At 31.7% G+C, this 72,089-nt stretch overlaps 2 protein-coding genes across 2 annotated transcripts; both read left to right on the forward strand.

Moving 5' to 3' along the window:
• Window positions 1-28,307: 28,307 nt before the first annotated feature.
• Window positions 28,308-34,822, forward strand: LOC129909720 (3-phosphoinositide-dependent protein kinase B-like). Its single transcript, XM_055986793.1, has 3 exons — window positions 28,308-28,396; window positions 30,419-30,710; window positions 34,622-34,822. Exons 1-3 carry the CDS (start codon window positions 28,308-28,310, stop codon window positions 34,820-34,822), a joined length of 582 nt encoding a protein of 193 aa, XP_055842768.1.
• Window positions 34,823-35,134: 312 nt separating this feature from the next.
• On the forward strand, window positions 35,135-40,375 carry LOC129909721 (uncharacterized). Its single transcript, XM_055986794.1, has one exon. The coding sequence runs from the start codon at window positions 35,135-35,137 to the stop codon at window positions 40,373-40,375; it is 5,241 nt and encodes a 1,746-aa protein (XP_055842769.1).
• The last annotated feature ends 31,714 nt before the right edge of the window (window positions 40,376-72,089 follow it).

Raw genomic sequence — 72,089 nt, forward strand, 5'->3', positions numbered from 1 at the left:
CACAATACCAATAAAAATAGTCCGAAGATTTTTCATTCATGATTGATTTTTAAATCATTAAAAATTATAAATTGATGTATTTTAATGAAATAAAATACATGACTTGCTCTAATGGTCAAAGTAGCTCTTATAATGTTTTTATAAAAAAAAAAATAGGGATAGTCGTAATTTGATTTTATTGAAACTAATTCCTAATAATGTACAAAAAACATAAAATCTTTTTTTATAATTCCTAAAACACAGGTATTAATACTCTTTTGATCACAAAAGGAAGTATGATATCTGATTTCTTGTACGAAAAGGAAATTTTAGAAAAAAATGTTTGAAAAACCTTTGAGCCGTCTTAAAAAAAAATAATTTTTTATGTATAGGTACAAATTTTCTAAAATTTTGAAAAATCAAAAGAAAAATTAGAAGAATTAATAAATTTAATATTATTAATTAATAAATGTACACATAAAAACTAAATTATGAAATATTTCAGTAAAACGTTTTCAAAAAACTGATTTCAAAAAAAAAAAAAAAAATTAGTACCTACCTATTTTTTTTAAATCCGAAAATGTTTTTTTTTGAAAATTTTCAAAATTTTTTTTATTACGGTTACTTAAACGCTTTCGTATAAATGTTTTCGTTGAAATTGGGTTAGTGTTTTTCCTTTTTTTTATTTCAAAAGATGGGTCTTATCTTTTAAATAATACACAAAAAATTATAATCAAAATTTAGAGCCATTTTTGAAAAAAAAAAAAAAAATAAAATAGCTTTCTATTGCCGTTATATGACAGGCAGGTAGCTACCGTTAGTTTTCTTCCTAACAAAAATTCCAATTTTTCCTCTTGGGAATCACCTGCAAACTTTTAACTTCCCAAGTTTGAAGAAAAATTTCTCTAGGTACTAGTTTAGGCTGTAGCTCAAGGTACATATAGACAGAATTGCCGGACCCACTTTTTGGGTATTATCCATCATCGTGATGTCATTTCTGATTGTTAAATCGAGATCGATTTTTTTTCGAATCCTTGAGTGAAAGGAAGTAGGTATATGTATTTGGTGCATAATATTAAAGTTCAAAAAGGTTACAGTTAAAAAAGGGTATTAAAATTCGGTACATATATATGTAGTTTAAAATCAATCAAACAAGTTGGTATGTACTAAACTGGAAGTTATTTTGAAAACATGACAAATTCATTTTGAGTTTTTTTTTTTTTGCTAAGCCCACCAAAAAGAATGCTTTTTTGAATAATTCACGAAATAAAATCTTTATATGTATATACAGTGGACTCTCGCTAACTTGAACATACGATAACTTGAACAATCCAATAACTTGAACATCCTATTTTCTTGAACTTTTTTATTGCTGACTCTATAAGTTGAATAATTTAAGTATTTGAAGCTCTGTAACTTGAACAAAAAAAAATGTATTTGAACAGAAGTTTGAATTTCTTCAATGTAGGTTACTACGTTCGTAATCGTGTTTTGCGTCATTTACATTAATTTATAATAACAAATTGAATTCATACTTTTTTATATGTTCCAGTAACTTGAACAATCCAATAACTTGAACAGGCCTGGTTTTGTATGTGTTCAAGTTAGCGAGATTCCACTGTATTTGACAATAGTGCAGTCAAATATGGAAATTAAATTGCATTTTCAAGGGTCAATTTCTTTCATGGAATATGTTTGGATGCATCTCCTCATTATATAATACAATTTGTTGGGATGGTTTGGTTGAGACTCGAGTAGAGCCAATATCTTAGTTTGTTCGGTTTTCACTATATAAAATAAAGCTCGTTTTCGATTCTGTTTAGCACAAAACAGACAACTTTAAAATTTGTATATATGAAATAGAATTATCAATTATATTAGCTATAGACCAGTTTCTGTAAGTCGACTTAGTTTAAAGTTATACAGCCTTATTTATTAGATTTTACTAAACAGTTTCTAAACGGCTCCATAGTTAAACTTCCATTCATAAAACATTTTCTTAGCCATTATAGTTATGATAGGTTTGTGTCCAAATAAGTAGGGGAGAGTGGGGCCAAATGTAACACTTTTTTCTAAAATCGGTGGTTCTCCTACAAATTTGAAAATGGGTCAACCAGACCTTTTTTAAATTAAAGACCCATGTTTTAGCTCCAAGATCCATCATAAAAATTTAGCAAAACATAACGGTAATGTTGAAAAATAAAGCTTCCAAAAAAAAAATCGTGTTGTTTCAACTTACCCCACATACGGGGCAAAGTGTAACACATACCGGGGTAGGTTGTACCAAGAACTAAAAATAAGAGAAAAATACATTTATTTGTTTATATTTATTTATTTTTAATTAATAACAATAAAAACAAACCTCAGTCATGAAATTTTGGTGCAAATTTGTAAAAAGTGGAGCAAATCCAAGATTTCCAGAGAAAATTTGACAGTAGTCTTAAATAAAAGTTATTCGAATTCATAAATTGTTTTATAAGCTTTATGAATTCAAGTGGTGGTTCAAAAATGTGTTTCCAATTCAAAATAAATACAAATTCAATTACAAGCATTCATATTCAGGGTTGTTAATTATATTAGGTAAACAATTTTTCAGTATAGGTAGGTTTCTACATGGTACAACTTTCCCCGGAAAAATGTTACAACTAGCCCCAGCATGAAATTTGGCACATAAAATCAATTTAAAAAAAAAGCGAAACTGATATAGACATAACATATACACGCAATTTGAGCCAAAACACAGTTGCATATAACAAAAAAACACTTAGCACTCTATCTTTTTCGGGTAAAGAGGTAGACCAAAAATAAAATTAAAAAAAAAAGTTACAAACATGCATTTTTTGGGCACCACTAGTGTAACTTCTCACCCTGTCGTCTAATCTTCATCTGAAGAAAATGTTCCGGTAGATATGCAAAAATTGAGCATTTTTCTCCTTTACGCGTTTCTTAATATTGAAAGGAACATCGCTTTTTTTAGCTGTTAATTCTTACCCCTGTTACATTTAGCCCCACTCTCCCCTACTAAAAATTTAAAATTAGTACTGATAGTGATTTAAATTTCCCCTATCCCTTCTAGCTTCTACAAAGTGTTATAATAACGTTAAGTGAAAAATTTCGTTGGTTTGTAAATTTCTTTGAAAGGTCTTATAATCCAGTTAAATAAGGGTTTAACCTCCGAATGAATGTTAGTAGAAATTTTTTTGCTCAATATCTTCCTTTTGCCATTCTATAACATATCTCAAAAGTCTAGAAAAATCTCATGTCCGCTTGTCGCGATTTCAAGGTCATATCGCGAAATGGAGATTTTCAAAATTAGCTATGGTATTATATACACAATACACATATGATACATGATTTCAAGGTATTTTTTAATGCTGATTCCAAAAAAATCAAGACAATCTGACGTCTCTGGAAAAAGTTATACCTACCTGTTTTTCATCTGTCAACTCATATTATTATAACAGTTGCAAACTTACTGCCGAAAAAACCCTTAAAAGTTATGGTAGATGAACCAAGTTTTGCATAAAGATTTTAGAATCCATCATTATAAAAAATCAAAACAATCCCTTACAAAAAATATATATACCTACGATATAATGGTATTTTTTGATGGAGGGGCAAATTTTAGGATATGCACTAAAGAAGATTCTTGTTCATCTTAGGAATAAGTGCAAATAGGCTAATTTTTTCATTTTAATCTTTGTTTGGATATTCTTTAACTACCCTCAAAAATCTAAAAATATCTCATGTCCGCAAGTCCTAATTTTCTTGGTTTGAAAATAAGGTGCAGATTTTTTTTTGGAATCAGCATTAAAAAATACCTTGAAATCATGTATCATATGTGTATATTATACCATAGCCTATTTTTGCTAATTTTGAAAATCTCCATTTCGCGATTTGACCTTGAAATCGCGACAAGCGGACATGAGATTTTTCTAGACTTTTGAGATATGTTATAGAATGGCAAAAGGAAGATATTGAGCAAAAAAAATTTCTACTAACATTCATTCCGAGATTTACCCCTTTTTTCTCCTTATTTTACTGTATTATTAAGGAATTATTTATATAGGGTGGCTCAAATATATATTTAATGGAACACGGTCTTTTTTCTTAATTACTAAACCGTGTCTCTAATAGAAGATTTTTTTTTTTAATTTCTGACTATTTTCCTAACGACTAACCTGATTTCATGCAATCGTGTATACAAATGATTTTATGCAGCCTTTATTATAATTAAAACCAACGTTTTTTTTAAATCTAATTTTCGAATTTGAAAAATTGTTTTTGTTTTTCTAAAAAGGCATAATGAATGAGTAAAGATTCAGTAATTTACGATTATTTATAAACGCATTTTTTTTTAAATATCTTTAACAATTTTGAAATCTTAAATTGATTATTAAAAAAAACTGGAACGTATCAATTTTGGACCTCAAATACAGTAAAAAGTCATTTTTTCTTGCAATTTATATATATAGGTCTCGATAACAATAGGTACAAAAAAATATTTTTTGAATCATTTATTTACGGTACCTGTTATTGAACCTATTTCTGTATATCTAGCTTACGTTAAGATTCAACCAATTTCAACGAAATTTTATACAAAATCGCTTTTTCATATAAGAAATTCATAGTTATTTATTTTTTTTTATAAAAAAATCTTACTTTAAAAAAAAACGTGTTACTGATTTTTGATTTTATTTTTTTGTATAGGTACATTGTACAATACTTGTTTTTTTTTAAACGGGTCCAAAAATTACAAAAAAATTAAGTTTTTGTTGTAAAAGAAATTAAATGGTTAAAAGTTTGAACATAAAAATCATTTTTTTTTTTTAATTTATAAAACAATTACCTTATTTTTTTACATTTCTTAGTAACTTATTAAATTGAATTTAATATTTTATCATTTTTTTTTTTTACATTTTTCCCCATGGAGCAAGTGCGTGCGACCCAGTCGTGCATTTTATTTTAAGTGGATAAAGATTCTTCATAATTATTATCAACTTACCCTGATTAAAAAAGTTTTATTCAACCGAAGCATTTTATTAAATATATTAAAGCACCTACATCTCAAAGAAATTACTAAGAAATTACCTTTATCGATTTTATACCTTGTTAACCTATGAGTTGATATCTATATTATATTCCTGAAAACAATATTCACATTGACAGAGTAATATAAAATAAAAGTTTTCTTGGAATAACCCGCGGCAACGAGTACAAAATAATTCTTGTTTGAAAATATTTCTACCGGAACTATTTGAAAACGATTTCCTTAGAAAAATCACAAAAGAGCTTGTAACATCAAAGCAAAAGATACAGAAGATACTTCATCCATATAAAATAGAGAATGATAATCAGAATTATAACAAGACTTTCAAAAATATTTTCTATAAATATTTTCACCCTCACTTCAATATTCTATATCATCAACCAAAAAACTTGAAATTGAAATTCACTTCCTTTTTTTGTGAAAATTCTTGTTTTATATATTTTTTTTGTTTTGTTTTCCTCTCACTTTGATCTAACAAAACACAGTATACAATGAAAAGTTGTTCCTTGTTTCGATTTGGATCCGCATTCACCTTTATTTTGGGACTTTTCGTTCATGATTGCCCATTCAATTTGATTTAGTTTGAAAGTTTTTTTTTTTTTTTTTTATTCTTGTGTTTTTGTTTGGAAAAAAAATTTGGATTAACAGGAAACTGAACATTTTTGTACGATTCCTGGGTACGGAAAAATTGATTGATGGACGGCAAATTGGTTTGGCAATGTTTGAAATGTTTTGTTTAACATTTCTGGATATTTGAAATCAATGAATTTAACTTGAATGACTGAATTGAAGTACAATTGGGTAATGGGAAAATAAGTATGGATTGTGGGCGTCGAATAAACAAAAATGATATAATACCTCAAATAAAAGTTACTATAACATTATTTCATACTTTGTACAAAAGGACCCAAATAGGCAGATTACAGTGATAGAGCATAAGAGCATATTCAACGTGCATAAAGGAGGTCTTTGTAGGGGTTTTTTTTTCTTTTTTTTCCCCTTTAAAGGCATGATTTTGAGGGGAAGTTATCTTTTACAAAACCAAATAAGCTTTTTGAAAATCAAATTCACCGTTTTGCTAATCAATTCATCCTCTTGCAAATCAAATTCACCATTTTGCAAATCAAATTCACCATTTTGCAAAAAAAATTCATCCATTTGCAAATCAAATTCACCCTCTTGCAAATCAAATTCATCCTTTTGCAAATCATATTCATCCATTTGCAAATCAAATTCACCATTTTCAAATCAAATTATCCCCTTTTGCAAATCAAATTTACCATTTTGCAAATTAAAATTCATACTTCTGCAGATCAAATTCACTCTTTTGCAAATCAAATTCACCATTTTGCAAATCCGGTTCACTTTTTTGCAAATTCCTTTCTTTGAATTGAAATTTTCTTCACATTTAGCTCCCAGATTATGAGTTTAAAAAAAATGCTAATTTATTTGTTTGAAAATATTTGTTAAAAGTGACACGTCACCTTTTTTTTAACAAAATTTTTAAAAAAATTGAAGTAGATTAACGATAAACTCTAACAATATACAACGCATTTACTTCTTTTGTTCTTTTTAAACTAACTAATTCTAGTATACAAGACGAGCACTTTCAAAACTCCATTATTCAACACTTCTTTATACTCTTTTCTCTCCGCACTTTAAAATGGAGACCCCTAAATAAAGGAAATGTGTTCCAAGTGAGTTCACTTTATGTCTTTCTTGAGAAACCACACAAATCGCCTTGCCCTTGGATAGTATAGAAAGTTCCATTATTTTATAGTTGCAAAAGTTTTCTCTTCTGTTCTCGTTAAGACACTGCAAATGGAGAAGAACAAAAAAAAAAAACTTAAAGGATATTTGCCTTCTTTCCTGTGTGATGCTTCTAAGAAGATGAAAATAAAAAGTTGTACGTTTCTTTATCACTCTATAGTGTAATGCCGGTCAGTGGTGGTGAATGTGATGGTGATGGTTGTGTTGCTTGTGCTTCTGCATCGTGGCTCTCGTCATTTCTTCTGATATACAGCTATTTTGATGCCGTAGAGATCCATGATGTTGTTTATATGGATGCAGCTACTTCGTACAGGGTGATGTGGATTGAGTAAATTTTATTCAGTGACTGTAAAAATTTTAGGTCAATTGGAAGACAAGAAGTGATGGAAAAACTAAACGTGTACTTTGTACTGTGCACTTTGCACTTTGTACTATGTACTTTGTACTTTGTACTTTGTTCCTTGTACTTTCACATTTGTACTTTGTACATTTGTTTGTACTTTGTACTTTTTACTTTATGCTTGTACTTTGTTCTTTGTACTTTGCACTTTGTACTTTGTACTTTATACTTTGTTCTTTGTACTTTTTACTTTGTACTATGTACTTTATACTTTGTTATTTGTACTTTTTACTTTGTACTTTGTACATTGTACTTTGTATTTGTATTTGTACTTTGTACTTTGTACGTTGTACTGTATATTGTGTACTATGTACTGATTTTTTTTAACTTTCTCTTTAACTAAACAGATTCAAACTAAATAAACAAATCTACCATTTCACCACAAAAATAAATATTTTCAATTTAAATTCTCAGAACTGATGACCCTGTATCAGTACTTCTGTGTATTTATATTTATTCAACAACAAAAAACTGACTTTCTCATTTCACCTTGTTTGGTAGATTTTGTATTTGTATCCGCAGGTATAAAGAGAAAAATTCAAATTAAGTACAAAAGTGACTGAAACTCTTGCCGAGGTAAAATTCAATTTAACGGTAGTAGGTATTGTGTACTTTTTTTTATATTTTGTGGGTGTTTTTCTGCAATTTATGCAAAGTTAGTTGCACACAAAGGTATACAACACAACAATTCAACACAACCCAGCAGCAGCAGCGCCAGCACACATATTTGCTTGAATAAATATCTACACTTATGCAATATAAATTGAAAGCAGTATTCATAAATCTAACATTTGGTTGAAACACGGTAGGGGTCGAAGGCAAAACAAACTGGTGTTTTGGCTTGGTGTAGAGGGAGGACCCCGACTGGAAAACGGGTAAAATCCTCAAATTGCATGCTGTGACTTTTTCTTTATGGCTGAACGGTAACTAGAGTTAGAAAAAAAAAAGGAAATATAATAAACATGGCGCATTATGGCGGTTAGGGGTCTCTCTCTGTTTGTATTTTTCTTTTTTTATTGAAATCATTCCAGAGGGATGATAAGAGGACAACTGGGTTGAGTTGACTTGAGTTTCATGATAAAGGTTAAGGGGAAATATATTCAATGGCTGACTGCCCTGGGGTTAAACGGCTATCATAACGAATATTTAATATTCTGTGTTTTCCAAAGCGGAAAGAAAGATTAAATTAGAAGCTAGACGATTTCTTTTTACCATCGTGTAATACTATAGGAGGGTATTATTAGTATTTTATTCTCCAGATCGTTTTACTTCAAGTGACGACTACTGACGAGTCGACCCAAGTTACACAAGGAAAAGAAATTGCGAAAAAGGACGACGATTGTTGTTGTTGGTTGGTATAAGTGTTTTATTTCCAAGCTGACGAGATGGGTTGAATATTACTTGGCAATCAGAGAGAATAAAAGTAAAGAAAGTTAGCGAAATTACTTTGGATTTCTGATATAATTATATAATCGCATTTACTTTTGTTGTAGTTTTTGCTTTATTATTTATTTTCTTTGTTTTATTTTTATGGGAAAAGTTAAGTTGGAATTATTGTTTTAAAATGAAAAGGCAAAGTGCAGTAGATAAGGAAAGAGAACAGGGGAGTAAAAACTGATTTTTTTTGGAACGACATGGATATAATTTGAATTGATCTCTAATTTAAAAAAAATCGAAGTGTGATAAAAATGCGTGAGGCTTCTCTCAAATAGAAAGTGTAAAATGATTTAAAAATCCTTTATGTAGCAGGGTTGTCGAAATTAATTTTTTTAATGCATTTGTTTTCCATTACAAACTAAAACATGTCACTTTTAAAAAACCGATGCGCGTCACTTTTGAAAACTGACGCGCGTCACTTTTTTAAAAATAACGCACGTCACTTTTTGGAAACTGACGCGCGTCACTTTTTGAAAACTGACGCACGTCACTTTAAAACGAAAATTCTTTCGTATCTTTCTATTCCTTCAAATGAGTATGCATTTAAAAGACCTCAGGTCTTACAGGCATAGGTATAATTAAAATTATTATTATCATTATTATTTAGGGCCACGGTTTATTTAAGTATATTAAAGATCACCTATACCAGGGTTGGCGAACCAATGGCACGCGTGCCATTGGTGGCACGCCATGAAATATTTCCGGCACGCCACCAATGAGTAAGTAATCCAATTGCATATTTGAGCGGCATTGAACGATTTTTCTAGTGAAGATTTTCATGAGATTTTGTTCCGCTGTAAAACTCTTTTCTTCATTTTCTCACTTCATTTCAACATTCAACAATCTTCACTGAAAGAAAAGTTAAATGGTTGAGGGAAAATTGCAAATTTTAAGTAAAGATATTATATTGAAAAACTATGTGCATGTATTTTCCAAACATGAAATAATTTAACAGATTGAATTAATACGAAACACCAGACGAAGTGAAACTAACTGAAAAGTTTAAATCGGTTATTAGTTCATCAGTCGAAGAGTTTTCTTCAAGGTTTTCACAATTTAAAAAGTTTTCGGAAACACTTAACTTTATTATGTACTGATATGAGAGATCTTTAACTTGTCGAAATTTGATTGGTTGGAAATTAAAGACATTAAAATGCAGCTAAAATAATTCCAATCTAGTTCGCTATGGGCTCAAAAATTGGTCAAAACGAGGAAACGTTTGCAATCAATCGAACTTGAGAGGTTGGAGTAGGGCAATACGACAAGGAATGCAAATTCGAAATAAATTGAAAAATCAAATTCAATTCCCGATACATATAGCTTGAAAAAGTAGGCTTTTGCTATCTTCACAATATTTTCGTTTACCTACGTGTGTAAGACTTTATTTTCCAAAATGAATAACATTAAAGATTCGTTTAGAAAAATGTTGTCAGATGAATCCAGACTGCATTTTGCCTCAAGTGAAAAAATACAGCGAAATATTTCTATGTTTTGTTTTGTTTATCTGAAATGTTGTTATTTTATAAAAATGAGTTATAAACTTTTAAGCTGCGTCCACATTATGTTGATTTGTGATGATCAACACGCTTGATCAATAAAGTGGAGTGACTGTAGACGTGTTCCTCAATAGCTTTTATTGACCCGAAAACGCAACCCGTTGCCGATTTTCCAGCTTTTTGACAGTGAAATGGCAGTTGAATTCAAAAATGACTTTTCACTGACATTCAACATGAAAAATAACACGTCCACACTTAACTGCACAGAGAAAAATAGACCACATAAAATAGAACAAAAACAATAAGATTTCTCTATGGTTTTCATCCAAGAAGGAAACCTTATTAAAACAATCGGGTTTTCCTTATTGTTTTAAAATCTGCAAAAAAATAAAAAAAACCATGACCAGGCTGGGAATCGAACTGGGGACTTCAAATCATTAGTCGCCCACCTTACCACCTGAACCAACCTGCCATGAAAATATTGATCGCGGTTTTTGTTCTAGTGCTAAGTTGCAAAAAAAATCAACTTTTCAGTCAAATTTTAATAAGATTTTCTCTATAAAAATAATAAGAAATCTCCTTAAAAAAACCTTATTAATCGTTGATTTTAATAAGATTTCCTTATGAAATGTATGGACGGTAAAACAATATGGCAATCTGTTAGTTTTTAGCGGGTCATATTTTTCTCTGTGTGAGAGTGTGGACGAGTAGCATGCTGGGCAACAATTTTAAAATCAGTGTTGATCGATATATTATGGATGCACTTTTACTTTCAAAAATAAATTAACCAGCCCGATTCTGAACGGAAACTCCCAGCAAATTTTGCTCTTTTTATCATTATTAACGGCAAAGGATCAATATACCTACCTAAAACGAAAAAGAAATGATATTATTGAAATTTTTGGATTCGGAGATCTTCTCTCGAACACATTTTAACGGGAGTTTCCATTCAGAATCGGGCTGAATATGTTAAAAAAAATTGCTCCGTATTTTAATATTATTTATTTTTGTTTCTAGAATACACTAAAAAAAAACTCGATAAAAACTGTATGGCACGCCAGAGGCACTTCAAATAAATTATTTTTTAAAAATGGCACGCGGCTCTGAAAAGGTTTGCCATCCCTGACCTATACTGTCTGGGAGTACAATGCAGTTTTGAAACTAATAATTTTATAGTTCGCATTCAAAAAATCCATTTGATTTTTCTGAAGCCCAATGAATTTTATTTGTTCAGGGGTCCTTTGGTTATTGTGCGGCTAGCCATCAATGCAATGGGCGTTTGTTTGTGTTTTCAAAAAAAATTCTAAATGTTTTTCATCTTTCATTTAATTGAATGCATAAAAAGGACTTTTTATTTTTAACTAAATTGACTAAACACAACAAAAAAATGTATCCTCTTAATTCTTATTTTAATAGTTTCCCTCCAACTTAATAAAAGTGAATGAATTCAACACTCCCCCTAATTAAAAACGTCGCGTCATTAAGCATCTCATAGCATTTGTAATAGATGGAGTAAGTAATAAAAATGGAAGCAGTCGAAAATATCTAAGAAAATAAACCTATACTCATTTGTATACCAACACACACACAAACCTAACCGTTGTCGTCCTTAAGCATCGCTTAAATTGTTCTCTCTTTTCACTTGAAATATTTTAATGAAGGCCAGCTAGCTATATACAAAAAGCGGAATCCGCTAATTTGTTTTTGAAAATTGTACTATTATCACATAATAAAATTCAGCACCTAATTATACCAAGCCAATGTCATTAACCAGTAGAGGTATAGAGTAGACAAACATTAGTCATTTCGGGGTTGGGAATGGGGGAATGACTGCGAAAGAAAAGTTTTTTAGGCAATTAGAAGGATTTTAGGATGACTTGATAGCTAAAATGGAAATAAGAGAAATTAAAGAGATGATAAGTTAGTATGGCTGAAAATGAAATGGTTTTGAAAATTCAGGCAAAAAAAGATATTTTTTTTTAAGTTTCCTTTAAAAAATTTAAACACTGATTTTAGTTAAAACTTTTTTCAGGAAAGAAAACCTACTCAGTTGCATATTGATCAAGCTTTCTATGCTACAAATAAATTCTTTCTACACGAAGAAAAACACCACCTAAAATTAAGCGGCTAGATTTTTGCCCAAGATGACTTCCGTCTTAAATTAAGCGGAAATCCACTTAGTTTAAGATGAAAATCTTCTCACACTTAAATTAAGCGGATTTCTGCATTGTTTTTGCCAAGATGACTTCTGTCTTAAATTAAGCGGAAATCCACTAAATTTAAGATGTAAATCTTCTCACCTAAAAATTAAGCGGATTTTTGCCAAGATGATATCCGTCTTAAATTAAGCGGAAATTCATTTAATTTAAGATTAAAATCTTCTCACCTAAAATTAAACGGATTTCTGCATGATTTTTTGCCAAGATGACTTCCGTCTTAAATTAAGCCGAAATTCATTTAATTTAAGCGGAAATCCATTAAATGTAAGAAGAATATCTTCTCACCTAAAATTAAGTGGATTTCTGCGTAGTTTTTTGCCAAGACAATTTCCGCCTTAAATTAAGCGAAAATCCACTAAATTTAAGATGCAAATCATCTCACCTAAAATGAAGTGGATTTCTGCATAGTTTTTTTGCCAAGATGACTTGCGTCTTAAATTAAGCGGAAAACCATTTAATTTAAGATGAAAATCTTCTCTCCTGAAATTAAGAGGATTTCTGCATGGTTTTTTGTCACTAAATTTTAGGTGCACATCTTTTCAACTAAAATTAAGCGGATTTCTGTTTTTAGACAAGATGACTTCCGTCTTAAAGTAAGCAGAAGTCCACCTAATTAAAGATGAAAATCTTCTTATTATCATAAAAATAAGAAGATTTTCAACTTAAATTGAGCTGATTTCCTCTTATTTAAAATATAAATTATCTTTGCCAAAAATCATGCAGAAATCTGCTTAATTTTAGATGTTTTTTTTTCGCTGTGTACCTTATACAGAACCATTTTAAGATTGTTCTCTCTCATAAATTCTGTTATCCACAAAGTCAGCTCCTCCCTAACTATGAATTGAATTTTTATTACAAATCTGCACAACTTCAAGGATGCAGGTGCAAAGAGCTCCTACATCGTTAAATGCTGATTAAACCTGTTTACAGGGCAACATACATTGATTCAAGCGAAATGGGCCGAAAGTAATTGAAATGAAAATAAACTCAAAAGTTCCTTCCAAGGATCACAAGGATATGTTGTGTGCGTTAGCGTAACGTATGCTAAAAACTATGCATTCCACGTAAAACAGAGATTTCTATATAAAGTTAAAAACATGTAAAAACCCTTAACTTGAATATATTTGAATAGAAAAACATGGATTTTGCAAACGACAACCGCTTGACTTCAGGTACATTATACAAGTTCGTATAATCGCAATGCACAGAGAGCAAAAGCAATCTGGGGGAATCTAGGTCAGGGAAGTGAGATGAATCTGCGATCTGAATTTGTGAGAATTCCTCCTTGATTGCATGAATATTTATTTGGAATACTTTTACTTTTCTATATTTTGCTTAAGATTCGCATTAACATAAATATTTCTCAAGATTCGCAGATTTTACGCTCTCAATTAGCTTCTATTGAAGATTAAAGAAGGAGTGTAATTTTATTTAAGTATTGTTATCTGATAATAAATCGTAGTTTCCTTTTTGATGATTTTGCACCTCGAAGGATTTTATAATGAGAAATAGTTTCCACACATAAATGATATAAAGTATTTCCTAGGGCAGGAAACTTGACAATTTGCTGTGTGCATTCTATAGAAATATTATCTGTACAAGAAGGATGCGATATGCTTTGTCATTTATTTATAACCCTACAGCTGCAGATGTGTATTTTGTATTGCATCGTCATTTTATATCGACCAACTACTGACATCATTAGGATTCTTCAGGTGTGATATATTATATTGCATGAGTTGGAGCAATAATGTCAAAGATGAAAATGCCATGCACATTGATGACAAAGTATGCAGGATATGTTTCAATGTGTCATTTGGGAAATCCTTGTGGCGACAGCGAAGGTAGGTGGCAGTTATAGGAAACAGAAACATATATTATACACTTTGGCAAGAATTTCAATATCCGAAGTTATAGGTATTAAAAAAAATAGTATTAATATATAGAAGTCAATTGTAAACTTTGGTATAAAAGCTTGAAAACGTTGCTAGAAACAATTTGTTTGACCTGTTGTTATGTAGGTATACGTAATATTGGCAAGTATAATGCCTCATAACTTTTAAACTACTTATCATCATTTGATGTATGAAGTACATTGGGAACCGTCCTTTTCGGGGCAGGGACATAAGTTCCCAAGACATGAGTTCCGAATCGAGTGCGGGAATCGTAGTACCAACTCCAATGTAAAGTACCTACGGTTACAAACTGTTGGAGAACAAAAGCAAAGATTGCAAATTTATTGATTAGTCGAAATTGTGTCGTTACAAAATATAAACAAATGTATAAAGTGAAAGTTTAATAATTGAAATTTGTGATAACCGATATGAGTTCTTACCAGCGTGAAGCGGACAAAAATTTCTCACAAGCGAATCACTTTTATTTTTTAGAACACGAACGCGAAGCGAAAAAAATTTTGAAAGCGGGAGAATGCATTGATGTGATGTGGAACTAAAAATTCTCGCGAGTCTGTATTTCAATACCGTACTCTTTGCAGTATACTTCCCTAACTTGGATTGGAGACCTAAAATCCGAAATCTAGATAACGCAAACAATATACAACTCCGAGAGTTTAAACCTTTAAAATCCATAATTCCGCAATGGAAACGGGTAGTTATTCTGTATTTCAAAATTTTGTATGACCAAAATTCTGATCTGAATAATAAATTCTGTGTAAACATAGTTCTGTATTCCATTATTCTTTTTTCCAAATTTCTGCAAATCTATTGTTTTAATAATGAAAAATAGCGAGCCTTTTTTTCACTAACAAAACAATTTTGCTTCTTACATTTAGAGAATTGTATTTTAAGAATTTTGAAATCCAGAATTTTGTATTTCAAGAATTTTAGAATACAGAATTTTGTAAATTAAGAATATAGAATTTTGAATATACAGAATTTTGGAATTCGAATTTCGTTCGGCACATACAGAATTTAAACCTTAACCCTTCCGCAATTCCAAAATTGTGAAAAGCAAAAGAACGGAAGTTCCAAAGGAAAAAGAGCGATCACACAAACAGTTCGATAAAAATGCACATTGTACATGGCCCAAGTAACAATTTTACTTGCATAAGGTCCATTTTGTTCGATTCGACAAGCTATAGTTTGTATACGTTTAGTTTAAGGCATACTTAAGCAAGTCATCCATTTTGGAAAGAAAGGGGGTCTCCTTAAGGCTATCTAGAAGTGTTAAGCAGAAGCCTTGTAAATATCAGTTAAAGAAGACCTTTATAAGACCTGTGACAGAAGTCCTCTAAGACAAAATTGATTTTAATTACCAAAAGCGATACTTGGTATCGTAAAATTATAAATAAAATTAAAATAGAAAAAAATTACAAAAAAAAAAAATAAAAAAATTTGAATTAAAAAATTGATTATTTCAAAAACTTTACGACATTTTAGCATCTGGTTTTCAGTAATTGATTTAGAATTGATTACGAAATTGATTTTAATTACCAAAAGCAGTGCTTGATATCTTAAAATTAAGAATAAAATTAAAATAAGAAAAAAAATGTTTAAAAAGTTCCAAATTTTGAGTTAAAAAATTAATTATTTCAAAAACTATACGACATTTTAGCATCTGGTTTTCAACACTTCATTGAGAATTAGCTAGATAATTAAATAAAAATACAAAAGGCAAAGCTCGATCGTGTTAAATTAAAAAAAAAAAAAAAATACAAAAAAAAAATTTAAAAAAATTTAAAATTTTGAGTTGAAAAATTTTTGTTTCAAAAACTTTTCACAAAAACAACATTATTTAAAAAGATTTTTAAATAATAGGGTTTTGGCCTTAAAAAAAAGTTATAATATAAGATTTTAGGTGTTGCCGTTGTTTTTAAATATTTTTTTAAAATTAAAGTTTTTTTTGGCACTCTCCGAAGTAAAAAATTAAAAGAAATAGAACCCATCCAGTCTGCTTTCTGCCATTTTGAATTTAGAAACTACATACCATCAGGAACACACTTGCAGAATGGCAGCCATTTCCGAGTCAGTAAATTTCAAAAAAAAAATTACCACTTTGCGCCCTTCTGCCACCCCTTTTCCATCCACTTAGCTTTCTGCCATTTTGGAATTGTCACTTTAACACCTTCTTCAACCACCTCCACCACTTTGCACCCATTTCCGAGAAAGTTTTTTTTCCAAAAAAAAATGCAAGTTTGACCCCCCACCCACGCTTATTCCATCCAGTCTGCTTTCTGCCAATTTGGCATTTGCTTATCCCACCCCTAACCAACAATTTCATGAAAAAAAATTCCATTTCCCGAGTCAGTCCGAAAACTTGCAACCATCTTTTCGTCTATAACAATTTACTTGCATAAGGTCCATTTTGTTCGATTCGAGAAGCTATAGTTTGTATACGTTTAGTTTAAGGCTTGCTTACGCAAGTCATCCATTTTGGAAAGAAAGGGGGTCTCCTTAAGGCTATCTAGAAGTGTTAAGAAGAAGCCTTGTAAATATCAGTTAAAGAAGACCTTTATAAGACCTGTTTGAACGTTCTAAAGAAGCCTTGTATTTTCAAGTGACAGAAGGCCTCTATAAGACCTGTTCCAAGAGGTTCTTGTAAGTATGCAATGTTTTCACCTGTAAGTATGCAAAGTTTTTATCCTGCAGATATGCAATGTTTGTAACGCATTAGAAAAAAACATTGCATTTCAATGTGAGGTTTCAATTAGCTCTCATTTTTCCACTCATCTTTAATATTCGAGCATGGTCTACTGGTAAGGTGCTGGCTTGGTATGCAGAGGTACGTGGGATCGATTCCTGGCTGGGCCATGTGAAGAAAATAAAAAAATGTGTTCTTTTTCAATTAAAATAATATTCTCATCATTTCAGAACAACAGAAAAAGCAGTGGAATTTCCAAAAAAAGGAAAAGAAACAAAATAGGAAAAAATTAAAATAAATAAAATAATATGCAGAAAATGCAAAACAGAAAAAATCAAAAGAAAATAAAGAAAATGAAATAAAATTCAATTAATTCTTTTTTTTTATGCATAAATTCAACATTTTCTACCACACCTACAACAACTTCTGTAAGGCCTTATTATAACATCCTACGCAAGTAATTCGGTTTGTGCATTAGATAAACCCTCTGCAGGAAGACCTCCGTAAGGCCATTTTAAGCTGTTTGTCACAATCTATTAGCTTGTGGATTACCTGTGAAGGAAAGTCCTATGCAATTTCGGTAAAATGCGCCAAAATGATTTGCATAAGACCTGTCCTTCTTGTTATGAAAGTCAAAAAATAGCTTGCATTGACCCTTATGAAAGCTAAATTGTTACTTGGGGAGATATTGTGGATGCCAAGATCTCATTTATTGTCTCCGAAATAGTCTCACGAAAAAGGCTTCCCCATTTTTTAACAGTGATAGGTAAGGTTAGGTAGCAGTGGTTGTCAGGCAAGTTACCCGACACACTTAGACCCCTATGGATCCATTGTGATACCACAAAAGACTAGCAAGTTGGAAAAATACCTTTACAATATTTCGACTTTATTATTGTGCAATGGATATGCTCATTTTGACTTTTAGTTATTTTTTTTTTAGTTAACGCAAATTTAAAGGATATAAAACAAGTTTTGACGTCAGCAAAGTTTGGATGCAGTATTATTCTGACTATAAATCTGATCCATTTTGAAAAATAAAACTCTCATTCCTTGAGGGAATTCAGATGTGATGGACAATTAAGGGGAGAATTTCGAAATATTAAGAATGGGTCAAAGACCTAATTTTTTAAAATGTAAATAATAAATATTTAAATACCTATAAAAAAAATATGTAAACAAAATATTGTTTATTAATATTAAATTAATTTGGAACATGTTTCAAAGCTAATAAAACCTATAGTTTGAACTGAATTTTTAATTAAAACACGATTTTATTCTATTTTGCTTTGAACCGCAAAACAAATACATTTTTCGATGAAAATAAATTTAAATTTGCATAAAATGTTCTTCCCCTTAGATTTGTGTCACACGTATTTCGGTCACCAGAAATTTCAAATGAATTTAAACATCTAAATTCAACTGTATGCATATTTTTTGTCTGTCCATTGCCAAATGCACATGTAGCTTTGAATCATTGTACAGACACACATACGAATGTATAATATATGTGCATTTGAAAATGTTGCATAAATTTAAATTTATTTATTCATTATTTATGTAACTGGGCTTTGTAAGGGAAAGGTACGGGAAGGCGGATAATTTTTTGATAAATCTCCATTCCACTGACAGATTTATTTTCTAACCCATTTTTTCTAACCTCTTTTTTTTTCTAGCCCGATAGTATTTTGCATCATCAGATAAAGTGTGTGACATGAGACGTAAATTTATTATAATTGTACAACGTTTAAGTCTCGTGGAAAAATACACCCGCTTTTTGGTTGCGAACATAAAGTTTCATTTAGAATAACACCGCATTCATTGTACCCTAACTCCAGCGCGACTGCTTTTTTTTGTTCTGAAATATTCACATCCGATTTACCTACATAAATCATCGTCCGGGTTTACTAGCGGCCATTTTCTTTTTTTTTTTTGTATTTTGAAACTGTTTAACTAAGGACTCTCTGTGTGAGAAAATGTTCATTATATAATTATTATTCTCTCGCTAAAATGTCACCATAAATAGTAACAGCTGGCAAAGAAAAAAAAGTGGAGGTGGTTCTTCCTCTGGACCAAATTTGTTAAGCTCTCTCTCTGTGAAACAGTTATACATTAAAACCTAACATCCCACATCCGGTCATGCTGTGTAGTTAGGTGCGGTGTAGTGGTGGCTCTGGGACAAGGGAAAAATTATTATAATTTTTTTCCATAATTAACGGTTTTTTATGTCCAATAAAGAGAAGGAGTTGGTGGAGAGGTAAAAGCATAGGGGTATAGTAAAGAATGTACACTCTCAGATAAAGCCTTAAGAGTTGGAGCTTGAATATTTTCCTTGGTGTGCCATTTTTTTTTCGCTGAGTTATACTGGTAAAAAAAAAACTAGAAATGAATGGATCAAAAGTCTAATATCTACCACTTTGAAGATAAGGATGTGCCGCCTGAAGGTCACGTCTTTTAAAGCAAACAAGCTTCGGCTTGGTTGTAGTACAGGAAAGTTAGTGAAAAAACAGGCATATTGTGGAACGAAATATAGGACGGCTGAATTTTTCAAATCTGAAAGAAGGGTATTAGAAAAGCTTAAGTCCTGGTTTTCGGGACGCCACCCCCCTGGCGAAATCCGCCATTTTGAAAAACGCGAATCGCTCTATACCTCCAAAACTATGTGTCCTAGAGAAATAGTTATCAGGACAAAGTTCTTGAAAATTTAATTATCCTTTTCTTTGTAGTACATTATTTTTCAGATCGGGCAATAGTTTTTAGGTTATGTTGTTTTAAATTTTATTTTTTCGGTTTTTTTAATTTTTTATCATTCCCGGTAATAGTAATATAATTTTTTAAACAGTAAAAGTTATAGACCATCAAATTTCCAATAGTTTGGTATATTTTTGAAAGTCATGCGGTGTATGAGTCGAAAGTTATTGATCTGAAAACTGTAGTCTAAGTACAGGAAAGTTAGTAAAAAAAAAGGCATTTTGTGGAACGAAATATAGGGAAGCTGATTTTTTCAAATCTGAAAGAAGGGTATATTAGAAAACCTTAAGTCCTGGTTCTCGGGATGCCAACCGCATTAATAAATCCGCCATTTTGAAAAACGTGAATTGGTCTATATCTGCTACACTATTGACTTGCCCGAATAAGCTACCCAATTAAAGTTGTAGGTAATATAAATATCTTTTCTTGTGCATTCACTGTTTTTCAACGAGGACAACACTTTTGAGGTTATGTTGTTTTATTTTAAATTTTTTTGGTTTTTTTAATTTTTCTCAGTCTCTATGATAGAAACAAAATTTTTTAGTATCATAAAAGTTGGATGTTTGACTAAAAACAAAATATGTGTATCACAATAGCTGCGTTCCTTTGGAAATATTTATCTACTTTTTAGTACTTAAAACTACTTTGAACTACTTTTGCTATATTGAAAAAGTAGTTCAAAGCAGCTTTAAGTACTAAAAAGTAGATAAATATTTATAAAGGAACGCAGCTAATATTAAGTTTCATCTTATATTATATATTTTTTGAAAATATTGAAATATTATTCCGTATCTTTGGTTTGAAAAGTCATATAATCTTCAAAAGGATACCAAATTAATGGAAATTTGATGTTCTTCAACTTAAATGATGCTAAAAATTACGTTTTATCATAGAGAGTGAGAAAAATTAAAAAAAAAACGAAAAAATAAAACAACATAACCTCAAAAGTGTTGTCCACGCAGAACAAAAGTGAATGCAAAAGAAAAGATATTTATATTACTTTGGTTAAGTAACTTATTCTGTCAAGCCAATAGTTAAGTGGGTAGATATAGACCAATTCGCGTTTTTTAAAATGGTGGATTTCGCCATGGGGTTGGCTTCACAAGAACCAGGACTTAAGCTTTTCTAATACCTACCCTTCTTTCAGATTTGAAAAAATCAGCCTCCCTATATTTCGTTCCACAAAATGCCTGTTTTTTTTACTAACTTTCCTGTACTTAGACTATAGTTTTCAGATCAATAACTTTCGACTCATACATCGCATGACTTTCAAAAATATACCAAACTATTGGAAATTTGATGGTCTATAACTTTTACTGTCTAAAAAATTATGTTGCTATAACTGTTAATGATAAAAACTTAAAAAAAACGAAAAAATAAAATTTAAAACAACATAACCTAAAAACTATTGCCCGATCTGAAAAATAATGTACTACAAAGAAAAGGATAATTAAATTTTCAAGAACTTTGTCCTGATAACTATTTCTCTAGGACACATAGTTTTGGAGGTATAGAGCGATTCGCGTTTTTCAAAATGGCGGATTTCGCCAGGGGGGTGGCGTCCCGAAAACCAGGACTTAAGCTTTTCTAATACCCCTCTTTCAGATTTGAAAAATTCAGCCGTCCTATATTTCGTTCCACGAAAAAGTCTATCTTTCCTGTACTATTGTTCGAAATATTATCAATTCCTTAAGGTTATCAAAAAGTGTGATAATGTCGACATCGTCTTTCTGTGGTAATTTTGAATTTTGTCTTCTGATATTTACACAGATTGATCGCTCGCCCATAAATAAAGTATACTTTTAACCGTTAGTAGTTGAGTTGGGACTATTAATGTCATCTTGGATAAAGCTTCTGTTGTCATTGTATTTAAGGTATTTTCATTACGCTGATTAGGTATATTAATATTCTGAACTCAGACTCAAATTAATTTGATAATCCTGAAAACATCATTTCAAACACGTAGTGTATTTAATATAATAAAAAAACTTTATTTGAAAGTCATTATAACATCAATATGACGCGGCCGGCTGCGCGATCAGCCGCATTTCAAATGACCCACGTGGGGCATTTCCAAATGACCCACGTGGGGCATTTCAAAATGACCCACGTGGGGCATTTCAAATGACCCACGTGGGGCATTTCAAAATGACCCACGTGGGGCATTTCAAAATGACCCACGTGGGGCATTTCAAAATGACCCACGTGGGGCATTTCAAAATGACCCACGTGGGGCATTTCAAATGACCCACGTGGGGCATTTCCAAATGACCCACATGGGGCATTTCCAAATGACCCACGTGGGGCATTTCAAAATGACCCACGTGGGGCATTTCAAAATGACCCACGTGGGGCATTTCAAATGACCCACGTGGGGCATTTCAAAATGACCCACGTGGGGCATTTCAAATGACCCACGTGGGGCATTTCAAAATGACCCACGTGGGGCATTTCAAAATGACCCACGTGGGGCATTTCAAATGACCCACGTGGGGCATTTCAAAATGACCCACGTGGGGCATTTCAAATGACCCACGTGGGGCATTTCAAAATGACCCACGTGGGGCATTTCAAAATGACCCACGTGGGGCATTTCAAATGACCCACGTGGGGCATTTCAAATGACCCACGTGGGGCATTTCCAAATGACCCACGTGGGGCATTTCCAAATGACCCACGTGGGGCATTTCAAAATGACCCACGTGGGGCATTTCAAATGACCCACGTGGGGCATTTCCAAATGACCCACATGGGGCATTTCCAAATGACCCACATGGGGCATTTCTAAATGCCCCATGTGGGGCATTTCAAATGACCCACGTGGGGCATTTCCAAATGACCCACGTGGGGCATTTCCAAATGACCCACATGGGGCATTTCCAAATGACCCACATGGGGCATTTCTAAATGCCCCATGTGGGGCATTTCAAATGACCCACGTGGGGCATTTCCAAATGACCCACGTGGGGCATTTCAAAATGACCCACGTGGGGCATTTCAAAATGACCCACGTGGGGCATTTCAAATGACCCACGTGGGGCATTTCCAAATGACCCACGTGGGGCATTTCAAAATGACCCACGTGGGGCATTTCAAAATGACCCACGTGGGGCATTTCAAATGACCCACGTGGGGCATTTCCAAATGACCCACATGGGGCATTTCCAAATGACCCACATGGGGCATTTCTAAATACCCCATGTGGGGCATTTCCAAATGACCCACATGGGGCATTTCTAAATGCCCCATGTGGGGCATTTCAAATGACCCACGTGGGGCATTTCAAAATGACCCACGTGGGGCATTTCAAAATGACCCACGTGGGGCATTTCCAAATGACCCACATGGGGCATTTCAAATGACCCACATGGGGCATTTCCAAATGACCCACATGGGGCATTTCAAAATGACCCACATGGGGCATTTCAAAATGCCCAACGTGGGGCATTTCATATGACCCACGTGGGGCATTTCAAAATGCCCCATGTGGGGCATTTCAAATGACCCACGTGGGGCATTTCCAAATGACCCATATGGGGCATTTCCAAATGACCCATATGGGGCATTTCCAAATGACCCACGTGGGGCATTTCAAAATGACCCACGTGGGGCATTTCCAAATAAAAATAAACTTTATAGTATGCCTTGTTATAGAGGAGGTTTGTAAGCAGGCTTGTAAAAGAATGCAATCTTTTGTGAATGCAGTCTTGAACATTCAGTTACACAATTCCAACAAAAGATTGCATTCATTGACTTACACTTGAGACTTAGACTTCAAATTTTGCTATCACCAATCATTTTCCATGAAATGATTGCAATCTTTTTTTTTACCCAATCAATTGACTGCATTCAAATGATTGCAGTCTTTTGGGACTGCATGCAGTCTTTGCATTCTTTTTGCAATCTTTCCATTCCTTGGCAGTCTTTTGCATTCATTTGCATTCATTTGCATTCTTTTGCATTCATTTGCATTCATTTGCATTCTTTTGCATTCTTTTGCATTCTTTTGAATTCTTTTGCATTCTTTTGAATTCTTTTGCATTTATTTGCATTCTTTTGCCACACCCATAACAAACGTATGGATTTCACAAAATTTTTAACATTTTTTTTATTTCAATAATGAACTTGATAGTTGTTTTAAGAATTAATATCATTGTATGTGCAGAAGTAAGGAGTGTAAATAAAACAAAGTTTTGAGTCTAGGTAAACAATTTTATTTATTATTTAACCCAAAAAAACTTAATATATTTTTTTATTCAAAAACCACAACTAAAAAACCCTCATTTATTATAGTGATAGGAAAAAAAACCAACACAAATTTATTATATTAAATTAGCTGTGCTGAACAACAACAAAAAAAAAACCTTTTAAAAAGTATATATTTTGGTTCTTGTGGCAAAAACCTTGTTGTCCAGTGTAATTAAAATATTAGAAATTTTTGGTTTTTTTTTCAACATAAAAAATATAATAAGTTCATTGGGCTAAAAAATAATGACCCTGAAAGTAGCAGACAACAGACAAAAAAAATCTTTGGCAGCGGATATCTAAGAAACAAGAATAAAAAATGGATTTCTGTAAATGGCGATTTGTTGTAATTTGGATTTTGAATATGTGCCATTTTTTATTTTTTTTATTTCTAGTCGAGTCAAATTAGACATAAAATTTGTGAAATCTCGGAATCCAGGGAAAGTCGATGCATCTGAAAAACGAGTATAGGACTGCATTATAAAAGGGTCAAATAAGAAAGTTAAAAAAAAAAATTTCACCGCTCTCGATTACAACAGTTTTTATGGACCGACTGTCATTCCGTATGCAAGCGTCAATCGGAACTGCTGTCTCATATTAGATTTTGCTCAAACTTTGTAGGGATGTTCTCTAGGACTGTAAGGAAGCAAATCCATGATGATTTAATTTTAAGTTGCGTGGTTTCCCCACTACCCGCATTCGAACTTTTTCAGAAGGTCATTTTTATGTTATTATAACTTTGCGTCTACTAAAGATATCTTTTTGTTTGAAACGCCATTTTAAAGCTTAAGAATAGTAATTTTTGAATATATATTGAAAAATTACGTAATAATTATCCCTGAATTAAAAATAATTTTTGAAAAACTGGTAATTTTGCTGATGTCTCATGGTTTTTGATTGGCTCCAGAACCTTGGCTATTATATGTAGGAAGCTTATACTTACGAAATATTAAATATAGATATTTTTCAACAAATTACATCTAAAATGAACTCGATGGCTGTACTCCTTATGCAAAAATTTTAAGTTCAAAGTTTTGAGTTTTTTGAAAAAATATTTTTTTATACTATGATTTTTTACGATTTGACTAAAGATAGAAACATGAAACTAACAGTGTGTTAATTTGAAACTTTTAACTTTAAGTCCTCTTAATAAAATTGTGTTATTTTCATATCTTCTTAGTGTACCGCTTGTTTGAAAATTCGCAAAAATGCTAAAAAGCCAAAATAACCCCTACTTAAGGCTATGATTGCACTATGATTGACATAAGATAGAAGCATGAAATTAATAGTATATTTAGTTCGTACTCTTAACTTAACACACTGTAAGTTTCACATTTCTTCGCTTAGTCAAATCGTGGAAAATGACAGTATAAAAATTAGCTTTTTTAAAATACTCAATACTTTGAACTTAAAATTTTTGCATAAGGAGTACAGCCATCGAGTTCATTTAAGATTTAATTTATTGAAAAATATCTATATTTAATATTTGGTAAGTATAAGCTTCCTTCATATAATAGCCAAGGCTCTGGAGCCAGTCAAAAACCATGAGAAATCAGCAAAATTACCAGTTTTTCAAAAATTATTTTTAATTCAGGGATAATTATTACGTAATTTTTCAATATATATTCAAAAATTACTATTCTTAAGCTTTAAAATGGCGTTTCAAACAAAAAGATATCTTTAGTACACGCAAAGTTATAATAACATAAAAATGACCTTCTGAAAAAGTTCGAATGCGGGTAGCGGGGAAACCACGCAACTTAAAATTAAATCATCATGGATTTGCTTCCTTACAGTCCTAGAGAAAATCCCTACAAAGTTTGAGCAAAATCTAAAATGAGACAGCAATTCCGATTGACGCTTGCATACGGAATGACAGTAAACGGTCCATAAAAACTGTTGTAATCGAGAGCGGTGAATTTTTTTTTTTTAACTTTCTTATTTGACCCTTTTATAATGCAGTCCTATACTCGTTTTTCAGATGCATAGACTTTCCCTGGATTCCGAGGTATAAAGCTAATTTGACTCCACTATTCGGTAATGTGTAAAATTTAACAGTAAAAATAAAACTTTGGCAATCTCTCCTGGGCTAACGAATGGACATTATTTAATGAAATTGAAACAGTATACTTACTTCTCAAAACTCTAAATGTGCTATTTTTTAGTTTTTCGATTTTTTGCGTAGATCATTTGGCAGCTCATAACTTCCTCAAAAATAACTATTTTTGAGTAAATAAAAAATATACATAAAGTATTTTGAATAATCTACATGTGCTATTTTTTAGATTTTTAAATTTTGTAATGGGTGATTTTAAATTTGAAAAAAAACTAATTTTTAAAAGTTTGGCCGCGGATATAAAAGCCAATATTAATCTTAAAAAACAAAAAAAAAATATGCATGTATTTGTTTTTTCAACACCTACATGTGCTATTTTTTAGATTTTCAAATTTTGAATTTTTTAATTTTAAATTAAAAAAAAACTTAATTTTAAAAATATTATTAAAAAAACAAAAATATACTAATCCAGTCAAATAAGAGTTTAACCTCGGAATGAATGCTAATAGAAATTTTTTTTGTTCAATACCTTCGGTTTGGCATTCTATAACATACCTCAAAAGTCTAGAATAATCTCATGTCCGCAAGTCGCGATTTTGAAGGTCGAAGCGCGAATCGAGATTTTCAAAATTAGCAATAACTTTTGAGGTATGTTATAGAATGCCAAACCGAAGGTATTGAACAAAAAAAATTTCTATTAGCATTCATTCCGAGGTTAAACTCTTATTTGACTGGATTAGTATATTTTTGTTTTTTTTTTTTTAATAATATTTTTAAAATTAAGTTTTTTTTTAATTTAAAATTCAAAATTTGAAAATCTAAAAAAATAGCACATGTAGGTTTTGAAAAAACAAATACATGCAAATTATTTTCAAACATTTTTAGGTAATATTGGCTTTTATATCCGCGGCCAAACTTTTAAAAATTAGTTTTTTTTTAAATTTAAAATTAAAAAATTCAAAATTTGAAAATCTAAAAAATAGCACATGTAGGTTTTGAAAAAACAAATATATGCAAATTTTTTTCAAACATTTTTAAGTACATAATATTAGCTTTTATATCCGCGGCCAAACTTTTAAAAATTAGTTTTTTTTTTAATTTAAAATTAAAAAATTCAAAATTTTAATATCTAAAAAATAGCATATTTAGGTTTGAAAAAACAAATACACGCATATTTTTTTTTTTTGTTTTTTTAAGATTAATATTGGCTTTTATATCCGCGGCCAAACTTTTAAAAATTAGTTTTTTTTAAATTTAAAATCACCCATTACAAAATTTAAAAATCTAAAAAATAGCACATGTAGATTATTCAAAATACTTTATGTATATTTTTTATTTAGGTACTCAAAAATAGTTATTTTTGAGGAAGTTATGAGCTGCCAAATGATCTAAGCAAAAAATCGAAAAACTAAAAAATAGCACATTTAGAGTTTTGAGAAGTAAGTATACTGTTTCAATTTCATTAAATAATGTCCATTCGTTAGCCCAGGAGAGCTTGCCAAAGTTTTATTTTTACTGTAAAATTTTACACATTACCGAAATAAAAAAAATAAAAAATGGCACGTATTCAAAATCCAAATTACAACAAATCGCCATTTACAGAAATCCATTTTTTATTCTTATTTCTTAGATATCCGCTGCCAAAGATTTTTTTTGTCTGTTGTCTGCTACTTTCAGGGTCATAAAAAATAAAATTGTTTACCTGGACTGAAAAATTTTGTTTTATTAACACTCCTTACTTTTTCACAGACAATGATATATAGTATAGCTGAACTTTATTCTTAAAACTATCAAATTCATACTTGAACTAAAAAAATGTTAAACATTTTGTGAAATCCATAAATTTGGTGTGGTTGTGGCAAAAGATTGCAAAAAGAATGCAAAAGAATGCAAAAGAATGCAAAAGAATTCAAAAGAATGCAGAAGAATTCAAAAGAATGCAAAAGAATTCAAAAGAATGCCAAGGAATGCAAAGACTGCCAAGGAATGGAAAGATTGCAAAAAGAATGCAAAGACTGCATGCAGTCCCAAAAGACTGCAATCATTTGAATGCAGTCAATTGACTGGGTAAAAAAAAGATTGCAATCATTTCATGGAAAATGATTGGTGATTGCAAAATTTGAAGTCTAAGTCTCAAGTGTAAGTCAATAAATGCAATCTTTTGATTGAAGTCATTAAAGATTGCATTCAAAAAAGATTGCAATCTTTTACAACTCTGTTTGTAAGAACCTAAAGTATTTATGTCACATAAAACCTATAGGCTTCCAAAAAACAAACGTTTACGTAAATTAATTCAAAGGGAAATAAGATGCTAGATGGCTTCAAAGTTTGTATTGGTATTTGTCATTTAAGCAGTCAACTAGTGCAGTACTGTAATCTAAATTACATCGAAACGATGTAATGTTTTCAACCAAAACCCCAAAATAGAATCATTTGAACCCTTAAGCAACGTGTCCTTTTGATAGCTCTTTCCTGCTAGGTTATGTATAATAGCTCCTGAATTCGAATTCGTTAAACATTTTTGCTCACAGAAATTACCAAGAAAACCCAAAAACCGAGACTTTCTCTCTGTCCATTCAATTATACTATAAAGAGAGTGGGTGAATAACTTCGAATTCCTTGTATTATTGTCTACATGGTAAAGTGAGATTCAAGACAAAAAAAAAAATTGAAAAAAAAAAATAAAGAAGTTGTTGATGCAGCAGGACCTAGATTTTCCTGGAAAAAGTAAACATAGTATGTATTCCTGTTCATATAAAAGAGAGGGAGAGAGAACTGCTGTTACACACGACCAACGCCAACTATACGATACCCCAGAGTATAATGTGGCCCACATTCGGTTGAATTGAAAGTGTGCATTGCAGTAGCTAGTTTTTGCCTTTTGCTGATGATGGTTTTACATCAACAAGACGAAGCAGCCCAGTCAGTCAGTCAGCCTGGTTAACAACTGATGCATCATGTAAGTTATACATAATTCATGCGCTGCTTCAGCCCTCAAGCAAAGCCAAAAGTAAAAAAAAATTGATGCCAAGCCCAGTAGTCGTCGGCTAGAATCCTGACCGAGAGAGAGAACAAAATAGCAAATATATATGGAAGAATATGTATAAGCAAGATCCATTTAGAATATGGAAATGTCGGTCGGTCGGTGGTCTTCTATATGGTCAGCAGTCGTTGATTCGGAGGCATTCTTGTGCAAAGTTACAAACCAATGACGATTGGCTTTCAGATGGAAAAGGCAAAAATTTTCTTTACTTAAGGACCACAGCGTTCATTAAGGATTCATTCACAATGAAGGAGCTCTAAAATTGTATGTATTTTCTTTTGAATATGAGATCCTTAGAGAGAAAGGACCTTCCTACGTATAGGTACTATATGAAGCCACATATAGCTGCGTTTGTACAAGTTGAACTTTTTACGATATGGGATCCTTCTCATAAATGTGGTTTGTGGATTTTTCTTTGTATCCTTGTTTGAGATGTTTGTTGAGTAATGTTGATTTGTAGTAATAGTTGTTAAAGATCATCAAAGACACTAATTATTTATTAAATGATTCATTAACATGAGAAAAATACGGTTAACTTGCGGTATTGGGGTATTGAACGAATTAAATCTAGTACAATTATTGGGTCAAATTTGTAGGTAATCCAAAAATACTTCCTTCTTATTCAACCATTTTCCCAAAAAAAAGGAGCAAAAAATCAAAATAAATGTCAAATAATCAGAAAAATAAATCAACTTTTGAAAATCATTTTCATGGAAAATATTTTAAATGAAGACATTTAACAACCACCCACCCTGGCAATGGATCATTGAGTTTTTACATTGAGAATAGATTTCCCGCTTAGAAAAACGAAAAGTCATATTTTTTTCATTCTTTAAATGAAGTTTTTTTTTTATTCATTATTCATAGTCAGAGTTGTTTTCGTTCATTGATGGAATGACCTTTATGGTACCATCATCAATCAATCCTTCAATGACTTTTACAAGGATGTTCAAGAGGAGCAACATAAGCGCTTTGAATAACTTATTCCCTTTCAATTGGTTCTTTTTATTAGCACAGAAAATCAAGAAAATGAAACAAAAAAAAAAAAAATCACCAATACTTTATTTTTTCTGTTTAACATGGAGATATATTTTATAGTGAAAATTTAAATCAAAAGGACCTTTGTGAAAATAAACTGTTGGTAAGAAATATGAAATAGTATAATTTTATAGTAGGAAAGATTTTTGTACCTATGTTTTTCGAAAGTAAAAGATTCATTTGACAACGGACCAGATGATTAAAATATGCTTTATTTCACTTTATCTCACTATATCTCATTCATCAAGATAAGTATCGATAATTTCACAATTGATAATATTCTTGTAACTAATATTTTGCTACTATCGTTACTGTTTCTGTTATCGTAATCGTAATAGTAATCGTAATCGTAATCGTAATCGTAATCGTAATCGTAATCGTAATCGTAATCGTAATCGTAATCGTAATCGTAATCGTAATCGTAATCGTAATCGTAATCGTAATCGTAATCTTAATCGTAATCGTAATCGTAATCGGAGTCGTAGTCGTAATCGTAATCGTAATCGTAATCGTAATCGTAATCGTAATCGTAATCGTAATCGTAATCGTAATCGTAATCGTAATCGTAATCGTAATCGTAATCGTAATCGTAATCGTTATCGTTATCGTTATTTTATCGTTATCGTGATCGTAATCATAATAGTTATCGTTATCGATTTGAATTTATTTTTTTTTTAATGAATGAGAATCGAAATGAAACTTTAAAAAAAATGGGTCACTGTGGTGTATACGTAACTTTTTTTTACATGAATTTTTTTTATTTGTATTTTTTGCTACTTTCTTAATATTTTTCTAACTTCATTAAAATACTGAATAATTTGAATCAGTTTAAAAATTTAAAAACAAAAAGAATAACATTTTTATCAGACACCTAAGACAACACAATGAATGTCTACAATTTGTATTATGGAATGTCTGATTGCCTTGTTTCTTTTTTCGTTGAATAAACTGCCTTCGTACCTAGTCAAGAAACTAAATTTTATTCAGAAAAGACAAAATAAAGAAAAATACATAAAAATCCTTATGCAAAGTAACTTAAATGCAAGAAACAAAGAAAAAAGAAGAATAACTGTCTGGACGGTTGATTATAGGTCGGCCAGTTAAAACAAAAAATAGAAAAAGACTGAGAAAGAGAAATGAATTTGTATGCCTCCAGAAAAAAAAAAGAAAAAAACTTAAAAACCTTCTGGCTATTGTCTGTTGGTTTTATTTAGACTTGTCATTATCTTTTGCTTTGATCTGTAAGTTCTTTTGTGGTCAAGAAAGTTAATTGAAGCCAGGAGCAAGATAGAATAAGGTAGACAAGGGGACTTATACCGTTGAAACTTACAAAAAAAAAACAAAGCAAAACGATTATTTTTGTTCATTGCCTTTACTTTGAGACAGAATATTAATATTCAAGACTACTTTTAATGGCAAAAGGTTAGACCAAGCAACTTCATCAATCAAATTCCAAAAGCCAAAAATCCTAAACTTCTCCAAAAAATCACTTCGTTTGTTTAAACTTCTCAACAAAAAAACGGCCTCCAGCCTTAAAGCACCTTAAACAGCCGGAAAAGATTGTTCATTTTATCATCTCTCTCTATATTGTCATTACAATTTGAGCGGAAATGCTTTATCACCTTCGCTAATGTCATTCTGTAAACATCACGCAATTAGTGGTGTTTTTCGTGTCGTCCTTGCTTCGCTGTACTTCATTCAGAGGACATCATTCCATCACTCAATCAAATGAACAGCTCCAATTAGTATGCAAAACACAAACTGAGTTCATCATTTTCCATTTTTCATGGCTCCTCATTGAATCATAAATCCTCTTCTATTTGAGCAGCACTAATGAATCCTCAAACTGATGATGGTAGGGTGGCGGTAGGTATAAAATAGATGAAGGAGAGAGAGTCAGACGGGTCCCTGTCCCTGTTGCGCTTTTTTTATATTCTACACTACATACCCGTCGACTATTTTATGTAGGTTCATCACTCACGATATACCTTCAGTGTCTAAGGATATTGCGCTGGATGTGTTTTTCTGTTTATTTTTTTTGTTCGTGAGTGAGTTTTATTTTGTGTGAGTGTGTATTTAACACAGAATTGCCTTAGTACCTGCCTTGAAGTCATATTAGAAAAAAAAAACAGCTCTCGAGGATTCGTGGGTGAAATTTGTTGGAAAATAAAATGCAGAAATAAAAAATATAAAAAGAAGAAAAATTCAAAATAGCTAACACTTGGTCGTCCTTGGGCCTTGAGATATTTTTTATTTTTTTTTTTTTATTCAACAACAACACTCTACTTTTATTCAAGTTGGGGTTTTTTTTTTTTTAATATGCATAGGGTAAAACCATACAATACGCCCCAGTTTACAAAACGCCCCACCAGTCTCGTACGCACACAGGTGTTGTTAAGTAAACAAAACGAAAACTGTTCAAACTTATTTAAGTTGCTCGTCAATTGTGTTATTGAGTTGTAGTATTCTGTGTACCCTGAAAAGAAAAAAACTGCAAAACAAAAATTTGGCACCAAAACATATTGCGGAGAGCGCAGACAAAATTTCATTTTTTCAGAATGTATAAAGACCATATCAAATTGGTATATATATTTAGAAAGTTCAAAAAATGGGCTTCTTAGTTCTTTTTTGGTAATTCCTTGAAATCAGTTTGGGTTGCTATATTTTTGAATGCGCGTATTGCACTTCGAAATTTACAAAACGCCCCAGTACAGTGAGTATAATACGCCCCAGTAGATTATGAAGTAAAATACTGATCAATATTTTTTTTTATTTGCTATACGCCTAAGAATTGCATTAAATTACAAAAGGACGACACTGCGGCCATTATGGTCAAAAACGAAAATTATTACAGGACAGTCTAAAAGAAGTTTAGTATTCAGCGCATATCTTGCCATATGGCGTTGAACGAGTTTTTTTTACCATGTATACATACCAGATTGTAACATTTGCGGCCGCAAAGCATCGCAAAATTCTATATTCCAAAATCAAATAATTTTATTTTTCTAATTTAATACATTTGTACCTACTTTTTCCTTAGGGGCGTTTTGTCACTGGTGTGGGGCGTTTTACCCAGCAAATGAGTTACAAAACGCCCCACTTGAACTTTTTTTAAACGATTTATATAAAATATATGCTGACATATTTTAGTACATATGAATATGCCAAAAGTAAGAAAAAAGACTATACTTTTTATATTTACCAAAAAAACTATTATTTTCCTTTATTTTTTTTGTTTTATTGAAGATTCAAAAAAAGTGGGGCGTATTGTATAGTTTTACCCTATCTTTGTGGGTGGGTTTAGGGTATACCTGTGTCTGAACTTGTGATTTTTTTTTTAATACTTTTTAGTCTCGTAAATGTAAACACCTTTTTGAAATTGTGCATTGTGTACACATTTGACTTTGACTTCATATGCTGTTGCTGGTGGATATTTTTTCTTTGAGGCAGGATAAAGACCGTGTGAATGAATGTGTGGAGGGTAAAAGGATAAACAGAATCACATTTTTCAACGTCAACACTCTTTCTTGGATGCATGTAGTGAATATGACATTCTTGTTTCTAGGCGACAGATACTTAATTCCTCAAGTATAATCTGTATTACTTGCAAATGTGGACATAATTTTTTTGTCAAAGTGCATATTACAAAAAATTTGAAAAAATATAGTGTTCAATTCAGAACGTTCTACCGGGGGGAAGCAAACGACTACGTGAAAAACGTACTCCGTTTTTAGGGAGAATTGCGTACTCCGTTTTACGGAAAATTGCGGAACGCAAATTCTCCCTATTCTCGAACACACCCACGTTTCGTTTCCTCCCGGTCCGAATTAAAAATTGAACATTGCAGCCAACCTTAACCAATAAAAAACCATTCAATCACATTCATTCTCGCATCCATCAATTCAAAGTTGTCATTCTTTCCATATTCAACGTCAACCAGCCATCACCACACCAAGTACGCAAGTAGTACCTACTACAGAAAAGAAAATAAAAAAAAAAAAAAAAAAGGAAAACTTTAAACTAAAGAAAATTCTAACAATTTATAAGTAATAGATTAAAGTTAAATATTATCAAATAAATAAAATTAAGGAAAAAGAAAAGTAAACGTTTTTAACACAACATAAGGAAAAAGGAAAAGAACAAAAAAAAAAAGGTACGGCTCCGCCCCAACATTTGGTCCATTCGACCGGAGCGCCATATTGGGAAATCGAACCTCGTGTGTGAAGCACGATTATTTTCCAAAATTTACCGAAGCGCTATATTGGTCAAGTAAACTTGGTGTGGGGTTTACACTTTTTCGACATCGAATTATTTCGAATCAATCCAATCGAATTGTGTGGCCATTGATTCGACTACATCGCTAGCTACATGTGAGGTGCACACTTTTTTCAAGTCATTGAATGCAGCATTTTCGAATTCAGTGAACCCGATCAGCAGTGCATGTACACGGCGATTCTTCACCATTGCAGTGTGCACCAACCAAGAGTGCGCTTTTTGAGCGAGTCTCATCAAATTGACTTGCTATTGCCATTCTTCACCAGCTTCTTCTTCATCGTCTTGCATCATCATCAGCATCTTCGTCGTCATCAGCTTCTCCATCATCATCAGCATCTTCGTCGTCATCAGCTTCTCCATCATCATCAGCATTAAAGTCATCACAAGAGTCCTCATCAAAGCATTCATCAAAGTCGTCATCAGATTCACCATATATACGTCATCAGTTGCAGCCATCATACATTTGAGTTTGTACAGGTACATTTACAATATTTTACCATATGCTTGAGATTTTTATATTATAAAATAAATTTCATTGAAAGTATTTTGTGCGAAAATTCAGTGCGCTTATTAATACGGTAAAAGGGATATATGTATATTAACGGTAAAAATTGGTACGTTATATACATATATATATATATATTGTGTGGGGTATTTACAAACGGTAAAAATTGGTACGTTTTAAATACAGTAAGAAGCGGTAAAATTGATACGCTTGGGTGGTAGGCATTTTTCTTTGTTGAGTAGATTATCACGCGGTTTTTGCTTTTTCATTTGAAATGAGTTTGGAGGCTTTAATTTTGGCATGCGATGAGCTCGTTGATTTACATGCGTCATTTAAAGGAAAATCTGCTAGAGAACTAAAAAAATCGGCTTTTGAAGCTTATCGGGTTGAACTTCAAGCACTTTGGCTTGATGTTAAGAAAGCATACAGTGAATATATAAGTGCGGCGGCCGCTGATGACGTTCTCATCGCGTCACTCCCTGAGGTTAAGGCAAAATATAGAAACTCTTCGGACACATATATTGAATTTCTCAGTGATATTTTGGAGGCGACGCGGCCCCAAGAGGTTAGTTTAAAATCGAATAACGAAAAGAGTGATAATGTCGAATTAAAGCATCATATGCATCTTCCGCCGTGTGAAACGGAAATATTTAGTGGCAATTTTCTCAAATGGCCAGCATTTAGAGACATGTTTACGGCACTTTACATTCGACACGCAAGGTTAAGTCCCGTTCAAAAACTTTTTCACTTGCGTGCTCGAACTAAAGATCATGCCTTAAGCATAGTCTCTAAATTTGAGATAACAGATGATAATTTCGAGGCTGCTTGGGCAGCTCTCAAAGAACACTACGAAAATAAAAGGGTTTTAGTGAATAATCATCTAAGTATTTTGCTTGGTCAGGTGCGCATAACGGTTGAATCGGCAGATGCATTAAAGGAATTGCAGAGCAATATTAATGAAGCTATTATAGCTTTAGAGTCGTATGGTATTGAGGTGAAAAAGTGGGATGCGTTGGTTACATACGTTTGTGCGTCTCGTCTCCCACCACAGACTTTATCCCTTTGGGAAGAATCACTTGCGAATCCAAAGGAAATTCAATCATGGGAAAAAATGAACATTTTTATCACAAATAGGTACCGGGTCCTAGATAACGTTTCAGACATGAACAAAGAAGATAAAGTTTTGAAAAATTCGGGTTCAAAACAGCAATCTTCAAGTTCATTTCCACGTGTTCGAACACATCACGCTCAAGTTAGTTCGCAATGTAAAGTTTGTAAGGGGACTCATGCACTTCGTGTATGCCCAGATTTTTTGAAAATGAGCGTTTCTCAAAGGAGAAACACTATTCGGAAATTAAAATATTGCTATAATTGTCTAGCATTCAGTCACTTGGTAACCGCCTGCCAGAGTGAAAGTACATGTTTTCACTGTAAGGGAAAACATCACTCATTGCTACATTTTGACAAATCTCCTTCGGGGAGCTTTACTCCACAAATACAGTCCACTCATTCAACTTCAGCTGCAAGTCAAAATGCCCAACAACATACTGTACCAAGGGACAGTTCAAATATCAGGCTTTCAAATACGGAAGAAAGCCCCAATGTTTCGGCAAACGCATTTTTTGCCAAAACTAAACGCACAACTCTTTTAGCTACTGCGATGATTCGGATTCATCACCATCACACTGATTTTGAGTGGAGGGCGCTTATTGATCCGGGTTCGGAAATCTCATTTATTTCCGAAGAAGTTCAAAGAAAGTTAAAATTGCCCGTTCAATCGGTTATGGCAACGGTTGCAGGCGTTAATTCCTCGGTAACGGCAACTTCAAACAAAATGTGCTCATTCACTCTCAGATCGAAATTCGATAAACAATTTTCACTTTCCGCGCGGGCACTTGTCCTTAAAACGGTTTCGGACAGTTTGCCTTCCATATCCATTGATATTGGAAATACTCAAAATTTGTTTGACTTTCCCTTAGCGGACCCTTGTTTCAATCAAAGTGGAAAGATTGATTTACTGATCGGTGCAGATTTATACCCACTTATTATTCGCGATGGATTAAAATTTAATGTTTTTCAAAGAATTATGGCTCAGAACACAGTTTTCGGATGGGTATTGCTGGGTCCTTTGGAACCACCCATTTCTCAAAATAATATCGAATATACTCGATCGCTGTCTTTTTTTAATGAGGTAACGGTGGATGAAGAAATCCAAAGATTTTGGAAACTTGAGGAGCTTCCACAAATATTATTTTTAACGGCCGCAGAACAATTCTGCGAAAATCTTTTCGAAAAAACAACGTACCGAGATAAAACGGGTCGGTTTGTTGTAAGGCTACCGTTTAAAGACGATTCCTTTCAAAGTCCAGGGTTAGGAAATTCGTATGAAATTGCAAAACGTCAATTTCTACGAAATGAAAAGCGTCTTTTATATAGTCCCATACTTAAAAATGAGTACGATTCGGTGCTCTCGGAATATATTGATTTAGGGCATATGAAACCAAGTGATTCCGCGGATAAGGTTTGCGAAAACGGCACATCATATGTTATGCCACATCATGCAGTGATTAAACCGGAAAGCCTAACAACAAAAGTTCGCGTTGTTTTCAACGCATCATGTTCCTCTTCAAACGGGAAGAGTTTAAACGATTTGTTGTATCCAGGCCCGGCACTTCAAACGGATATAACACTCTTGATGTTAAATTGGCGGCTTTATAAGTACGTGTTCAACAGTGATGTCGAAAAAATGTATCGACAGATAAAAATATATCCCGATCAAACGCCTTTTCAAAAAATTTTGTTTCGTCAGAACCCGAAAGATGATCTAAGCGTTTTTGAAATGTTAACACTAACATTTGGGGTTTCCTGCTCCCCATATTTAGCAATTCGTTCTTTGCATCAGTTGGCTAAGGAAGTAAATCGGTCTCATCCTCTAGCATCAAAAATTCTTTTAAACGAGTTGTTTGTAGATGACGTTCTTTCAGGGGCTCATGACATTTCCACTGCGGTAGAAGCTCAATTCGAATTAATTGAGGTATTAAAGTCTGCCGGTTTCAATTTAAGAAAGTGGACATCGAACGCGAAGGAGTTACTGAGTCCTCTGCCTAAAGGTTCACTTCTTAACGAAGATTTCCTAACTATTGATGATAAAAGTTCTGTAAAAATGCTTGGCATAAAATGGAAAGCTACTTTAGATACATTTTCGTTTTCGGTACAATCAATACCACAATCTAACTCTTTCTCAAAACGCTCAGTTCTATCCGTCATTGCAAAATTGTATGATCCTATAGGGTGGTTGGCCCCTATTGTGATCACAGCAAAAATACTGATGCAACAAATTTGGAAGGATAAAACTGAATGGGATAGTTGTCTTCTTCCCACCACCGAACAGAGTTGGAAAGTTTTTGTGGCAAGTTTGCCCGAGGTTGCAAATGTAAGCATACCACGATGGGTGGAATACACTCCGCACGCTGTTTCACAGATCCACGGATTCTGTGACGCGTCCGAAAAGGCTTATGCGGCATGTATTTATTTACGAGTGCAACAACAAGATAAAATTACCTCCCATCTCTTGTGGGCGAAATCAAAGGTAGCGCCAGTAAATACTATCTCGTTACCAAGGCTAGAGTTGCAAGGGGCAGTTCTTCTATCTAAAATGATCAGTTTATTGTCAACAGCTCTTCAAATTCAAAATGTTTCATTAGTTAAGTTGTGGACGGATTCCACTATAGTCTTAGCCTGGCTTCAAAAACAACCATGTTCATGGCAAACGTTTGTGGCAAACCGAACAGCAGAAATTTTGAAAAATACGGCGGTGACGGATTGGTCGCATGTAGTTTCGGGTGAAAACCCAGCTGATCTAGCCACGAGAGGAGTATCCCCTGTGGATTTAAGAGAAAGCTCTTTGTGGTGGAATGGTCCCCACTGGTTATTGAAACCTCAATCAATTTGGCCACAAACCAAGCTTGAACCAGTTGATGAGTCAAATCTAGAAGTGAAAAAGGTAAAGTCGTTTAAACAACAGGTCGTACAGGACTTCGAGGAAGATTTAGCTAAATTTTCGAACTGGCCTAAGGCTGTGTGCGTATTTGCTTACATGGAGCGGTTTCATCACTCTTTTAAAAGGCATGGAGGTACAAAATATTCTTCTCCGGAACTTTCATATGAAGAATTTAATTTAGCCAAACAAACGTTAATTGTCTTCACACAACAAAAATATTTCAAAAAAGAATATGGTGATTTAATACAGGGAAAACATTTAGAGTCGAAAAGTTGGTTAGGAAAGTTCAATCCCTTTATTGATGACAAGGGTGTCATGCGTGCGAATGGGAGATTAGCTTTGTCAACTTTATCGTATAACGAAAAATTCCCCATACTTCTTCCCGTAAAATGTCTTTTTGTTCAACTTTATATACAATACATTCACGAGCTTTCACTACATGGTGAAATTCAAATCATGATGCGCATGATAAGATCGGAATATTGGATTCCGCAGGTTAAAAATCTGGTAAAAAAGTGTATTATAAAGTGTACAGTTTGTACTCGGTACAAAAAACATGTTCAAACCCAATTGATGGGTGCGTTACCTAAAGAAAGAACGGTTTTAGGTCGCCCTTTTACGAATACTGGAGTGGATTTTGCGGGTCCGTTTCTCATTAAGACGTATTATGGTCGAAAATGTCGTTTAGACAAGGGGTACGTTTGTATTTTTGTATGTTTTGCAACGCGTGCCATACACTTAGAACTTGTTAGTGAGCTAACGACTCAAGCATTTCTTGCGTCATTTACTCGTTTCATTTCTCGACGGGGAACTCCAGAACAAATGTTCTCAGATCACGGCACGAACTTCGTGGGTGCATCCAAAGTTCTTTTATCTAATTTTCACAAATCACTTTTACATTGCCCTAGTGCAGTTGCTCACAAATTAAAATGGAATTTTATCCCTCCAGGGTCACCCCACATGGGTGGATTGTGGGAAGCGGGGGTCAAGAGTTTCAAAGGGCATTTCAGGAAGGTAGCAGGTAATGAAAAATTCACATTCGAAGAATTTACTACCTTGCTTACCCGAATTGAATGCACTTTGAACTCGCGACCCTTGTCACCGATGTCTGAAGATGTGTCAGATATCGTCCCACTGACCCCTGGTCATTTCCTCACTGGAGGAGTGTTAAATGGTTTGCCCGAACCGTCATATTCAGATCAATCGTTAAGTATTATAAATCGGTGGAGAAAGTTGCAAATTCTTCATCATCAACTAAGCGCACGTTGGAAAGAGGAATATTTAAAGGAACTCCATAAACGGTATAAATGGAAGTATCCCGAAAGAAATGTTCAAATTGACGATCTCGTCATTATACGAAATGAAAATTTGCCCCCAAACGAGTGGCGCCTTGGGAGAGTCATCAACGTGCACGCCGGACATGATAACAAAATTCGCGTCGCGGAAATTCGAACCGAAAAGGGAATAATCACGCGCTCGATTGCCAAAATTTGCATCCTTCTACCTCAAAAGTAAAGTGAAAAACGATTTTTTCTTAAATATAGATGAATTTGAGTATAATGAAAACAAATTCGTAAAAGAGATAAAGGAAAATTGCTTACCATTCGTAAAAAAAAAAAAAAAAAAAAAAAAAAAAAAAACAAAAACAAAAATATATGAATTTATATAGGGAAGGTATGGTAAGGAGCTCGAATTTTCGCATCTATATATACATTTATTATAATTTTTAGTTATTGCCTGCCGAAATTTCAAGCATAGGGATAAAATTTTTATCTCGTACTTTTAATTTTGCAAATTAAAATTCTTGTATCATTCCAAATTTACTAATTTCTTTATTAAAATTGAATTAAGTCATAAAAGTAAATAATTTAACTCTTCATCATTTGTTCTGGTGTGTTGGTGGTTTGTTTTAGCTAATTTTATAGTTGCAAGGTTGCAAGGCGGGCGGTAATGTTCAATTCAGAACGTTCTACCGGGGGGAAGCAAACGACTACGTGAAAAACGTACTCCGTTTTTAGGGAGAATTGCGTACTCCGTTTTACGGAAAATTGCGGAACGCAAATTCTCCCTATTCTCGAACACACCCACGTTTCGTTTCCTCCCGGTCCGAATTAAAAATTGAACATTGCAGCCAACCTTAACCAATAAAAAACCATTCAATCACATTCATTCTCGCATCCATCAATTCAAAGTTGTCATTCTTTCCATATTCAACGTCAACCAGCCATCACCACACCAAGTACGCAAGTAGTACCTACTACAGAAAAGAAAATAAAAAAAAAAAAAAAAAAGGAAAACTTTAAACTAAAGAAAATTCTAACAATTTATAAGTAATAGATTAAAGTTAAATATTATCAAATAAATAAAATTAAGGAAAAAGAAAAGTAAACGTTTTTAACACAACATAAGGAAAAAGGAAAAGAACAAAAAAAAAAAGGTACGGCTCCGCCCCAACATATAGGTAGGTACATTTAACCTTTTTAGGGAGTTCTTATGTAATCTTTGGAAGAAGAATAATTTAAGTTAACATTTCAAAGCTCATGAAAGAGGTTTACTGAAATTCAAAAAGAATACTGTGCGTAGAAGTCTGTTTTTTTAAGAGATTCAGGTCTGTAGCTAGCATTTTTTGTCATTATAAATGAAAACAGCGATATCCAAGAAAAGACAAAATAAATACAAAATGATTTCGGTACACTTAATGGTAACAGATTAAAAAAAAAAAAATAGGCTCGTGCAGAGTAACAGTCTGTTACATAGGGCGTCCCGCAAGGTAGTCACCTGGGACCTCTTCTTTTTATTTTAACTATTAATGACGTACCGTTATGGTTTACGTAAGAGTGAAATTCTTATTTTTGCAAATGATATGATAATTTACAAAAGCATAAGCTCTGTGCAATGACCGCATAGCCTTACAAGATGATCTTGATAGATTTGCTATTTGGTGTACAAAGAACGGTTTAAATTTCTACCCGACTAAATGTCAACAAGGCCGTATCACGTCAGGTTTTTGAAATATCCTCATTTTTGACATTTTTGAGGATATTTAAAAAACCTGACGTGATACGGCAAAATAGACTTCGGGTTCGGTTTTAGCGGCCCAAAAAACATACGACTAACATAAGCGCATCCCCAGATAAGAACTTTTGTTTTTTTTGATTTTGACATTTTTTAAGGATATCTCATAAACCTGACGTGATAGGGCAAAATTGACTTTGAATCTGGATTTAGCGACCCAAAAACTATATGAATAACATATTCGCACATCCAGTTGAGAGAAAAAAATATTTTTTTTTTCGTGACATTTTTTGAGGTTATCTCAAAATCCTGACGTAATAGGGGAAAGACGGACTTCAGATTCGGTTTCAGCTACCCAGAAACTATATGAAAAACATAGTCGCAACTACAGGTCAGAACTTTTTTCTTTTTTTGTGTGGCTGTGTAATGTTACTGCCTATAATTTTTGAACTTAGGGCAGATACCGAAAATAAAAAAAAATGGGCTAATCTGGGCTAACGCTGGGCAAACAAGCCACAGTGCAAAACCAACAATTTTAACACTGAATAAAAAAATTATTTTTTGGGGTTTTTGAGGTGAAAAAAATAATTCCGTTATAATTTTAATTTTATAACTAAGAGTGGGCTTACGAAAAAAAATCTTTGGCTATCCCGGAAACATGCTCGACGCTATGTTTTTCAGTGTAAGAAGCCAAACTTCTTAACCAAACAAGTATTTTTTTTTCATCATTCAAAAAGTTGATATCTGACAGAATGTTCAAATTGTTTTTGAGAGACTAAAATGTACAATGGATGGCGGCTATCGATTGTTTAACTGTCTTTTTTTTTTTTTTAAATCATGTTCAAAACGCTTGCATAGCTCCGAAAGAAATTAGAAATAAAACCTAACTTTTCATTTCGCTAAAAAAAAAACACCCTTTTACCTTGGATAAACACTTCTTAGTTATCATACCAACTACAACACTTTTACAGAATAGGTATTACAGACTGGGTTTTAGGGGGAGCATTTGCCAGTGGGGTACCTGTGCCAGTCCAGGTTTTTTTCCAAACCAACAGAATATTAAATACCGAAAAATCATTTTCTGTTGCACATTTATGATTGAAAACTTTGCACAAAGTTTGACAGCTTTTGGCTGGACACGAAATAAATTAGACGCTTGTGTTAGTTTTTTAATGTTGAGAACCATGATATGAAGGTACATAACCGTCGTAAATTGTAGGTATTTGTCGTGTTAAATTACTTTTTGATACAAATATCTTTTCAAAATTATGTGTACTATGCTGTGTAGAAGCGATTTTTTTTACTGTTTAATTTATAAAAAAGTTATAAGTAAATTTTTGAAAGATTAGCTTGTGGGGTGCATTTGCCATTCGTTTTTGGGTAGGTTTTGCTCTGGCAAATGCAAATTAAAAGAAACGTAAAAACTTTGCGTTAAGTCAATTTTCCTAAATCCTGGCAAATCCTCCCCCTTCTACCCTACACGTGTTGGGGCTATGACAAAATGATGATTTTGGGTAAAGGAAATTTTGTTTGACAATTCTAAAGATGCCAGATGAAAGAAATATGAATTTTTGAAAAACACCTTGTTTTTTAGGGGTATTTTTGGGGCGTTTAAAAAATCTCAAACTTATAAAACATGTCGGTTCTGGACTTATTCATACATGTGCAAAAAATTTGAATCGTTTAGTGAGTTTTGACTGAATAACGGAAGAAACAAGTTTTTAAAACACACGTTTTTTAACCGTTTTTAACCGATTTTCATCGTTTTTTTATTTTTATCTTTTTTTCTTTAATAGATACAGGAATAAAGTATAAGAAGTAATGATAGACCATGACCACGACTAAATATGTGCGAACATTTTCGTGAACACAATTATGAGATAACGATAAAATAAAATTTTAGAATTCAACAGGTTATAACTTTTGACCAAGAGCAGATAGAAACTTTAATTAAACTTTTATGAGCATCCTGATACAATTACCTTTCATTTGGTATATCACACATAACGATAGACTAACTACAAGCTACACAATGTTAAATCAAGAAACTTGCGAAAAACCTCAAAACACCCGTGGAGATCTGTTGCTCCCCGAACAGCCACCAGCGCACAGTGCGTTGACCAGTGGACAAAAATAAAAAAATCAAGCCTATTATATGATGAAAAACCAGTGCTTCACATGTAGGGCTTATATTCAACACTAATAAAACACAGTTTTTCACTACTTAAATATAAGATTCAAAAGGATTAGTGGTGTTCTTCATGATATGTTGATTATTTATTCAAGCTAAGGTTCAAATTGATGTTTATCATTTTTTTTTTAAGTGCAAACAAATGTTCTTGACTTTTTTTTTTGTTAATTATCAAAATTATTATCTGAAGATCAGGTGTGTATGTCAATTTGTTTTTGTAAAGTGAAATTAGTATTTAAAAAATATAACCAACAAAAACTCTTTTTTTTGTGACTCAAAAACTAAATTTATATCAGACTTTAGCAAGCTGTAGCAGAATCTTGTATGCCACAAGGTTCCCTTATGTTTCTACTTTCTTATCATGCTCACCTTTTTTGCTCATACTTGCTCATCTTCAAAATATTTACATTTTTGTAGACTCATTTTCAGTACTAAAAAATAAGAACTTTTTCGAAAAATTGGCTTAAATTGTAAAATTTTCAAACATAAAGGTGCTTTATGAGTTTATTTTAAGAAAACAAAAAGCTGTGGATTCTAAAGCGCCTTTCAAAATATTTCGTTCCAAAATATCGGGGAATTTAATTGCACTTTTGTCATTTTTTGGACAATTTTCTCATTTTGCCTGCAGAGTTAGCTCTCATTCGATATTATTTAATTGTTTATTATTTTTTTGTGAAATTTATCATTACTTTGATGAAATATACCATAAATATGTGTTTCTGAAGGTTTTGCTTATTCAAAAAAACACAAATTTTTTATATTCTGATTTTTGTCCACATCCCCCATACAGTCGACGCACTGTGGCAGAGTGGGAAGTACCGTAATTAAATCTCAGTCTAGAAATTCGACATGGTTGACTTTAAAAAATTCTAACTTCTCTTTTAGGCATCTTTGAAATGAGTTTGATACGTCATATGAAAGGTGTAACAATAAGCTTTCACATGGTATAAAATTTTTTATAGGTTGTCAAACAAAAAATTGATTTAATAGCATGAGAACATAAAAATAAATGTTTTTTTTTTGCTTTTTTTTGAAGAAATTTTATCGAGTTTAAAAAATTCTAGCTCTTTTTGTAGATGTTTCATAGACTTGATCGATATATATATATTGAGCTAAGACAATAAGCTTTCAGATAATTTAAAATTTATATACGTTGTCATATAAAAATTATAGATTTGAAGGTGATAGAATAAAAATAGGTAGATTTTTTCTATTTTTTATTTGCAAAAAATTTTTTTAGGTTTCCCTTCTACCACGTGTGAATTGCACACATGATTTTTTTTTTACTCAAATTTTGGTGTCAAAATGTTGCATCTTTTTTTGATACCAACTTTCTCATAATCTCATCCTCATGATCCTTACGTCAAATCTGCCAAAATAGATTCTTTATTACATTTAATCATTATTGCTAAACTAAACGATAATTTGGAATTAATTTGCATTTACCTATTCGTATACATCTGATGATGGGTTGTTGCCTCAAGACTCATCGGATCCTTAACCATGTGTAAGCATATTATACTCTCTATATCTATGTCATCCTTTCAGCTTGGTTGAATGAGAGCCCTGAGCCCTAAACGTCGTAGTCGTCGTCAGTAAGATAATTCCACAGATACACAAATTAAAGGACAACCTGGGTAAAATTTATTACCAAAGCTTCTCTGCACATAGGTACCTCTATAATACTTTTGCCCGGATGGCAAAATGTTTGTTTAACATTATTCCTTGCCAGCCTCTTCATTGTGCTTTAGTGGACGTGTGAAGTTTTAGTACCTGTGGTCCACCGAGACCAAGCTGCAGACACTCCTACATTAATATATATGGTAATTTAGAGCGCACCCCTCTCGGGAAGGACCTTAAGCTATATAAACATATATATTCAAGTGTAGGTATGGTATATGTTAGACGTTGACATCAATGGTGGCAACTTGACAATAATTAATGTTTACTTGTTTTAAGGATTCCATTTCACTTGGCCATGGGCGAGAGCGAGAGCATCTGTGTTTTTGTGTTCATTATAGATAGGAAGTCAAGGATGTGGTAAACATCAAATGTCATATCATACAATTGTCATCAAGGAAACTGATCCTTAAAAACGTTTGATTTCATTGACATCAAGTATATATCAACCATACGAGTACTTTAATTATTTGAATTTCGATTGTTTTTGGCGTTAACATTTGGGGAAAAACTTTTTCCCTAAAATTTGCCTTTTTTCTCTCTGAAGTACCGAGAGTGACATCCCCCTGGGGAGTTTGATGGTTTTTCCCAAACCACCATAAACAAACGTGCCAATTACAAAGGACTAACTTTCTCGTATTCACAATTCACCTCGCCGCCGCCGCCACCGATTATTACGATGCGATCTGTTATTTGGAATTTTAGGTTTGTTTGATTTAATAGAAATTCGAACGTGCCTCATTGCTTGCTTCCGATGGCACATCGCAGGATATGTATTCGGGGTACCTCTCTACTCTAAGGACTTCCCGTGTTGCTGGTGTGTGGGTTTTTTGAATGTGGGAATAGATTTGATTATATATTATAGAAGCAGCAGACAAATTCAATACCATCATCACACACAACCCTGGTAAAACCAAACAACGGAAACTGCGAAAAAGTGATTGATGGGCTTCAAATTGATTTATGCGCAGATTATTAAATTAGGCTTTTTGTTATCCTATTGCTATTAAAAGGATTTGCATAATTGATTTAAGGATATTGCATTGAGAGAGTGGGATGGAAATGATTTTTGTTTGTGTATACATATACCTTTTATGTTGACGTGATTAGATTTTATCAAATTTGATGAAAACTTTTGCAAAAGCAAGAACCTCTATTGTTGAAAATTTTGTAGGTACCTATAGGTTTTTGTGAGCAAGCTAACTTCTTTTTTGGACACAGATTTGTTCGTTTTATTAAATGAGTTTTGATTAAATTATATTGAGGGGATATTGTTTTTTAAGTAATTGAAATGCACTCCTTAGGCCTACATTTTACATAGCCGCACATAGCCGGGAACCGGGTAAACGGCCCGGAAAGCCGGCATTCTCCTTAAAAAAATATAAATTGGACAGGTTTTATTTTTTAGTTTTTTGAAAAAAGTTTCGAAAGCCATATTTTTAAAAATAGAAATTTGACGATTTCAATTTTTTTGAACAATCAATGGCTAAAAACACTTTCTTAAAGTTTAAAAATATATAAAAACTTAAAAAATCAAAGATCTGGTACGCAGATTCAAGCTAAATTTTATCTGTCATAAATTGTATCGATAAGGTGCTCAAATAAAATTTTAGGTCGGCTAAATTTTTTTCAATATTTTGTATGGGAGCTAAAATTAAGCTCGATCTGCGTACCATGCTTAACTTTCGAAACATTTAACTTAGAGGTCCGAAAATTTGGAAAATTGTTAGGAACAATTTTTAAAACCCGGAACAAATTTAAAAAATTCAATTTTCGAAAAAAATATGGACTAGTAGTACAGGTTAAATAGTACATAAAATCAAGAAATAAAAAAAAAAAAAATGTTACATGAAACTTGGCAAAAAGTTTCCTTTTGGGATAAGAACCAAGTACAAAAAAGTCTATACAAAAAAATTGGGTGGAAATGTGTTTTTTCGCGGAAAAGAGAAAGAGGGTGAAGGTCAAAAATATACTGAAAATAATTGTTTGTCGAATATCATCATATGACACATGTTTTTTGATGCTGAATCTAATGACATAAAAACAAAGTCAATACGATTGCTCTAAGAAAACCTATTGCCCATCAAAAACAAGGGTGCTTGTTTTTTTACTTGAACAGGTAAAATATATCCAAAACCTAAGTGAAAAACATGCTACAATAATAAAATTCTAGATGAAGGTTTTAGATAAAGCAGGGCAAACGATTCATAAAGTTCTTAAAATAATTTTTGGTGAAAGGGTGTTTTTTTGATGGGTTAAGTTGTGTGTGAAAAAGGTATCATAACAGCTGACTTACATTCTATAAATTTTTAAAACTTAGTGAAAAGGTTTTGGTTGGTATAAGAATTAAGAATCTTTAAAATGTACAAAATTATCTTGAGTGAAAGGGTGTTTTTTTTTAAAGAAATGACGAAATTCGGAATTAGTACCACAAAAACTGGGAAAAAATTGTTACACCAATGAAAATTGGTAAAAATGTTTCTTTTATAACAGAAACCAAGAATCCAAACAGTCTATACAAATATTTTAAGTCAAAGGATGTTTTTTTTTTGGAAATAGGGATAATCCGCGATAAGTCCCACAAAATCAATGGTATAAAAGGTACCCTCACGAGATTCATTAAATATGTTCTCTTTCCCATAGGAATTACGAATAAAACAAATCTATAAATTTGTTTCATGTGAAAGGGTGTTTTTTTAGGTGTAGAGAAAATATGGGTATATTTGAAAAAGTGTGAATTACTAGAGTTATATTAGTGGTACCCTATTGAAATTTAGTAATTATGTTACTTCTAAGATAAGAAACAAGAATCTAAAGGGTATATAAAAACACCCTTCCAAACAACTTTTTTGTATAGACTTTTTTTGTACTTGGTTCTTATCCCAAAAGGAAACTTTTTGCCAAGTTTCATGAGTGTAACAATTTTTTTTTTAAATGCCTATTTTACCTGACTATAGGTCCAAAACTGTTTTTTGGTTTTAAAAACTCTATTTCTGAAAATTAAAAAAAAAAAAAAAATTGGAACAAATCAGGGAACATCGTTATAGTTGAAGTTAAAAAACTGTACTTTTTGTGAGGTTAGTTTGTAGCAATTAAAGTAGATAAGCAATTTATTGTTAAATTCTGTTGATTTTGCCGTTGTCAGGTAAAAATACAAATTATCGAATGATGAAAGAATCCTTTGATCTACTCATCGATATCAGAACTATATACTTTCATAAAAAGTACAATTGGCGTCTTCTATTTATTCAACTTTTTCTTTGCTTTTGTTGTTCTTCAATATATTGTTGTAATTAATTTTGTTAATTCTCTGTTACACATACATAAATGCCCAGCAGGATTTTATTTTTCATCTTGCTTAATTAAATAATTATATACCAATTAGTGCAATAAATACAAACAATCGTTATTCCTTCTCAACAAAAGTACACACACATAAATGCTTCCTCCATCTGCCGGCCGGTTGGTACCTATATTTACATTACAATAAACAAATAAATGGAAATTACATTAATTAATTACCTAATGATATAACCACACAAAACCAGATGGGAATATATTCCTCCTTCAAATGGACATAATTTACCTTTCCATATATAAAATATATACAAACACTTACCATGTTTAAATTAACTACATACATAATTTGGAATTATTACAGAAAAATATTCTTGTATTTAAATAGGAGAAGGTGGCCTAAAATGGCTCCCCTAAGCTAAATGTCCCATATCTCGAAAAAAAAGTAACATTCAAACTTAAATGCCATATACTTTTCAAAGTTTAATATATTACTCTCACATTTGTGTGCTTTGCGAGTTAAAAAAATTCCATTTCCACATATTTCACTCATCAAATTTACCCGGGTAAAATGGCACACTGTCCAAATATACCTGATTTGAAATGAAAAATGGAGTCAAAGGGCTCCTTTTCTATTTTCTTGGAACAAATGGTTCTTAATCCCCCCCCTCAAAATTTATGTGAGTCATTCAAAACCCTGTTACTGTTGGTTTCTCATTTCCTTACTGTAGTTGTTGGGACTTTGAATAATTTAGATGCTTTTTTCCAGATTTTGGACGGAATCAAGGACTTTCCTCAGTCCTGGGCTTCCTCTTTGTAGTTCGTTTATGTTTAGCAACAATTTCACTATAAAAAAATGAAAATGTGAAAGTCGATATAAAATGCCATGTGAAATTAAGTATGCCATTTTACCCGAGTACTAAGGAAATTTTGCCCATTTGCCGAAAAATCTAAAATCGTTCTTAGCCAACTTATTACATTAAATTATTAAGAAATACTTCATATACATTACGTATATTAACTTTTTTTTCCAAAATACAATGTTTTTTTATACTTTTTTTTGCAAAAAAAAATTTCACAAAATTATAACGAGTGTACTTTTTGATGTGGTCAGAGACAGTTTGATCTGTTGTATTTTAATTTTCGTATAAATATGTCGGTTTTGCCAGATTAACATAAAATCGCGTTCATTAAACTTTCTAATTGTGTTGGATTCTACGATTTCTAGCAAGATGGCCATTTTACCTTGGGGTGCCATTTTAGGCCACTTTCCCCTATATTTAAGTAAGTACAGCTTCAGGTAAGTATCTATTTTATTTTTCTCCCCATGGAACTTTTATTATGATGGATTGCGTGACAGAATAATTTCAAATATTAAAATAACTTTTTTTTCCCTTCCCCAGGACAAAAATCCTCTGTGTAATAACCTTTTAGTAATGGTCCATAAGTTCGACGTGGTCACCTCAATTACAAGAAAAGAAACTCGTATAACTAGTCCTTGCTTTTGGTTGTGTTGTATAAATCTTGCATTTCATCACGTCCTCCTCTATTCTAAACCTGGGACTCTTATTTAGGAAACTTTTCATCAGCATCAAGCAAAGTTTATAGATTTTAAACCTAAACGTGTTCTTGTGTTTTGTTGGTTTTTCATAGGAAATACACTTTTGTTGTATCTATCATTGATGTGACTTAACGAAACAAAGTTTTGTTTCAACTCTCAACTCTTTTAATACAAAAAGTTGTTATGGCAACTCAAGGAAATACCCTACCCATCACTGGGAATCGTTGTCAAATTAAATCCCTATAGAAATCGATACACACACATGTTTAGTGATGGTAGGGATATGATGCCTTCTGGGTTGAATGCTGAGAGTTCTATGAGAAAAGAAAAACTTGACATTTCCTATTTTTGCCAGTACAAAGTTATTTCCTTTTTTTAAAGGGAATTTTTCTTTTCCTTGCATGTCAATTTGCATATTACTTGTTGTTAAGCTCCATCACACACAGATATGGTAATTGGTATTTTTTTTTTTTTTATTACAAACACAAACATGCAAACATCCCAGGTAAATCAATTATGATCCTTTTCCCAGGAAACTATACATACTTTGTCTGGGAAATTTTCATTTCGAGTGAAAAGTATAAAAATTTTTAAATTGCTTCCTCGTCCGGAAATTTGTGCGGTTTGTTTAAAAGTGTGCTCTGTCTGCGAAGTCATCGTCGTTGGTTGTGTTGTAGTGTGGTTATATCCTCGAGACACACAGAGAAAAAAAGAGAGAGTTTGAGTTTTTTTAATTAAATGATATTGGTTTACGTTTATTTCTTTTATATATATGAAGTATCACGCGAGAGAGATATCATCCTGAAGGAAGAAGAAGGGTTTTCCTTAGCCAAGCGAAATATTGATTAAGGTAAAGCGCAAACACATCAGGAGCTATATACAGCGGAAATTGGATAGCAATACTTACAGAAATTCAATTTCAAAATTGAATCTTCCTTTTGGCCACCCTCACACTCTTCTATTTCCCTATGAAATGAGTGTTCTCTCTCATCGCAATTGCAATGAGAAAAGTAAACAGTTCCCTTTCTAGAAAAAGGGTACCTATGTTTATATATTATATATATTTTGTTGTTTTGTTATAGTTGCCTTCCGGTTTCATAACCACAACTTTCCAATCATTGCAAAAGGATATTTGTGGTTATTAAAGGTTTTTGATTGGTACTTGTGTAAGTTTTCAAATTGGAACTGACAGTTTTAATATTGTGTTGAGTTTATTTCTCATTTTAGTAACCACATACAGAGTTTTTGATATGAAAATTAGAAATTTCATTTTTTGATTGTTGGGGTCAGAAGCAGGTTTTCAAAAATTGAAAATAGGAAATTATTAAGGCCAAAGGCAAAACCTTTTTAGTATACCTAAATATTATAACTATATAAGGTTGTAAACATATCAATAACAATTTTCTAAATAATTTTCTATACATAAAAAAAAACTTGAAAACCACATTTTTCAGTATTTTTAAAGCATCAGCAGACTATTTTTAATCTGTATCAAAATTGCATCAACTAAAGTTTCTCTTGAGGTTTTTCCCTATCTAAATTTATCCATCTAAAATCATCCACTCAGGTTATTTTATTGAATGATACAAAGGAAGTTTTTTTTTAAATTAGGGAAGGTGTTCGTCTATGTTGCACAATGAAAGAAAAATCGATAGTGTATCAATAGCATAGAGAGAGATAGGTACTTTGGTAAATGGTAAAAGTTTTTCAAACTATAAAACGTGTTGTGTTTAAGGACCATGAAATTACTATTCAAGGTTCTATTTTAGAGTAAAACTACGACTTTTGACGTCACGATGAATAAAAATGTTTACTTTAATGTTTTAACTTTGAGTGAATATTATATTTTTTACTATTTTGGATAAATTTGTACATGGTAGCCATGTGAATTAATTGTGGCTTAGTATAAGTGTGCCCCAAGACATCAATGGAATCAAGATATTTTGATAGTAATTTTTGGAAGAACAGACATGAATTAACCACCAACTCAATATTTTAAGCGTATGAAGATATCGAGTTGAATTCGTTTTATTTGGAAGCAGTGCATTCGAAAAATTTTGATCAAATACTTTATAAACCTTTTCGGGGAAAAACCAGAAAAACCAGAATCCAAAAAAATCCAAAATCCAGGAAACCCTAAATCTTTATTTTCGGGATTTTGGGTTCTCGGGATTTCAGTCGCTGTTCTTGAAAATCATGTTAGCTTGTAGGTACCAAATTTTTGTTCAAATACTACATAGAAGTCAATGTTGTTAGAATAAGAATGCATTTAGCTCATGATAGCAGTCCAAAATGATCTAAATTACTTTAGTGAAAAAAAGAGGTTGTCTGTAAAGCCGGTTTACGGACGATGATTTTACGTGATAACGTCGTCAGAAAACAGGTTGTGTGATTTTGTTTAAAATGAGTCAATTGAAGCGTTTACACTAAGGGAAAAAACAACTGAATGTCAATGAAAACAACATTGATTCAACTATTTTTCGGAAAGATTTTGCGTTGAAGACGAAAATTTTAAAATCAAAGTAGAACTTCGTTAGTTTAAAGTGGTTTGCCGTTATAAAACATCTTTAAATCAAAGTTGTTTCAACTTTGAAAAAAGCATCAATTTACTAAACAAAAAGAAAAAATTGGCAGCCACTGGGGATCGAACCTACAACCCTTGGATCACTAGGCGAATGCTTTACCAACGTGCTATCTCACTGTTGAAAACAAAAAAAAACATGAATTTTTATCTTCTCACGTCATTAATTCTATTTTTTTTATTTTTATTTTTAATTTTATACCATCTGAAAGCTTATTGTCTTAGCTCAAAATATATATATCGATCAGGTCTATGAGACATTTACAAAAGAGCTAGAATTTTTTGAATTCGATCAAATTTCATTAGAAAAAGCAAAAAAAGACATTTATTTTTATGTTCTCACGCTATGGAATCAATTTTTTGAAAACATTTTATACCATGTGAAAGCTTATTATTTCACCTTTCATATGACGTATCAATCTCATTTCAAAGATGATGTTAGAATTTTTTAAAGTCAACCATGTCGAATTTCCAGACTGAGATTACGGTACTTCCCACACTGGTGGCTGTTCGGGGGGCAACAGATCTCTACGGGTGTTTTGAGGTTTTTCGCAAGTTTCTTGAATTTGCATTGTGTAGCTTGTAGTTAGTCTATCGTTATGTGTGATATACCAAATGAAAGGTAATTGTATCAGGATGCTCATAAAAGTTTAATAAAATTTATATATGCTCTTGGTCAAAAGTTATGACCTGTTGAATTCTAAAATTTTATTTTACCGTTATCTGAAAATTTTGTTTACGAAAATTATTGAAACTTCGCACAAATTTAGTCGTGGTCATGGTCTATCATTACTCCATATACTTTATTCCTGTATCTATTAAAGAAAAAAAGATAAAAATAAAAAACGATGAAAATCGGTTAAAAACGGTAAAAAACGTGTTTTTTAAAAACTTGTTTCTTCCGTTATTCAGTCAAAACTCACTAAACGATTCCAATGTATGCACAAGGCAAAAACCTACATGTCCTATAAGTTTGAAATTTTTTGAAAGATCCAAAAAAAAAATAAAAATCAAAAACTATCCAAAAATACCCCTAAAAAACAAGGAAACGCAGAATATTGAAAAAAAAAATCCGTATGAGACGCCTAATTTTGTTTTCCCTCATCTTTCACCTGGCACCTTTAGAATTGTCAAAAAAAATTTCCCCTACCCAAAATCATCATTTTGTCATAGCCCCAACACGTATACAACGTTCAAAGAAAACGTTATAGCTTAGTTTCAATTTTTTTTAGATTTTTTTCTTAAATGCAGTTATTCTTAAATTAGTTTTATCTATCGTTAACAAAAAAAATCAACTCTCTATGACTTCGCATTTAGATTTTAGCCCAAACTTCATCTTTCCGTTTTACCCCTGTTTACCCTATTAAATGACGGAATTTATAAAAATCCTTCATTTGGATTAAGCTTTAGGTTATTATCTTTCAAATACGCTATAGAAGATTTTTGAACTTGTAATAGTTTATTTTTAATTTTGAAGTGAAATTTTTTGCCGCACTGCGAAAGTGCGAAAGTGTAACGTTAGAAAATGGCGTCACTTTTTTGTGGTGGCTGCCATGGTTCATCGATTTATAAGACGTTATCACGTCAAAAACTTTTCTTATCTTCTTTAAATTTAAAAGAGAACTTGAAAAGGACCTTTAAGGGAGTAGCCATGATCAAATAATTTAAAATGTCGATATATACAATTCTGTATAGGATTTTTCTACCAAATTTAACCAAAGTTAAATACTTTTATTGTGTTTAAAAACAAAAAGACTCGTTAAACATCAATTGAGTATTCGAAAATCGAAATCCTGAATTGAATAAAGCAAGTAAGCAGTTGTTGTATTGGATATAATGGGTAGTGGCAATATTTTACTAGCAATTCAATTCCAAATGCAGCATTGTTTCGTTGTTCTAACTGAATTTATATAAACTCTATTTTCTAAAAGTTAAAAACAAAGCATTCTTTTCCTCGTATAGATAAAGCTGAATAGTTTTCAATTAAAGAGGAAACACTTTGGCCAAAAATTGTTTTTAGTTTTTTTTTTCTCTTTTTTGTTTTGTTTTTTTTTTTTTTTAATTCATTTTGTTTTGTGCTCCAAAATAAAGTTTATAACCCCTCTCGTCCGCAAATTGAATAAATACTCATTCACTTGGCAATGATTTCATTTACATAGTAAATTAGTTGGCCCAAATAGTTTTGAAAAGGACTATGACTTTGAAATTATGTGAGGTTTTGATAAAATCAACCATAAAGAGAGTATAAAAGAAAACCTGATAAATCAAGTCGTTCCCCTCAGGAATGTTAATAAGCGTAAGGACCTACGTTTCATGAGAATCATAGAGTCATAGTCAACTCAATACGAAAATCCGGAAGGGTAGCTATATTTTTTATGAATTCATCATGATGTCCTTAAAATTGTAAAGGATATTGACATCCAGGGATATACCGAATTATATACTCGTTCTCTCTCTCTCTCTCTCTCTCTCTCTCTCTGACCAAATGAAAAGAAAAGGTTTTTTTTTTGGGTAAACAGGAATAATGGTAACTTCATTCAACCACTTTCAACATGAATTTTCATTACTCAAAAGGCCGTAAAAAAAATAAGGGAATCCCGACCCAATTCGTATTCTTTAGAAAGTTCTTCTTCCTTTTTTTTGTTAAAAATTATCAAGATATATCTAGAGATTCATATATACACGTATTTTTGGTATTATTAATTTTGATTATGAAACACGTTTTATTTTTTTTTTTTATTTTGTTAGTTTTTTCCCTTTCCCAGATGGACACAAAACAGAAATGAAGATAAGTCGAAAGGACTAAATAGAAGCGGATCCTGGCAACTAAGTTGCCATCCTTATCTTAAGGGTCAAGCTATGTTACCAGATTTAGGGAATTCAAAAGAGAGAAAGTAGGATTGGCTGGGTATAGCATTTGAAAGAATGTCCTCTTTCTCCAAAAAAAAAAAGACAATGAAAAGGATGAACAATAGGATTTTTTTTTTCGAGGATGTGCTTTTTTGCGAAAAAGGAAAAATGGTTATTTTTCATTTTCGGGATTTCTCTTCTTTTTTTCTGGTTGGTCGTTGTTCAAATACCAACATCCATTACTGAAACAGATTTTTTTTTTTGTTAAGGGATTTGAGTTGGAAAAAAATTGCGTGTCAAATAAATTTAAATGCTTACTTTCTGGCTAGAACAGCTGCGTTCGTGGTTTCAGTTACAGACCTTTTGTTTTAACTTAAAATTCAATCGTAGTAACTTTTAATGTTTTTTTTTTGTGTGTCTCTTTATTTGGTAACAAAAAATTAAAAGTTAAAACCTCCTCTTAATGGAATCGCCATTAGCTTTTATAAAACTTCAAACCGTTAGATACTTAAGTAAATTGACGTTTGGGTAGTATCCCGACATTGACAATTTGAAAGTCCATCCGCATTGATATAAAAAACTACTTAATGCCATATTCTTGGTCTTTTCTGGTAACAAAGTTCATATCGAGAAGATAAATTAATCTGCGACTAAAATCTATGACTCGAATCTTCGACTCAAATCTGCGACTCGAATCCGCAACTCGAATCTGCGACTCAAATCCGCCACTCAAATCTGCGACTCAAATTTGCGACTCAAATCTGCGAATCGCAGTTTCAAGTCGCAGATTCGAGTGACAGATGTGAGTTGCGAGATTAATTCGCAGATTCGTTTCGCAGACTAAAGTCTGTTGAATAGTTTTCTTCTGATGATAAAACTGTCTTACTTCTTTGTAATTTGAAGTCCTTTTAAATGTTGCACTCTCTTACAAAATCAAGAGATGTGTTAAAAACTTCTTATACATAAGTATTTCCTTTAAAGAAATCTTCAACCACTGCTTTTTGTTGAAAAAATAAAACAAAACAAAATTAAAACCAAGAAAAATAAAAAAAAAACATATATTATTTCATTTACATGAGAACATAAAAGCCTATTGTAAGCTTATTTTCATTTATATTGTTAAAAAAACACACACATTCAGCTTATAATAGGCTCAACCTCTCTAGAAAACAAAAAGCTGTCTGGATGGTAATAAGCTTCAGTTACACACCTACCAGCACACCCGGAGATGTTTTATTTTTTTTTTCCCTTCGTGATTGAAAGGATTTTCAAAATGGTACTTCAAAGTTGAGAAAGTGAAATTGAATTTCATGAAGAAAGTGTTTACATAATTTGTTATAGTTTTTTTTTTATTTTATTTTATTGAAAATGTCTATTCAATATAATATGGTTGCTCAAGAATTTATCCTATTTAATTGAAAATCTTCAAAATAAAACATTGAAAACAGTGAATTTCATTTTAACTCCCCTTGTTAACATTAGGTATGTATTTATTTGTTCATCGTTTTCAAAAATGTTTAGTAGATATCTTATTGAATGGTTTTATATTATTCACCGTCTATAAAACCTAATATCAACTGTAAAGCCTATCAGATAAATAATAACGACTGATGGAAAGGGAAAGTGGTGAAATGTAAAATTTATTTAGCCAAAATTGAAAAACGGTTTCAAGAACAGTATAGGGGCAAAGTGAATGACTTAAAAAGATATTATTTTCGAATTTTTATCTATTCTATATAAAACGAGGTTTTTGCGTTTCATCTGAGTCTAGCTACCTAGACCTACTTCAAATTTCTGCCAAGAAAAAATTGAATTTCGCATTTTTTGGGGATTTTGAAAGCTTTGTTTTGAGCTAACAAAAACTTGAATGCTTTAAAAAGTTTTTGAGCTATAAAAATTAAGGTTTGCAACCAAAATTTTTTTTGAAAAGCATCAATTACGTACTGGAAAAAATTTTTTTTTTATTATTTTTTAAAATGTCTATACTGGCCTGTTCAAAACTTAACTGCACTTCTGAAACCTTAAGTTAAAATAAATAAAATGCACGACTGGATCGCATGAACTTGCTCTTAGAACTAAAAACCTTTTATATTAAAACTTGGTAAATGTATTAAATAAACTTAAAATTCGTTCTTCAAATAATGTAATCGAGGTCCGAAAAATGTATTCAGTTTAATTTCTTTTATAAGGATGAATTTTTAGAAAAACAATTTCAAAAATCGTAAGTAAATACCCGTTTTCTAAAAAAGTAATTTTTTATGAATAGTTTTTTGAAAAAAAAAATTTAAAAATAAATTTGGTCCTAAAATTGTAGAAAATTATAATGAACACGTGAAACCCAAATTTCAAAAAAAATTTAATCTCACGTTTTCGAAAATTCGATTTTTCAAAAATCGATTTTTCTTAAAAATCCAAAAACTATTTTTTTTCAAAATTTTATTTTTGATTTATATTAAGGCAATAAAAGTAATTTGGAAAATAGTTCGAAATTTAAAAAACGGTTCTATGGGAGGAACCGTTAATAACGATTTTTGAAAAAAAAAAAAAAAATACTTTTTTCTTGAAAAGATAGACCTTGTCTAAAAACTATAACTCGAATTTTTTATCAAAATTGTAGGAGCCGTTTTTGAGAAATTTTTTTTTCCTCTGTACAAGACCCAAAAACTGCTACATACCAAGTTTAAAGTGGATCTGTCCATCCGTTTAAGCTGTAGCTCCTTACACAGACCGACAGACATCCTGACAAAATGACTGACTGACAATAACTCAAAAACGATGCGACCTAGAAATTTTTGGTTTGCTCAACAAATTAGTATTTAATTACAATTGATAAGGTTTTTTTTTTTATCCCGCCACAAAGTGTCCGCCAAAGTAAGGGTTAAATATAGTTTCCAATCAATATTTTAAAGACAACATTTTTATTAGTTTTCAATAGTTATATGAAGCTATTAGTTTTCTCTTCCTTTTCAGCAAAAAAATAAAAAAAAAAAAACTCCCAATGATTTTGATCATAAATGTCGAGGCTATCATTTCGATCAATACAATAGACTAATGTTCACTTTTTTTTTTTGCCGGCAAACATTGTTTTCTTTGCTTTGTTTTTTTTTTGTGTGCGCTACTTTTTCTCTCCAAAAGAATAGCTTCATTTTCATCAGCGTAGCTTTTGTCCTTTATATTTTCCTTAGAATTTTATCTTCTATTGTCATGTCCAAGTATCAATTTTCGTTTTTTTCCTTATTGTATATATTGCTTTTCATCGCCGAGATATGATGGAGCCACATAAGAAGAAAAAACCATGAACGGAACCCAAAAAACACATTCAACCATGCCAGCGGGATATTTTCAACTTAAATACAATAGAAGCCAAAGCGTACCGCACATATCTACTCATATTCTTCGTACAAGGTCCATGTCCATTGCTACTCTCGTACTTCGTCCAGCATTCAACTATGACTGGTAATGAATTCTTCTGTTATGATAAAGGCTCAGAAATAAGTCCTTATTTTTCCAAACACAAAATGCACATAAGTCAGACCAAAAAGTGTAATCTTTAGAAAGAAGCAAAAAATGATCAACCGGAAACGACATAGTGGAACGTTCACAAAAAATTACATTCCCGACTCGTAAGCGCCACTAGGAAAATAGATTCGTCGAAATATGCTTGCCAACGTTGGCTATATTTCTTAGAATTTTTTTTTTCCTTTGAATTCTGAGTTTTTATTGAATTTTCTTTCAAATTTCTGAGAAAAAGGCAAAAATTGGAGGATTTTTTTTTAAATTTTCATTTTATCAAAATTTCTTACATTCCCTATAAAATATTAAAACCCCCATTTTAAATGTAAAATCCTTCTTCGTCCTTTCTTTAACTGGTCATATATTTTTAAACAAGAAATTAAATTAAAGGATTCAAGAAGATTCAAAAATTAATTTAAAATTAAATTTAAAACAATTTAATAAATCGCATCTGGTAACACTTTTTTTATATTCGAACAATTAACAGACGAGAGTTTCTTGTCCGTCTCCACGTTGTCGGTTTTTAGATTTTAGTTCTCTCGTTCTGCCTCCTTGCTTTTGACTTCTTCCATCCCATTGCCGCCCGATATATTGATTTGAACATTCCTTGCAGGTTCAGTTTCAAAAAGGAACTGCCATCCCCTCCCAATCCTATATTCTTCCTCTAAAAATGTAATTTATTATTTGCACGAGTTATGTTAGCTGACAAAAATGTTATCCTTCTGGATAGTAGATATCTCTTTTGCTCTCAAGTTCTCTTATCCTTCACGTTTTGAAGGCGGATGGCGACTCTAATATAAGAAAAAAAAAAGGATCAAAAAAGGAAATACACTCACACACATAGACAAAAAAAAATAAAATGATTAATTACAATTGTACGGGATAAATGATCCAACTCTAGTGTAACGAGAAAGTATTGGAGAATATTATAAAGGATGAGAGTGTGCCGATTCATACAAATGAAAGATTTCGGGTGATGGCGACTAGCTGCCTAATGAGGATTAATGAATCGGAAATAATGGCATAGAATCCGGTTGGTGGCGGGACCTATTCAAACCATCAGTAACAGTAGCAGAATATTTTATCTACTATTTGGCCCTGCTCTTGGAAGGCGGTGAAAGAACGATTTTGCTTCATTCGTTTTGCCAGGATTCTGGCACCATTACAGGACACAGGCAAAGTAGGTATATAGCTGGAAATGATTTTTCATAAATTATCCTTTTGAAAATGTCTGTTTGGTCTTCATTTGTGGGAAGAGGCAAAATGAGTTCTATTATGATTAATTTTGGGTTGGGTTGGGCATATAGTTGCAAGCAAATTTTCTTGCTTTTATTTCTATAGGTTTCGTGCAGATTGAAAAAGCTTGATGATGGGTTTTGGTATACCAACCCTATACCGACTCTTTTGTGGGTAATTCAATCACACTCCTTGCATGCGCCTTAAAGATAGACTACATTGTATTATTTTGGCTAAACAGAGAATGACTGATCGACTTTCCTGAATGAAGAGAATGAGGAAAATTAATTGGGCTCTTTTTTTTATTTGATAATTACCAAATGGGATGGAAATGACAACGATTTGTGAAACATTTTTGCTATGAATTTTGTTTATTTTTATTTTATTTGCTTTGATAATTTGCTAAAAGGATGTCTTGTCTAACGATAATTATGTTATTTTTATTGAAAATTATTGTTTGCTAAAGTTAATTTTATAGACGAACACGCAAATTACTGCCGTAATTACGCAAAAAAATAAATAAAAAAACCAAGTACTTGGCAACCCTCTTTAAAAACACAGGTTGGTGCTCTAGAAATACTCTTTTAAGTTTATTTAATACTGTATTTAAAAATTTATTAAGGAATTAAAGCTCATAATTGTATCTTAAAAATGTCCAAAAGATCATATCTATACCAAAGGTAAGTACACGGTAACCCTTTTAATATGCTTTCTTTTCTATTCTTAAGTTTCTTCTCAAATTTCGTACTTTATATTGCTTATACCTAGAAGAGCATTTCTATTATGGTCCTTTCCTATTAAAGCACTCTTCGAAATTTAAATATAGGGTTGCCGCGTACTTGCTCACACCTTAGAAATGACAGGTTAGCAAGTAAAATGAATACTTTGTTCATAACTCAATCTTGAACTCGATTCGGCAATTTGGGTGATAAGAAAATTTTGTTGTGCATTTTTATTTCATTTTTATAGGGTTGCCACTGATTCAAATTAACAATTGTGATTTCAAGCTTTAATTTTAACAAATATGATATTTGTATATGAAACAGAAATATGTTCTGCATTCAAAAAGGGTTGCCACCTACTCCACTTTATAATAGATATTGCATTCGTAGTTTTTGATAGAACAGTGTTTCTGTTCTATCAAAAAGCTTTGGCATTGAATAGTTCCAGTCAGATTGGCGTACTAGCTGAACACCTTTTACGCATATTTTAGTGATTTTTCCTGCCTCTCGGTTGAGGATTCCTTCTGGCCGGGTTACTACCCGGTAGAATACAATATGGCCTTAGATATGAAAAGGTTTACTGATATGTAGTCGAATACCCTGCAGAACAGTGGAAACCCTAAACTTTTTGAATTATCATGAATAATTGAACCTTTTGAGGATCGCACAATGATTCGGCATCAGCACTAGCACTTTGTAGCCTCTACAAGAAAACCTTATATACATATATGTAGGTTCAGCACATATGCTGAACTTTGAGAAAACCAGGAAATACGTCGTTAGTGTATTTGAAAATTTACCCAAAACCCATCAGAGGTACATATTACTTCCAACGGGTTCTGAAGTTCTACAGCTTTTCTTCCAAAGAACTCGGTAATGTTTAAACTTTTTTTTTAAATTCAGGGCCATTCTAAAGATATTCGAGGTCAAAATTAAAAAATATTATAAAAACATTTGTTTCTTTTCAAAATTGATTCGATTGATTTGATTCCAAGGAATTTTTTATAGAACGTTTCAGGCCCTACAATAATAATATCTTGCTTATTTGAAAATAATGAATTTTCAGTGAATTAGAAAATTTTGAAAAGAAAAAAATGTTTTTATAATTTTTTTTAAATTTTGACCTCGAATATCTTTAGAATGGTTAGATTAATGAAAAAAGTTAATAGGACATTTTTTGTGAAACAATCTATTTCCTACAAGAATATGTCTTGCGCGTTTGATTATTATAATTTTTCAATTTGTTACAAAATTAAGAACAAAAAACGATTTTTTAAAGATTTTCTCGATTTTTGGACCTCAAATATCTATTAAACGGTTAGATAAACGAAAAAAGTGTATAAGGCCTTTTTTGTAGAGTGTTAAATTTCCCACAAAAATATGTAAAGAAATTTGCTAAAAAGTCGATTAAAAAAAAAATGATTTTTTTTTAGTAGAAGCTTGATGTAAAAATGGAAAATTGCGAAGAGGAGGACCTTCCCGTTCCCATTAATATAAAGAGTTCGTATTTGGTTTGTATATTCTAGAGGTGTCTAGCAATCGATTTTTCGTAGTACCAAATCAAAAAAAAAAGAATTACGATTTTTTGACCCACCCTAATGGGTACACATCTTTGATTTAATGGATCACATAACTTACTTCTCGAATTTATTCCAAATTTAACCAAAACTTCATAAGTTTTTTGGAGGGAATTGTTCGAAGTTGTTGGAATCGTTCTTTATTTTTGTTTGCTTTGTGGAAGCTCCTAGAAAACTTTTGTTTAAGTTTCTACATAACATCCCTGTTTTATTGAATTTTTCCATTATATCCTATTTATCAAGTTTGTGATTAATTCAAATCTTCCAGCCGTGATATTTTTGATTTTTTGCATAACCGTGATTTGGCGTTTATATACGAAAAATAGACAAATTTGCAGTATTTTTTAGAAAACTTCCCTGATTTCATATTTCCACCTTTTTTCTTCTTTATTATATTCTTCTTATTCGTCTTCTTAAAGTATTTATTCTTCTTTAATACCCTGGAACATAAATCATAATTTAGCAAAATTTGTCGGTGATCCAACAAATTCTTAAGTAATTTTGGAACATTCATTTTATGATTTTCTAGATGCGCTTGTGAACTGCAATTGCAAAATTCAAATATAATTTCAAAAATTGTAAAATGTAGGCCAAAAACAATTGTTTTTATTATTTGACTGCAATCAATTGTATCCGGCAGTAATTTTTGGAAAACTTCTGTGATTTCTTTCATAGTTTAACAAAATTGTCAACTTTTTAAATGAACTCCGTGACTGGTAGAAATTATTATTATTGATCAGCTTCGTTATTTCTAGTTTTCCTCGAAATGAATTTGTGATGTGATGAATTCTGACCATTATTTTCATTTTATAACCCCTCAAAAAATATGTCACAAGTCAACTTTTCAATCTAACAAACAAAAATTCGAAAAACATATCAATAGGACCATTTTCTACTTAATTTCATTTCCTTCATATAAATCTTCTTGTGTCATTTATGATCTCATTTATTAGCTTTCTTTCCATTATAAAAAACCTTCAAGCACCAAAAAAATAAAATAGGCCATCTTCCATATAACCCGTTCATCTTTCGCAACAAGCGCTTAAAGTCGTTATCCAATGCAATAAATTTGTACCAATTCTAAAACAATTTCAAGTCGTAGATCTTTTTCTAGGGCAAAAGAAGAATTCAGGAATCCACGAATTATAAACCTGTTTGTGGTGGATTCTCTATTCCGACCACCCCCCCAACCACTTCAATGAAAATGTTCCAATTGAGAAGGCAAAGCTGTTATTTTCTACTTCTATTTTATATAGGGTAGGTATACTTCGAAACCTTTTCCGGAGACGATTTGTACTGTTTCTTTCTCCCTGAAATACATTAAGCTAAATTTATGGTTATGTGAGGTTTCTTTTTTCTTCTTCGGGTTACTAGGAAAAAAAAGCTTACTTTGATGTGAACTTTTGTTCGTCTTACTTCAAGAAAAGTCTTTTTTTTTTTCTAAATTAAACTCTTTTTTTTTTAGTGCAAAGAATGACCTATAAGTTGAAGAAAAGAGGTTAATGGGTTTTAATAGTTTGAGATGTTTAAGTGATGACAGATGTTTTTCTTCTCCTTAAAAGTATCTATTACTATCTAGTAACCTAAGGGTTTATTACTCTATGTGTGCTTTAGAGATGTGTATAAAGTTTTGCAAAGATGTTTCACAACATCAGACAGCTTTCTGACAGAAAAGAAGAAGAACATGAATGATAGAGTAAAGTGCTTAACGTATCCCAAAGACCATCCCACTTTGAAACCTATTTTAGATGACATGTGCTCTTCCGAAGGTGAGCAGGGACTTTATCTTCATTAGATGTATCGAGTCACTATTAGAGATTATGATCACTGAAAGGTTTTAAGGGAAAACACAGCTTATTTCCTAAAAAGTGTAATGATTTCATAAAAGTTATGTTCACCTATTCCTTAATAACTTTTAAATTACTTGTCATACTTTGACCAATTTTTTATTATTTGAAACATCTTGACCTTCCACTGGCTATATGATATAAAGTGTCTAATTTAATTAGATACAGTGTCCTTAGAGGATATAAGGTCATGAAATAAACATTTTTTTTTTTTAATTATGTCGTGTTTTGTATCAAACACATTTCAAAAATAAAAAACAGAAATTCTTGTTTATGAGTTTGCCTGTAATCGTTTTAAGTTCACGACTCCTCCATTAGGCATCGTATTCAAATTTTACTTTCATCATGCAGCTTATAACCAGTGGCAAAGCAAGACGCTTCCAACAATACCTCAATCATTATAGTATGATAAGTAGTTTAGAAGTTATAAGGGAACATACATACAAAAATTTGCTTTCCTTTTTAAGAGTTAATATAGCAGTGTCGCAAAGTCTAAGCAAAAAAAGAAAAAAAATCATGTGTGCGATTCACACGTGGTTGAAGTGAAACCTTAAAAATCATTTTAAAAAAATCGAAAAAATATAACTTTTTTTTATTCCATCACTTTTTTTACATGACAACCTACAATAAATTTTATACCATCTGAAAGCTTATTGTTTCAGCTCAAAATATTTATATCGACCATGTCTATACAACATCTACAAAAAGAGCTAGAATTTTTTTAACCCAATTAGTTTTCATAAAAAAAAACATAACAATCAATCTTTTTTCTCTTCTAACGCCATTAAATCCATTTTTTAAAAGACAACCTATAATAAATTTAATATCATTATTATTTCACCTATTATATGACGCTTCAATCATATTTCTACCATGCCTACAAAAAAAATTAAGAATTTTTTAAAGCCAACCATGTCGAAATTTCAAACTGAGATTACGGTAGGTACTTCCTCTACTGCTGGCTGGTCATCGGCAACAAATTAATCTTCACAGGTGTTTTGAGGTATTTTTCAAGTTTTTCAATTAAAGATTATATAACTTGTAGAGCACGTACCGTTATGTGTGATGTATTAAATGAAAGGTAATATTATCTCTAGATCAAAAGATATAACGTAATTAGAAAAAGAACATCTTTTCACCGTTATCTCAGAATTTTGAATATGAAATTAATTTGAAATTTTGCACAATCATAATTTATTTAATAACCTATCTACTGTATAAATTTCATTCATCTATCTATTAAAACAAAAAAGTTATGATCAATTGATTTTTCGTGTAGATTTTTCGTTTCTTCTTGTTTCAAATCACTACGATACTAAAGAAGTTTTCACTTCAAAAAATTGTTGCAATTAGCAATATCAAGATTTCGAAAATATTTTACGGAATGAACTCAGAAGTATAAAGAACTTTAAGCATTAAAACTAAATTAAAGTAGGTACATGAGCATGTTAATTAGGTACAATAATTTCTCAATTTGTTGATATTGGTACAAATTACATCGTACATTACCCAATTTTCTCTGATTATCCCATGTTATACCTTTTTTAGCTACCACCAGATTATGTTAAATTTTAATTAACATACCTCTACCATTGTGATTGCTTAAAAATTTATCATTATTTGAATTATTAAAATTCAAATTACTTTGAGGGAAATAATTTAATTTTGGTGTTTTGTGTTTGATGAATTTTAGCCACAAAAGAGAGTAAAATTCACATGCATATAAAATATTTGCGACCCAAATTTTATTGGATTTATTGAAATTGGCAGAACGAGTATAATGAAAACTATACACATTTATTTTGGTTAGACTTTATTGTAGGTAATACGACGTACTTATGGAATGTAAATTATCTGCGATAGTTATTTGCAAATATATGGTTTGAAAGGTACACCAGGTTTTTGTGTGTATATTAACTGATTAGAGGCAATTTGCATTCAATAACAAATTCATTATTCCTACGGGTATATAAAATAAAAGGTACGTGATGTCCTATTTATTTTAAGTCTACCACAAAATTCGATTGAAAATAAAATATTCAGACAAATTTAACTAGAGTGAAAATTTCCAGTATACAAAAATAGAAGCTGGCGATGTTTTTAAAATTTAAATTAGTTAAAAGGTTTTAAAAGTCTTAAATGTTGAATGCAAGCCCAAAAAACTAAATTTCGACATGGTTATCTTTAACAAATTCTTGCTTTTTTTGTAGGCATGGTAGAAATATGATTGAAGCGTCATATAAAAGGTGAAATAATAAGATTTCAGATTATATAAAATTTATTTTAGGTTGTCATTTAAAAAAATGGACTTTAAGGTAATTGAAGAAAAAGAAGATTGATTTTTTTGCTTTTTTTTATGAAAATTGATTGGGTTCAAAATGTTTTAGCGATTTTCAACGGCGGATCCAGGGGGGGGCAGGGGGAACGTGCTCCCCCCCCCCCCCCCCCCTAGAACTGGTTCATGCTTAAAGCAAATCAAATGATAAGAGTTGTTAAAATATATGAAAAATAACAGAAAGAACTTGAGTGAAACTCTTGTCTATTTCTGGCTGAAAATGCGAATTTTATTGTTTGTTGCATCCCTTTTCCATGAAAAGCTCCACCCCAAAAATAAATAAACGACTATTTGTTGGGTAAACACGAATTTTTTTCGATTTAAAAAAAGTGAATTTTCTAAGTGTTTTTTAAACTTTAAAGTGATTTTGTTGAAAAATTTTGATATGGACATCGACAATCAAGGTATGAATGGTATTCTAAACAAAATTCAATTGCATGCAGCTCTATCTTTCATACGGAGGGGTTAAAGTACACAGTTAAAAAATTTTTTCGTTGTTTTTTTTTTAACATTTGTGTTTTTAAAATAGCGCAACACGTCACAACATTGCATAACCTATATATTATTGAACTGCTGGATATGTAGAACAATCTTGCATTTCAAGAGTTTTCCCAAGTTTGCACCCCCAAAAATAAAGACACCTTGAAAAAAAACTCCTCAAAAGCAACCTCTACTTATAGATTTTTATAAAATATTATGTTTTTAAGAAAATTTCTCCACGGAAACCTTTAAAAATATGGAAAGAAATAGTGTTCCAAATTTCAAAAGAATCCGTGCAGTAGTTTTGAAGTTATTAAAATACTCATAACTTGGTCAATTTGGCTCCAATAGACCTACAATTTGAACACAATATTTCTGAGATATACAAAAAATTTTAATGCAAATAAAAAACAAAGAAATCATGTGTGTAATTCACACGTGGTAGAAGTGAAACCTTAAAAAATAATTTTTCTAGAAAAAATCTACCTATTTTTATTCTATCACCTTCAAATCCATATTTTTTATATGACAACCTAGATACATTTTATATCATCTGAAAGTTTATTCTCTTAGCTCAAAATATATATATCGATCAAGTATATGAGACATCTACAAAAAGAGCTAGAATTTTTTGAACTCGATCAATTTAGATCAAAAAAAGCGAAAAAACACGTATTTTTACCTTCTCACACTATTAAATTCATTTTTGTTCCTAACAACCTATACAAATTTTTACACCATCTGCAAGCTTATTGTCTTAGCTCAAAATATATATATCGATCAGGTGTATGAGACATCTACAAAAAGAGCTAGAATTTTTTAAACTTGATGAAATTTCATCCGAAAAGCAAAAAAACATTTATTTTTATGTTCTCATGCTAATAAATCAATTTTTTTGTTTGACAACCTATAAAAAATTTTATACCATGTGAAAGCTTATTGTTTCACCTTGAATAATTACACTGTGCAAGTTTGAGACAGGCGCGCGATTAACTGTTTCGCCCTATTTCGGACCCGAGAAATCCATTGGCATCATTAGTTTTTCGATTTATCGGTACGACTTCGAACAAAATTTTTTTTGAAAGTTTTTTCAATTATTTTGAGATTTTTCCACTATTTTTAGTCATTTTCAATCAAAAACAATGTTTATATTGCTAATAATTCTGCTCAAACGTTATTTGCTACATTGTTAACAATTTTGAACAATTTATTTGAAAGTTTAGTGATTTTTTTTGAATTTTTTTTAAAAAAATCGGAATTTTTTACATTGTTATCGTTTTTTCGCTGTTTTTGTTCTCTTTTGCACAAATACATAGCATGTTTTCCATTAAAAATTAATTTAACTGTTAATTAAGTGTTGGTTAAACTTTGACATACTATCGATAGCATCGATAACAAAAAAATATCGAGTATATCGATACTTCACAAAACTATCGATAGTTTCAATACTTCCAAATTATTTTACCACAAGGCTACCGATATTATCGATAGCTTTGAAATTAATTAAACACAATTTGAACTGCAAGTTAAGTTTTCGTTTGACATTGGATGTAAACAACGAATTAACATAGTGTTTGGTAGATATCGATATTTTCCATTGTCGATTGTATCGATAGTTTTAAGAAAAATATCGGTAGCCTTGTGGTATAATAATTTGGAAATATTGAAACTATCGATAGTTTTGTGAAGTATCGATATACTCGATATTTTTTTGCTATCGATGCTATCGATAGCAGAATTATTAGCAATATAAACAATGTTTTTGATTGAAAAATGACTAAAAACAGTGGAAAATTCTCAAAATAATTGAAAAAACTTTCAAAAAAAATTTTGTTCGAAGTCGTACCGATAAATCGAAAAACTAATGATGCCAATGGATTTCTCGGGTCCGAAATATGGCGAAACAGTTATTCGCGCGCCTGTCAAGAATTTCGATTTGCACAGTGTTATGTGTGAATCTTATTTCAAAGATGTCTACAAGAGAAGTTAGAATTTTTTAAAGTCAACCATGTCGAATTTCCAGACTGAGATTACGGTACTTCCTACACTGGTAGCTGGTCATCGCCAACAGATCTCCACAGGTGTTTTGAGGTATTTTAAATTTTTTTCAATTTAAGATTGTGTAACTTGTAGAGCACGTAACGTTATGTTTGATAAATCAAATAAAAGGTTATGTTATAACCAGGGATAGGATGTTGTGGAATTTGCCTTTTTTTCTTGCTTAATCCTACGACATTATAGATTAAAAACAAACACGTTTCACGTCCCCCTCGTGCCAAATATATGTATTTTATTTTGCCTTTTTTTTGCCTTTTCTTTCGTTATTGCCTTTTTTTGCCTCTTCTCCTGTTATTGCCTTTTTTTTTGCCTTTTCCTGTTTTTATCTTTTTAGCGTCTTTAAAGTAATGCCTACACACAAAACACTCAAATATACAAACAAAAAGATAATTTACTCAATATATTACTTTCTCAATATAATCAGCCCTATCGAGGTATCCGTTCGGAGAAATTTTCTATCGAGGTATCCGTTCCGATTGACATATCGGAGAATCTTCCGATGAAACTAGGCGCCTATCAACGCATTGCGATGAAGTGTGTTCAACAAAGATTTTTTGACAGTTGTGCTTTGAATTTCATCGGAAATTCTCCGACATGAAATAGTTGCGGAATATTTTAAGAAAAGTGGAATTTCACAGGTTGGTTGAAATTAAGAAGACTTGAGCATCACAAGGATTTTTATTTATTGAATAAATCGCGCTGACATATGTGTCAAATGAATGCGATTGTATACTTTATTTTTTTGTTCAAAAGTGGATACCTTGAAAGATATGTAAGTTCCGATCGGAACGGGCCATCGTTTCTCCGAACGGATACCTCGATAGGCCTGAATATCCATATTTAGTATTCACTAATTATCCCACAAAAACAAATTCGAGTGAAAAGATCTACCTATGCAACTTGTTTGTCTGCTATTGCTACCATATATTGCCTTCTACGTTCTATTGCGCGGCCGGAAACCGACACGTTCAAAAGCTAACTACTCAAGCTAACTTACGCCTAGTACGCAGCTGAAGCGAAACGAAAAATTTTGAAGTCTCCAAAGTCAATAGCCAACATATTAAAGAAAAAATACCACAAAAAAAAAATTCAAGAAAAAACATCAGAAAATAAGTCTTAAAGCAAAAACAAAACAAATTTAATTTCGTTCAAAATTTCGTGAAAATTTCGTATGAAAAATTTTGTATGGAAAATTTCGTTTCGTTTCAGCTGCGTACTAGGATTTACTCAATTTACAATATTCATGTATGCATATCGTCGCCCTAGTATTTAAGTGCCGTATGCGGCATTTTTTGATTTTTAGTTAATATATACATAGTTAAAATTTATCTTTTCTACATATATACATGTAATTGGACATCTGAAATTTGTTTAGTATTCAAAATATTTAAATTTTTGTCCAAAATGAGTTTGCCGTATACGCCATGAAAATCAGAAGTTTCTTTTGTTCATACACGTTTGTACGTAAAAAAAAAACATCGTCGTTTGTACGTCAAAAAAAAAAACATCGACGTATGTATGTCAAAACAATTCTCAAAATTTTCATAAATTGCAATAAAAATTTTGACATAAATGCTAAAATTTGGTGTTTACGTCAAATAATACGTGAATATCTCAGCAACGAAAAAATATAGAAAAAAAGAATAACTGATTTGAAAACAGCACCCTCGAAAAAAAAAGTGCTTTAATTCGGCTCAACTCGTTTCTACAGATGTATAGAATTCTTTTAGCCCCTTTAAAGTACTCTTAAGGGACAATCACAGGCGCTTGTTACCTGAAATTTTTAAAAAAATCATGATTGTTCAAATTACTACAATTAATTTTTATATTTCATTTTTTCTCTCAATAAATGCCTTTTTATGCCTTTTTGGAAGTTTTATTTTGCCTTTTTTTAAGTTTTTAGGTCCACAAGATCCTATCCCTGGTTATAACTTATAAGCATGCGTATTAAAGTTAAACTAAATTTGTATGTGCACTAGATCAAAAGATATAACATGTGTTGGAAAAGAACATCTTCTTACCGTTATCTCCGAATTTTGAATATGAAATTAATTAAAATTTTGTACAATTATAATTTATTTAATTACCTATCTACAGTACAAATTTCATTCATCTATCTATTAAAACAAAAAAGTTATAACAAGTTGAAGTCGTGTCGCTTTTTCGTTTCATCTTGTTTCAAATCACTACGATACTAAAGAAGTTTTCACTTCAAAACTGGATTTCCAGGGAAAAAGTGTATGTTTCAGTTTTTTTTTTTTAAATTCTTTGAAATTTTAATATTTA

This window comes from Episyrphus balteatus, chromosome 2 (genome assembly GCF_945859705.1).
Source record: "Episyrphus balteatus chromosome 2, idEpiBalt1.1, whole genome shotgun sequence".
Classification (NCBI taxonomy): Eukaryota; Metazoa; Arthropoda; class Insecta; order Diptera; family Syrphidae; genus Episyrphus; species Episyrphus balteatus.

Coding starts and splice junctions, on each gene's coding strand:
- LOC129909720 (XM_055986793.1), top strand. CDS start 28,308: ATGCTAGATGGCTTCAAAGTTTGTATTGGTATTTGTCATTTAAGCAGT. Junction 28,397..30,418: donor CTAAATTACATCGAAACGAT/GTAATGTTTTCA, acceptor TAATCGTAATAG/TAATCGTAATCGTAATCGTA. Junction 30,711..34,621: donor ATTTTATCGTTATCGTGATC/GTAATCATAATA, acceptor ATTCTTCACCAG/CTTCTTCTTCATCGTCTTGC.
- LOC129909721 (XM_055986794.1), top strand. CDS start 35,135: ATGAGTTTGGAGGCTTTAATTTTGGCATGCGATGAGCTCGTTGATTTA.